The sequence below is a fragment of the Lytechinus pictus genome, chromosome 10 (assembly GCF_037042905.1).
Source record: "Lytechinus pictus isolate F3 Inbred chromosome 10, Lp3.0, whole genome shotgun sequence".
Lineage (NCBI taxonomy): Eukaryota > Metazoa > Echinodermata > Echinoidea > Temnopleuroida > Toxopneustidae > Lytechinus > Lytechinus pictus.
Window position 1 is genome coordinate 7,078,741 of NC_087254.1, and position 67,862 is coordinate 7,146,602.

Here is a 67,862-nt window from a genome sequence, read left to right on the forward strand (position 1 = left end):
TAAAGCCTTACGTCATGTGAGGATTATGGTGTTTTAATGAAAAGGTGTAATACATATGGCGAAGGCGAACGTCATACTAATATGTAACAAAAAAATAAAGAGAGAGTAAATGTCAAATATGACAGGAGAACGAAGTATGAAAATAGGAACACCCTGCACTCAACTATTCAGCAAACGACACATGTATTATACGTTTGATCGTAATTAAGTAGTTATTAAAGGACAAGTCCATCCCAACAAAAACTTGATTTGAATAGTAAGAGAAAAATCAAACAAGCATAACACTGAAAGTTTCATCAAAATCGGATGTAAAATAAGAAAGTTATGACATTTTAAAGTTTCGCTTCATTTCACAAAACAGTTATATGCACATCTCGGTTGGTATGCAAATGAGGGAACTGATGACATCACTCACTCACTATTTCTTTTGTATTTTATTATATGAAATACGAAATACTCTAATTTTCTCCCCATTGTCCTGTGAAACAAAGTTTTATTTCTCCCTGAACATGTGGAACTACCATTGTTTAACATTTCATGGTTCAGCCTTCTTGTCAAATCTGTAAAAATTGAAATATTGCATAATTCAAACAATAAAAAACAAAAGAAATAGTGAGTGAGCGACATCATTGACTCTCTCATTTGCATGTAACTGACTCGTTCATATAACTATTTTCTGAAAAATAAGCGAAACTTTAAAATGTCATAACTTTCTTCTTTTACATTCGATTTTGATGAAATTTTCAGCATTATGCTTGTCTGATTGTTCTCTATTGATTCAAATCAACATTTTTCTGAGGTGGACTTGACCTTTAAGTTCAGGTAAGAATTTTTTTTTTTCAAGTAGAAGAAAAAATGAATGGGTATAGTCTCGAGGTATTATATCAAGAGGAATTCGTGTGCCTATTTTAAGCACAATAATTAAACACATAATTAAATAAAAAGCATAATGGGGAGGCAGATAAAAATCAACAATTAGTATACACTTCTTTTCTTTACTATCTTTCTTTCTTTCTATCCCTGATCCTCTTTTTAGTCTATCATACCCATCCCTATTTTTCATTTGTCCCCTCTCTCTCTCTGAGTGAATTGCATGGACTAAGCTAACCATTCTGAGGTGTTGAATTAATATTTTACTGGCCCAATCATGGAGTAGTGTGTGTGCAGCGCTTTGTAACTAAAAGGAAAAGGCGCCATATCAAATGACCTTTGGATTGGATCCCCTCTCTCTCTCTCTTTCTCTATTTGATTCCTTCACATTTCTTACTTTCTATTCCTTCCTCTCAATACTCTTAGGTCTACCTTCTCTATCTTATTTGTTTTATTCTACTCTCCACCTCATGAGAATAAGTGACAACATTTGAAAAAAAGCCTGAAAAAATAGATCTACAAATTATAAGAATGGCATACAGAAATTTCATGCATATTTTTTCATGTGTTGGCATGGACGCCACTGTCGCCAAGCTGGGAAAAAATAGTGAGGTAACACACCAATGCAACCTTACTTAACACAAACAGAAAAGCACAGACATTTTTATGATCTACGATTTATTGAAAATGTACATAGTAGAAAATCAAATTGTCATCACATCACAGAACAAGTGCATGCGGGGAACTGTTGAAAAATGTTTTAAGTTCTGAGTTATTGATGTGATAGCTGTCAAGAGTCAGACTATTGGAATGTTTACATTTTCAGTTTCTTCATTAGGCAAAGACGAATGAACAGTTATGGATGCCCAAGTCTAGCAATTTAGCCATTATGGTTGTTACTGATAAGAGTTTTTTAAAAAATCCAACAGAGATAAGATGAAAAGTATCAAATGAGAAAATCCTTGCCTCAATGTGCGGACCATATTTATGATTAAGTCACTCTAAAAATCAGACTGAAATATCTATTTCAACTTTTATTTCGATCATAATTATCAGAATTTTAAAGCTAAAAGAAAGAAGTTGCAGCAAACAATTATTTCAAAAATTCAAAAATTCAAGGTTAATTGCCTACGGATTGTTAAATATCTAAATTTAGTACATTGAAACAAATTTATCTTTTTGAAATCATGAAATCCTTGATGAAAATCGATAATTCTGATGATCACTAACACAAAAGTCATATGTGGGACAGCGTATTTAATATTGCTTGGAAAATACTCGACATTTGATGGAATTCTGTGCTTATTTTGCTAATTTTCTCAGCAATGACATATTTTTCTCCACAGCCATTTGGCACATATATTGGATTCTGTTCGAACTAATTTTGAAAACATCACCAGAACTGGTGTTTATTGCCCCTTTGCGCATTGATGTTGCAATCTTGCACATTCGTACAATTAAATTCAACAATCGTAATAATTGGTTTTCTCCCCTACCTTCAAATTTATAAGCTAATAAAAGGCAATAGTTCTTGGATAACATCTATGTAATAATAATAAGTATCAATGGTGCAATATGAAAATATTGAATTAAAGAAAATAACATGGAAACAATTGTCATTATTATCCCCCCAAAATTAATTCAGTGTGCAAAGAGTTAAGTTGCTGTTTGTAAGTCTACTTGCCCTTCAATTTCGTCTCAGATTTTCTAAAAGTACTTCATCTATAACCAGTTTATCTACTAACCGCTTGGTCTAATTGGCCAAACAATCCAATAAATACATTCCTTCCTAATTAGAGACCAACCTTGACATTAAACTCAAAGTGTGTCTGACCCATTGAAAAAACCCACTACATCACACTATCATAAAGTTATAGTTTCTGCTTCTGCCAAAAAAAGGTAGTTCTTCTGAGTATTTCAGTCTTACACAGTAACAAAGACATAAGATTGCTCAAGGATATACATCTTTACTCACTACAAGGATTAACTTCATTATAGTCTCTATGGTCCGCTTTCTGAACTCTAATTTAATTCAAACAGGTATGAGGGTGTGATTTAACAGTGGATAGCTCATAGTGCACAAATCTGTAACAGTACAGGTCCAATTTATAAGCTCATTTGACACTCAAATCGTTCAAAACTGTCTATACATAACACTGAAAATAGATTTATACACCATTAAAAGCATGAGAAATGAACAAAGTAAATGCGAGAAACAGAGAAAGTAAACAGAATGTTGATACTTTTGGCATTCCATAATCTTGGCAGTTAGACCATGGCCTAAGTTAAACTGGATGTGATCCTTACTCTCTATAAACAATCCACCAGAAGGAAATGCATATTTCATTAATATCATGTTCTACAAGATTGCCTAGAGAGGGCAGCATTGATAAATTCTAAGACTGAGATAAACAGTTTCTCAACTCTTGAAGATATCTTCAAGGAGCTGAAAGGTTAACTTTTGAATAAAGAGACCTTGCATGTATTATCTCAATTGTCCTTACTTATTCTACCCACTACAGAAAACTCTGCCAGAGTTGAATATTTTGGGACCCCAGGAATCTTTTCAACTTGGGAGGAATTCGACTTAGAACAGGTATGTATATTACACGTTTAGAATATTCTTGTCTAAAAAAATTGCTTCAATTTAGACGATTATTTGACTTACGAAAGGTCAACTTAGGCCGTTACCTATTTAAAGAGAGTACATGTAGTGTGTATTAATCAATACACATGTTTATTACCGGTAATACAAAGATTTCAAAATTCCAAGCATAAAAAAAAACACTAACAGAGGTGAATGTCTTATGTGTTGCTTTACTCAGATTTACAATTGTTTTGTGGGAGTGATATGGTATATAATACCCGTCATAAATGAATTGATCAACAATGTGTTGCTGCACTCAACCCAGGTGAGATAAATAGGTACCAGCAGGAAGTAATTCCTCAAATAGCTGTAAGCACTGGAATTGGTAGACTAGCTTAGCCAGGGTAATATAGGAGCACCTTGATCACCTAACAAGGTGGATACATGCACAACGTAAGTACCCTTTACTTTTATCATTGTTTTTATTATCACACCCCCTATACACATACATATTAGAATGAAAATGACGACAGAACTACAAGACTACTGTATTTACAAGTGCTTCCGTGCAATCATCATCTCTTCTTGAATCCATATTTCTTTCTTTCATAGAACAGATCTGTCTTGGAGCTTCCGAGGTTCACAATCTTGGGACAGCCATCTCTCTGAAAGACAAAACAGAAGATAAGAAAGGTTTATCAATAATATGGATTCTCATGGATAGTTTCACACAGATAAATGAAATGAGCATTGAAAAATAATAATAAAATAATAATAATTAAAACAACAACAATAATAATAAAAATAATAATAAATATTATAATAAAAGTAATGATGATAATAATTCAATATTCATTAAGTGCCTATAAATTTTTTTTATCTGAGTGTTTTACATAATAAATCCCAATGTAATATTCCAGCACACAAGAGCGTTTAAACAAAGCTCAGATATGACCATGGAAAAAAAATTGTGTTTGATTGTACTGGTAACAATGTATAATCAATCATTACTAAAAGCAAAAGCACTTAATATTCCAGCACACAAGGGAAAGCAGGGAAAAGAGGGTGAAGAGAAAAAGTAATACTAAAAGAAAGAAAATAGAGTGACAGAGGGGGGGGGGGGCATTTCAATTTCAATCAAATGTGTATGTACTTCAGTATAGAGGTTGAGCAATATATACCTAAACTCAGTCTTCGGGAAAAAATATATATGTGTTTGACTGGAGCGAAATTTGACTAAGAAGAGGTAAATGACATGCATTGCACAATCTGGTAAAAAATTTACTCTGACTAAGGAGATCAACTTAGAGAAGGTCGACTGAAGCAGACGTAAAATGTTAACCATACTTGACTTACTCGTAAAAAGAGTCGTAAGAATGAAATTTGCATGCAGTCCTCCTTGGGGAAGTACTACTAGATACTCACATCTTTCTCCTGTATTGTGCATTCTTTACAGTAATACGCGTCAGACACTCCAGGACCTCCGCAGATCACGCATCTGCCTTGGTACGAGCCGTAGTTGCATTCATCACATATCCTCACCAGTGTGCACGGTCTCACGTAGGAATCACAGATCACGCACTTCCCATCGCACTTCTCGCACAGTCTACCAATAGCTGTCAAGTGAAGAAAAAGCATATGGAAAAATAATTAGGAATATTGAAATAAAAAATGTAAAGCACTCCAGGGTGGAATTTTTTCTGAATAATAAGCCCAACTTAAACCCAAAACTTCTAAAGAATGTTGGGTTTTATCTTTTTTTTTCATATTCATGGCAACGTTAAGTACCAAATAATTCATTAAAATCATTGGATGTTCTTCTCATTTCAAAACACAATTGATTTTTTGGCCAACTTATTGACATAGGATTAGAATAAATATTTAATTTTCTTGGTGAATGAGTTGACAGTTGGTATAATCGGCACTCTATAAATGTGTGGTCTGAAAGTTAACAAAGGTTTAAACCATGGCTACATGTTAGTGCCACACTAAATGTTTAATACTAAAAGTTGAATAATATAAAACACAGTATCAATTTATAAATGAGACAACATGTGACAAAATGTCTTACACTGTAAGTGCACAATTTGCGACACTCTTTGCTGTTACAATTGCAGATTGGCAGCATAAACAGTGAAAAATTCTCAACTGGTATCATTCCTTAAAAGGGATGTTGAATTATGAGTTTCAATAAAAGAAGAAACATTAGAGAAAACTATAAGTCAGGGCTCCCCACTAACCCATTTTTTCTACTGGTCCAACCTATTCATGTCGGACCAGTACATACCCAGTTTTTCAAATTTTTACTGGTCCGAACCTAAAATCTACTGGTCCCAAAAAATAAAGGAAACATTAAAAAAAAAAGGCGCAAGTTTATTTTTCTAGCCTTTTGTTACCCCCCCCCCAAATAAAATGAAGGAATGAATGACAAAAAGAAAGCAAGACAGAAAGAAAGAAAGAAAGAAAGAAAGAAAGAAAGAACGAAAAAGAAAAAGAAAGAATAAAAGAAAGGAAGGAAGGAAGGAAAGAAGGAAGGAAGAAAAAAAAAAGGGTAAAGAAAGGATAGATGTGAAGGAAGGGAAAAAAAGAAAGAACTAAAGAAGGAAAGGAAGGAAGGAATAAAGAAGGAACAAAAATAAGAAAGAAAGAAAGAAAGAAAATAAAAAAGAAATGAAGGAAAGAAATGAAGCAAGCAATACAGAAAGAAAGAACAAATCCAGAAAGTAGTAAAGGAAAGAAAGAAGCAATAAAAAAGAAAGGGTAAAAAGAGAGATGGAAAGAAGGACAAAAGAAAGAAAGAGAGGAAGGAAGGATTGAAAGAAGGGAAAAAGGAATTAAGGAAGAAATAAAGGAAAGGTAAAATGATAGACAGAAGGAAAGAAATAAAGGAAGGAAGGGAAGGAAAGAAGCAAGCAATATAAGAAAATAAAAGGTAAAAGAAAAGATGAAAGGGAGAAAAAAAGAAAGACTGAGAGACAAAGAAAGGAAGGAATGAAAGAATAAAGGAGAGAAAGGAAGCAAGCAGTCAAAAAAGAAAAGGTAAAAGGACAGATTTAACAAAGGGAAAAAGGAAAGAACAAGACAGATAGAAGGAAGGAATGAATGTAAGAGAGAGAGGGCTGAAAGAAGGAAGAAATAAAAAAAACAAGAAAGGGTAAATAAATGATGGATGGATGGAAGGAAGAAAGAAACAAAGAAAGTAACAAAGAATGAAGGAAAGAAAAGGGTAAAAAGAAGGAAGGAACGAAAGGAAGAAGAGAAGAGATGAATATAGGATGGATGGACTCAAGAATTAAAGAAAGGAAAATATCACCCAAAAAAAGAAAGAAAGAAAGAAAGAGAGAGAGAAAAAAAAGAGAAATAGAGAAAAATATTTTTTGAAAGGATAGAAAGAATGTAAGAACAAATTAAAGGAAAAAAGGGGAAATTAAAAAAAGACAGTAACAAAAAAAATGAAAGAAGAGAGGGAAGAAACAAAAAAAGCTTAAAAAGAAAGAAGGAAAGAAAGATAGGAAGAAAACAGAGGAAGAAAGCTAAAACTATCAAATAATTTATCAGTTTCTTTTGGCTCAATTAAAATAGCTACGAAAGAAACCAAGTGTATCAACACACACATAAATGCATATGTGGGGCTATTATGTATTCAGACGATATCACCCGAAACCCGATCTGTTTGAACCAAAACAGAAGTGAAAATTTCTCCTTTTACTGCTTACAAATTACAGAGTTACTCCAATTTTTAGGAAATATGGACATTATAAGAGCCTTTCATGAGTATGAATCGTGAATTTTGACAGTTCTGTGAGAGATTTCTGCCAGAGTTTAGCCAAGCTTCCTTCGCGCAGCCAGTAGAGAATTTACCACGTGGGTTGTGTGGCTGGCTACATGTACACTGTATGCTACTTTAGTAACACTTACGTGCGATTCATTCTGTGTGTATTCTGTGTGTGAATGACATAATTTTACGGGGGGAAATGGTTTGCAGTGAATTTGACCATTTCTGGAAAAGTTATTGGCCCAACAATGGTTTTTATTACTGGTCATGTCGGACCCTTAAATCTTGCTATTTTTGGAAAAATTACTGGCCCGACAATGATATTTTTTACTGGTCATGTCGGACCAGTAAATCTTCCTATTTCTGAAAATCTACTAGCCCGACAGCGATTTTTACCGGTCTGGGACCGTCGGACCGGCGCTAGTGTCGAGCCCTGTATAAGTGAAAGTTTGATGAAAATCTGACTAAGGAAAACCCGAGAATTGAATTTTTAAAGTTTTGACTTAGTAAAATCACAAATGAGCAGCTCGTTTATATGTCGTATGATATAATTTCACATAAATGCTATTTCGATTATCTAAAAAAAGTTTAATTGATTTTAGTTGTGTGGCAGATATATCACCAGACAGGAAGACACATTTTATAACCTTTCTAATTCTGCAACCCCCAAAAATTATTCATCATATTCCAAAACAAAACTGAAATTTATGGAATCATATTACATGATTGGGATATCCTACTATGAAAAAAAATCATCAAACCTTCTCAATTGTTTTTTCTTTATTAAAACCAACTTGTCATCAAGATTATCAGGGTGAACTTTGTCTTTAAATACAAACTTCTTTTTAATTCATTTTTAAGAAAGTTCAGATTTGATGATCATTTTCTCAATGTCTCTGAGGCTAACCATTCACAATTTTGGGTTAAAATCATTTTGAGACCAAATCTTTCAAGGAATTTCCAGCAAGCTTAGAGTTTTTAGACAGGGCAAATTGTGTGAACTACAATACAAAAACAATAGCGAAAGAGAGGATTAAAAACACAACATCTTTATTTCATGTGTCATTGTTATCTTTTTCTTTTTCCCCTTCCACTGCTTTCTTCTAATTCCTTCTTTCTCTCTCATTCTCCTCCCTTTCATCTCATACTTTGTTTCTCGTTTCTTCCTTTCTTCCCCCCCCCCCCGTCCTTTTCTTTTCTTTCCTTTCTTCATTTCTCTTGTTTTTCTCTATTCCCCCCTTTTTTTCCCCTCTCCGTTTTAGCCTAGAGCTAGATCTAGCCTAGCTTTTTTTTTTTTTGGGGGGGGACAAGGCTTCTTCACCTCGGCCCCCTTCCTATGGACCCGCACCTGGATAGCAATCATACCATAGTCCACACCGCTTTATTTTTAGACTGGGACACGAAAGCTGAAACTGAAAGGACTGAACCTAGCGCTGCGCGCTGCCCCCACGCCGCCGCCGTAAACTGTTTATTAAACACACATCCAAAATAAAGGGATCGGACTGAAGTCATTTGAACGATGATTAAACGTTTCGGTTTCGATGGTTAATGTTGCATATTTGATAAATCTGGTAGATCTGTTGCTTTTTATTTACTACTTTGAAAATTGAAGAAGTCACCCATCCCTTGAAAATTCAAATTATCGATGGTTAACTTACCAACACCAGGCTGTTTGCGACAAAAAATTAAATCTGGATGATGCTTCGCCATGTTTCCAAATGTTGACTATATGATAATCGCCGCAGATGGCGCTAGCACTCCTTTTTGGAAGAACTTTCTTTTCCTCTTCTTTTTTCCCTTTCAGTTTATTTGGCAAGCATTAACTTCCACTCGTTCTGATTTATTTATTTTATATCTATTTCATTTTAATCATTTACCTATATGGTATTGAAAACTTTTATTGGAAAGAATTCCTTATGCAACAGCTATTCTAACCCTTCTTCTTCCGTTGAGTACAGTCCTCTTTACAGAGTATGGTATAGTCGTACTTGGCTGAGGCCGCAATCACAAAAACACATGACATTTGGTGCAGTTGAACAAAACTAAACTATAGTGCAAGTAAAAAGATAAAAGATAAAATCCTAACCCTAATATATATGTATTTTTCACTTTGGGTGGCTATCACAAATAACACCCCTTTTATCTATTTCATGTATTTTATTCCATTTTCAGGTACACATGGCATTATACTCATAACAATAGTCAATTTCAGTATATTGAAAATAATCATACAATATCCAACATACAATATCAGTGTGAAAAAAAAAAAGGGAAAGAACACCAGCTAATGCCTGGGGATTATCAAAAGACATCAAGTTTCTGATTAAAGACTCTCCTCATTAGCTGGTGCTAAAAAGAACACGAACATTAAAATACAGTTCAACAAATAACAAATAAAAATGACATTTGAAGACATAATTAATAAATGCAGGTGTAAATGAAAGAAAGGAAGGATGGACGGATGGACGAAAGAAAGAAAAAAAAAGCTGGATAAGAGTTAAAAAAAAGGAGAAATGGTGAAAGCAAAGAGAGGGTGAGAGTTTGAATGGAAAAAGAAAGAAATAGAATTAATGTAGAGGGATAATCCTTTTTTTTAATCTTTTTATTTTTTATTTTTAATATCTTTTTCATTTTCATTTTTTTTCTTATATCTTTCTAATTCCTGATTTAGTGTTTCTTTTCTAGTGTTTCTTTTTTTTCATATTGTGCTTCCCTCATTCTTTTCATTTTTTTTTTCAAAATCTAAAGGTCACTATTTATAATCTGAAATTGAGGTCATTATGCATAAAATGAAGATGGTTCATATATCAATTAAAATATATCGCATGATGAATATTGGACATCCACAAGCACACATTCACATTATCGCATATAAAAGATCAATCCCATTCCCTCAATGTGATTACTTTGTCCCATCGGGGCTTTTTATGCTATCAAGGCTACACTTACAATAAAAATCATACCATCTTATAGTGTTGTGATAATTATATGTTTATTTTATATGATCAATATGTACAAGATCAAATACATTTACAATACATTTACATTGTACTACCTACATATACTATGGATCTTCTCAAAAGGTAAATGACAGCATATACAAGAACATGGGAAGAAAACATTCATCCCTTTAAGAGTAAATAATATAAAAATATAATAGCTAATGTCCTTACTACTTGATTACAAACATGATTTAAGTATCTTCTTTTATAAATATTTAACATTTCCTTCTCTTTGAATAAAAAACATCATCATCATCGCCAGGATTTTGAAATTCAAACATTTTGAGGACAGCTCAAGAAGGATTGATTTTAGCGTTTCAGCATAGATACAGTGGCAAACTTTTATGCCTAGAAAGAGTTCTCTATAGGGATTGGGAGACAGTTTTCAGAAATTCAGACATGTGATGGTTGCTACCCTTGTAATATTTCCATAATACAGCCTTTTCTGTGCTGGCCTCAAAAACGAATTTTGCAACAGAATGTTTGAACACCCCAAATGACAGTATACTGGGGGCCGTTTCACAAAGCTGTTCATAAGTTAAGAGTGACTTTAAGAACGACTGGTGATCCTTTCTTGTGGTAAATGATATTCACCATTAAATGTTCATTGGTGATTATTTAGCGCGTAAGAAAGGATCATCAGTCGCTCTTAAAGTTACTCTTAACTCACGAACAGCTTTATGAAACATATCCACAGTGTATTATTATTATTTGTTTGGCGTCACCTGTGCCTGGGAGGCGAAAAGTGAACTGAATCACTATGACCCGCAGGTCTCTCCTGATATAACTGATTGGGGGGGAGTGCAGGTGGACCACTACACCATCTCTTCATAAGCTCAAAGGAACATCAAGATTTTTAACAAAGCAAATAAAAGCATCAGACTAACTTTTCCATGCTTTCAAAATACAAAACACTTTCAATGTACCTCTATTGTTTATGTAGAGTCCCTTGAATTTATTCGTTTGATACTATAGAGGCGTCCTAAATTTTGGAATGGGCACCTCTGTGCTTTTACTCATACAGATACCGAGACCCGTTCCCACTCTGCTTTGAGTTGTTAACCTCTACATTCATATTTTAAGTTAGCAGATAAGGAGAAACTTGTTTATTAATAGAAATATTCAGAAACTTAGTCATGACCAAGGCTGTATGCAGCATAGGGGGCAATTGCCCCCAGAAATTTTGAAAACTTACATTTTTTTTACCGGGAATTTCCACAAAATGATCTATAAGTGCACACAAAATCCTTCAATATCACTTTAGAAGATGTAAACATGCCCAAATGATAAGCTTGGTCACCTACAATCCCATAATTCTTTATGCGTCGTGTCCCACCAGGGAAAAAAAATAAATTATGTACGGCCTTGCTCAAATCTGGTCCTTTGAAACATCTCAAAAAAAGTTAAAGGCAATTTTTTTAGGTTCTATAGATAACACACACAAAACCCCCATCTTGAGGATACAAGTTATATTGACCTCAAACAAATTACTACATTATATGAAGAAGTTAATTTATGATATTAACAAATCAAATTTAGATACATGACCTTGATACGATACACCACATACATGGTTCCTGAACCCCATCATGAAAGAGGGGGGGGGGGGGGCAAACACTTACCATAATACTACATTCATAACATAAGAGGTTTGTGCCATGTTATCTCATGACACAATATCCCCCTTCCCTCTGCACAAGGGCTGACAAAAACAAAACACCTGTGATTACGATGGTGAACAAATATGGAATATGCAATAATAATCATGCTTTTTGTCATGCTTTGATAATTAAACATTAGCTGTCCCCCTTTCACGACTCATATTCTACACATAACACAGGATGCCACTCTCCAATCAATTAAAGACCTACATGGCATAACAATACATAAATACAGAAAGTAGCATATTAAAACAACATGCAACTAGATGACAGGCTTAGATACACTTGATAGTAACTTCTACGAATCTAGTATACTCAGGTGGTAACACTCAAAATTGATGAATTGCACATGTACAAGAAATGGAATTACAATTATTTTTCAAGGATAATAGAATACTAAGTAAACTAGGTGCTGGATGCATGCACAATAACTAAATCTAACTCCTGCTTAAAAAAGAGCAATACATAGATTCAAAGAACCACTAGCCTGAGCCAATGACCATTCTTCACCTGAAGAAAAAAGGGCAGGAACTGAAAAGAATAGAAAAACAAAATAGGAAAAAGGAGTCTACATGCAGTATTTGTAGTGTACTTCGACTTCCATGCATATCTTTTAATGTATTGGATGTGAAAAAATATTTAAATACATATTTTTTTTCTCATCTGTTGGTTAAACTAATCTCTCTAAAGGTCTCCGAACACCTTATGACTGGTCTATGATCCAATTTTGGAACAAATTGCATTTTTGTTTATTTTCTCAATAAGTGAATGATAAATAGGTATATACTTTCTTTAGGTTCAAAGTAAATGTAGAATACTAATATAATAACAATTTTGGATGATTGCAAGCCATTACTTTGGAGTTGAGGCCAAATTGGTTTCATATCAAGGCCGATCGAACGACTGTTAAGATGTCATTATGATTAAATATTGAATTTTCTTCTATTCTCATTAGGAAGGTAGCATTGTCACAGATTTTAAGCATAAGTATTCCTTCGAGGATTAAGAACTTTCCAAAGAAAGATGTTTCATGTCTCATTATTTGCATCTAATCTTACGTTTTATTCCAAAATGGGTCACAGACCAATCATAAGGTGTGCAGTGATCTTTACATATATGACTAATATGATACAGACAATATAACAGTTGAACATCCACACATGAGTTGATATAATACATCTTAAATACAATGAGTGGACATTACATATTCAAAATATCTTGTGCTAAAGTTGATGCAAGAACTTCAAAAGCCAGGTCATTCTTCATAGAGCTCTAACAAACTTTAAGTAATGTCATCAGGTCATCTGGTGTCACCAAATGGAATTTAGACGACAGGGTCTTCACTTGCTGTCTTGGAATCCTCAAGGAAAGAGGAAGAGGGGAAGGCCTCAAAACTCATGGCGCAGAGACATGGATGAAGATGCTAAAAGCATGGGCCACACATGGAAAGATCTGGAGACGTTGGCTCAGGTCCACTCTGCCAGGTGGATCCTTTTTGACAGGCCTGTGTCTTAGAAGGGGCAATAGGAGGGGCCAAAGGCATAAGTAAAAGTAAAGTCCTTACTGGTAGCTTCCTCTAGCTGGATATTGCTTGGGGTTAACAGCATCTGTCTCTGACTATTAGAACTGAGTGAACTATTAAGATTCACAAGGTACCTGGGGCAGTTCTAGAATCCCTAATTGGGGTTCCTGGTAGATCGATGAGCTGGTTAGACGATAGGGTCCTTACTGGCAGCCTCCTCGAGCTGGATGTTGCTTGGGGTTGACAGCATCTGTCTCTGACTGTTGGAACTTAGTGAACTGTTGACTTCCAAAGGAGTGCTTGGCGATGTGTTAGAATCACTGGTTGGGGTTCCGGGTAGATCAATGTCAACATTTAACAGGGACGGACCGTGTGAGATGGCATCGGGAGATTTGGAGTTGCTTTCAAGAAACACATTGGCTGAGAGCTCCTTGGGATCGGCTACTGCTTCTGCAACGACATGAAGATTTCATTTTCAGGATTAAAAAAAATGTTGGATACTCGACTGCACACAGTCCAAATTTATGCCTAATTAATTACCAGAGCAAGAACATATTCCAGATCTGAATTCAATTTTTTTTTTAATTACCCATGTACCATATGTTTATTCCTGGGAGACCTACAGCACATCCTATATTAAAGATGATTACGCCGATGCCGACACTGCTGATAATAGTTCATCCAGTTCATATCTAAGCATCTGATCAGGGAGACTAGGATGTTCTCAACTTACATGACCAATCTGCATCATATCTTTGGCAAGTGTGGGCAATGTTGAGCAAGTCAAAAAGAAAATAGTTAAAGTGCCATGCAACATTACTTGATGGTATCTTGTATAAGCATTACCAGGTTTTGTGTGGAAGAAACTAGCCAAGAAACTTTAACAGGAAGAAATTGGAGATGGATCAAAAATTGGTGTGGGGCGAAAGTGAATAATTTGAAATTGAGGTGTACACAAGCTATACTCACCCTCATGGTCTAGGTGATACGAGCCAGGTTTGGGCTCAGATTCCAAGTCCAGGACCTCAACAGGACTTCTATCATCAAGGTTGGTCTCTGTCTCCGGGGGTAGGGTCACCACCATGGTGTTACCTTGATCTCCATTCAGGGCTAAAGCTGCTGCACCCTGTAATGGTCAAATCACACATCATTCAATTTAATTCATTTCGATTTATTTATTTTACGTCCTTTAGAACATACAATCACATTTTAGTCAAACAAATAAAGCTTTGACATCTTTGGATTGTGATGTCAAATGTTGATCCAAGGTGTAAATAACGCATTGTTGTGACACAAAGACAATGCTGCAACATTACCAGTTGCAACCGGGTCCACCGTTAGCACACTGCTGGCGCTAACAAAGTTTCTGTGCGGCTGGTATTGGTGTATGGCAGAACAAAGCCATCATATTGTGGCCACATAACCTCCTCTAAACAAATACAGAAAATCCATAAAATATCTAAGAATGGACAAATAAGCCTCTATACTTGTTGGTAAATAAGCCTTACCAGGGTCCCGTAACACAAAGGTTAGCGATTAATCGTACGCTTAATTTTTACAATTGATTGTACATTGCAGTCTATGCAATCAATCGTAAAAAATGTTCTACGATCATTGCTTACCTTTGTGTAACAGGACCCGGGTTTTCAATGAAAACAGGAGGTATCGTCTCCCAAGCTTATGAATACGTCAAATTATCATCCAAATTTCTAACCAGGTTTTCAACGAAGACGGAAATTATCCTGTTCATAGCTAAATTATGACAAATGACCACCCAAACTGACTTACCAGGTTTTCAATGGAGACAGGAGCTACTGTCTTCTGAGGCGTCTGCAGATTGGAGCTGCTGATGACCGGGATGTCGTCCTCTTTCTTCTCCTCCCCTTTCTTCTTCCCATCCCTGATATCGATCCTCATCTCGTTCTTCTCATTCACCTCCTGGTACGAGTTGGCCTGATCGACGACCGCAGCGGGCGTGGCAGCACCACGGCTTCTCAGCGAGGCCAGCGAGCTTGTGCGGCTCTTCCTGTTCGTGATGAATCAAAAGGTGAATATCAGAGGCTCTGTTGGGGAAAGACTTGTATTTAAACACATAACAACTCCGAATACCTCCATTCCTGGTTGGTTAAAAATCAAATAGTGTTAGATTTTGAGAGTTGTTTGTAAAGTGGGGATAATTGTAGTAAGCAGTGTGCATTGATATGTTTGTAATAATGAAATTTTTTTTGGGATGATGAATTCAAAGACATATTGTTGAATTTCTTAATATAATTTCTTACTTCTTTTTTCTTCGTCCTTCTGAAGTCCCTGATCTAGATAATGACTCTCCTCCACCTGTGGCTCCACCTATAAACATAAAATACATCACAAAATTAGTTTGTTAAAAAAGCAATTTATTACAACTTCTAATTCAAATTATGAATAAATGGCAATGATAGTTTATGCACAGCTCAGAAAAAGCAAGATTTTAGAGTTATAACGTAGATAGCAACTATTTTTTTTGCCTCGAAAGTGTTCTTCACAGGTATCAGGAGACCGTTTTCAGACAATATGAGACTGCCACCATTGCCAGATTTTTATAATACAGCCTTTTCAAAGCTGCCCTAAAAAATTTTGAATTCTGAGATACAAGGTTTTATCAGCCAGCCACAATATATCTCAAGACAACCAACCAACACAGACAGATTTAAGCAAAGCGATGAAATTAACTCATCAAAATTAAACCCTTTCACTCAGTGTCTCGCTAATCTCTATGCCTCGGAGACAGAGACCAAGACATTTAGTATCAGTGAAAAACGATACCCAAGACACACAAACCCCGGGACTGACTATAGCATGTTGTATTTCAACATCTTGTCCTCCGAGACCTTTGAGACAGTAATTGAGACAAGAAGACACACAATCACCGTCTAAAGACATCCAAGTTTGACTATACAATAGTGTTGTATTCCAACGTAATGGCCTCTGAGACATGATACATTACCCTTTCAGACAGAGACTTAGAATAGACATGAGACACACATTAACTGTCTCAAGACATTCCTTAAGACATGCTTCAAGATAGAGTGTTGTATTCCAACATCTTGGCCTCCAAGACATGGGGCATTTCCCTTTTGAGACACAGACTGAGATGAGACACAAGTCACACAATAACTGTCTCTAGACAAACCCCAAGACACCAAAGACTGATTATATATAGAGTGGTGTATTCTTACCCTCTGCTCCTTGTACACTCTTGCCCGGCCCATTGAGAGCTTCACCCAGAGGGATGGCCTCGTAGCCTGGCGGTACATTCTCTTGACTCATCTAAGGAATAAGGGAATATTTTTAAAAAAGTAAAGGATTCATAATCAAGAATTTAAATGACCATACATACAAGATACATTATTGCTATCTCCTGATAACACGGTAAAGAAATACACATCATCAAAAGAATTAGTAAGAATTAAACACAAGATCAATGGGCCACATAATGCCTGTATGTTTTCAGAGGGGGCATCATGGTCTAATTAAAGGGATGGTCCAGGTTTAAAATATTTCTATCTAAATAAATCTAAATAGACTTTAGAAATATTTTGTGAAAAAAGTTATATGCACATCGTCATGAATATTCATTAGGTGGGCTGATGTCACATCCCCACTTTCCTTCTTCTTATGTTATTACATGAAATCATAAATGTTTCATTTTTTCATACATGTGTAAATGATATGTCTCCATTATGATGAAATAAGTTGCAGCAATAAATAACTAATGCACTTAATCAGTTGTCAATCCAATTGCTTTAGTTCTTCGTAAGAAATTTTTGAATAAACCTTATTTCATATAATAAAATACAAAAGAATAATTGGGGATATGACATCATCTGCCCACCTAATGAATATTCATAAAGATATGCCTAGAACTGTTTCCCCAGAATAATGCAAATCTTTAGAATTCACTAGCTTCGTTATTTGTTATCCGATTTCGTTCAAATTTTCGGCATTTTGCCTTGTAGATTTTACTCTATTTATTGAGATATAAATATCTCCAGCCTGGACCATCCCTTTAATGGTTACGACTCTCGTCTTTCAATCAGAGGAAAGTGGGTTCGAAACAAAGCCAAAGCACGTTTTCCTTCGGCAAGAAATTTACCCACACTCAACCCAGGTGAGGTGAATGGATACATGGTAGGAGCATTTCCTTGAATGCACCGAGTGCTGGAAGGCAACTCGAGCTAAAGCTGGGGTAATAAATAATGGTCCACCTCGGAATAGATTATTTCTGATGACAGGACATATGCTTCTGTGACAATTGCTCTGGTCTTAATATCTCAGAGAGCATAGGGTTGGAGTCAGGATTTTGATATAGTTTCTGGTAAAGAATAATGTAATTATAAAGATTAAGGTTTATTTAGTTTTGGATGTTAGGTTTTAGGATTGGCTAAGAATGCAGATTTTCCATCGGAGCAACTGGCGCAAGAGCAAATGCCATGCAACCTTATTTTAGATAGATGGTGCTATATAAATGCCTTTTATTATAACATTATTTCACCAAAAAGAGAGTGTGATGCAATATAAATTAGATCACTAATAGAGATGTAAGTAAAATGAACTACCTCCTAACTTAGGATGTGAGATTCTTTGGACTATCAAAGTCTGTTCGTTGGTCAACAAAATATTGTATAACACTGCCTGGCGACTGATATCAAACCAATTGTAAAGACAAATGGCATTTCCACTGTTCAATATGTTCACTGACGAATCATACTTGTAATGAGTATGGATGGATGAACAATGTCTTTGGCTTGGCCAATATTATCGGTTCCATGACATTTGCTCTGGCGACAATTGCTTAGCTGTAAATTTCACGCACTAATAGAAGGAACAAAGTCAACCCTGGATTTAACACTATACCCTACCCTCAACCTAACCCTAAATCCAAAATAAAACCCTATTGCAACCCTATATCTTAGACGAAATAAAGCCCGGAGCAATTGTCGCCAGAGGAAATGTCGTGTCACCATATCAAACTTCTAAATACTAATAAAAATGATACGACTTACGGATGATTCTTCATCATCTACTGGAGTTGGGTTGCCGATTACTTTCCTCAGAGCACGGATCTGAAGCAAGGCTCGGAAAGCTGTAGCACAAGAAGGAACAATATCAGATATACATAAAATATTAAATTGAATCAAGACATAACCATTAACAATGTTCTTTTATCCTAAAATCAAATTATCAATTTCTAAACAGTACATGAGACATGGAAACTTTGATTCACCGAGTTCTTCAAAGATTGCTCATTGTTGAAAAATAAGCATAATTCAAATTGTCATAGATATGTATCAGAAACTTCAGTTAATATGACATGCTTGTATTATTCACATTTCTGGCTGCTGTATGATACACACAAAGAAAACAAAAATCTAAATGAAGCCATATAATTTCAATGAAGAAAGATTGAACACTGAATACTTACGAGCTCTACAAATTGGACAACAGCTAGCTTGAAACCTCAGGGAGTCGGCTGTAAAAAAAAAATCATATTACAAATATATAAATATCATGTTTTATCATGCCAGACTACATGAGTTCTCTTACCCACTTAATGGCAAAACCATGAAGAGGTAACATAAAGCTTGATCATAGGATTGACTTTTATGCTTCATTACATTGACCAAAATGTGCAATCAAGAATACAACTCAACTGTACATGTACAATCAATCAACATGCTCTGCGGAAAGGGTCCCAGGGGCCTGTTTCACAAAGAATTACAACTGTTGTTACTTTGCCATTAGTGTAAATTCAATAGAATCAATGATTGCGACAGGCTGCTGAGCCCTGTTACCATGGTAGTTGCCATAATGACAAAGTTAGTCTTTATGAAACGGGCCTAGGTATACATCGAGTATTGCCAGTATTCAAATAAATATGCATCATGGAGGTCATGCGCATTTGGAACAGATCTAACAAATGAAGGGTGTTTGGATTGTTTCTAAGGCAACAAGTGTGTGTAATTATTCCAATGCCCAAGCAACATAATGTGCATTATTTGTTTTATAACATAGTGATGTGGATCCCTGTTGTTTGCTTAACCATCCTCATCTCAAAATAATGACCGGTCATTAGAACTTAGGGTTCCCAAAGAAATTTGAAAACAGAATTCCATGACTTGACGTCCCGGGAGTTATGTAGAATTTGTGATGTCACAGAACTGGGAAAAGTGAAAATCATGAACACCAATTATAATAGCAGAGTATGAGAGTTGCGAGATACGACAAACTGGAAAGCTGCCATATCCAAGAGGTAAATGCAATTCCAAGACTTTTCCATAACTTTTCACAAATTTTCCAAATTCCCTGACTTTCCATGACCACAATTTTTCCAGGATTTTCCATGACTGTGGGAACCCTGAGAACTAGTCATTAGTACCAGTCGTTAGCAAATTCCTGCTAGCAAATTAAAATACTCCCCAGGGAGTGGAGCATATGCATACGTTATGTGCGGAAATGAGTGATTGAACCCGATGACCAGAGTAGTAATAAATCTGTAAGCACTTAGATAGTGCAATGTTATAAAATACTCCCCAGGGAGTGGAGTTTATGCATACGTTGTGTGTGGAAATGACCGCTAGAATCCGATAAACGGAGTAGTAATAAATCTGTAAGCGCTTAGATCCGTACAATGTTTATCTTACAGAGCACAATATATATAACCAGATTATTGTAAAAGACTGGTCACATGATAAATTTCAGCCAATCATACGATTAGGATCCATACCACTAATTTACAAGTATTCTTACCACATCCATTACATAGACACAGATGTCTACATGGCAGTATGAGGGTGTCTCTGGCATCTGACATACAGATCACACAATCAGAACCATTGTCATCATCATCAATGAACTCCTCTTCGTCTGGTTGCTATGGTGAAAATTGAATAAAAGAAATTTGTTAAAATACATTATGTGGTGAAACCCTAGTTATTTGATCATCAATAAACTCCTCTTCGTCTAGTTGCTAAGGTGAAAAGTGAATAAATTAAATTTGTTGAAATACATTTCAGAGTGAAAACCTAGTTATTTGATCATCATCATCAATAAACTCTTTTTTGTCTGGTTCCTAAGGTGAAAAGTGAATAAAAGTAATTTGTTTGAAAACATTAGAAAGTGAAACCATAGTTATTTGATCATCACAATCATCACTTTTGTGTAATTTTCTTTTAAGAAAAAATGCTGGTTTTATAACCCATACAATAAGTGTTTGGGGTTCATTTTAACATTATATAGCCCAACTTTCTATCATTTCTTTTTTTAATTCTGCTATTTTATAAATAATAATAAATAAAACAATATAGGATTTGTATAGCGCATGTATCCACCTTGCTAGGTGCTCCTATATGACCCCGGCTAACCTAGTCTACCGATTCTGGTGCGCACAGTTTTTTGAGGAATTACTTCCTGCCGGTACCCATTTACCTCACCTGGGTCGAGTGCAGCACAGTGTGGATAAATTTCTTGCTGAAGGAAAACACACCATGGCTAGGATTCGAACCCACGACCCTGTTTGAAAGGCGAGAGTCAGAACCACTAGACCACGACGCGCCCACTTATAAATATACTGGTTATCTGATAATAATGATAATAAGAGTGGCGAGATCGAAATTAAGCCATTCTTGAGCTTTATCTAAAGACTTACAGACAAATCTATTTTCAAATTCATTTGTAGAACATTGCATAATAATTGAATTTAAACTAAATTTGATCAATTTTGGAGCAATCAATGCCTTCAACTGTACAAATTTGAACATGGACAACATGGTGTAAGACATGTTTTAAAACAGCGTAAAAATTTGTTATTCTTTGAACAATTTTCATCAAACCTTCACCAATATTTCTCTCTTTTTTATGCTTTCATTAAGATTGACTAATTGTCAGGTTGTACTTCTCCTTTGGCTTCCATACCCAAAGTTTAAGGCATATACTGCGTATATTCTGGCCTAACACAATAGCAAATGAAGAATTATATGAAAGATGCCAACAAGAGTGTATGGAAGGCATACTGATGAACAGGAGGTGGAGATGGATCGGACCAAAAGAAGGAGAAAACGAGGTTGACCCAAGTAAACCTGACGGACTGTGGAGGGCGAAATGTCTAACCTCCGACAGACCTGGGGATCACTGCAGAGACTGGCCCAAGACAGACGGGAGAGCTTTTGTTGCATAACGGGCAGTACGTAAGTAACTTCTCCTTTGAGAACCAAAACAAAAGAAAGATTGTAAACCAACCTTAGGTGCATCAGGATTGTTCTTGTTCTCGATACCGTAGATCTCCTGCAGAAGATAGAAGACGCCCTCTACCATCTGCTTTTGTTTCATTGGTTTGATAGCGTAGGCTCCATCAGCAGCCTGTTCAAAGGTCGCTATCAGGGTGTGACAATGGCCGGAATGCTCTGAAAATACAAAACAAAAGCACTGTTCTTGTATATTCATCATCATCATCATCATTTTTATTGATCATCATCTCCACCACCATCATCATCATCAAATACAAAACAAAAGCAGTGTTCTTGTATATTCATCATCATCATCATCATTTTTATTGATCATCATCTCCATCACCATCATCATCATCAAATACAAAACAAAAGCAGTGTTCTTGTATATTCATCATCTCTATCACCACCATCATCGTCATCATCTCCATCACCATTATCATCATCATCTCCATCATCAACAACAACATCATCATCATCATCATCATCATCTCCATCACCATCATCATCATCATCATCAACAACAACAACATCATCGTCATCATCATCATCATCATTATTTTTATTGATTTTCATTCAATATTAGAATTTTTCAAATGTTGGGACCATTGTATTTGCCTGAATGGACTGAATGCTCTAAAAATACAAACTGAAATCAAAATCATTGCTTTAAAATTGGAAAGTGGATTTTTAAAAAGGTAGGGACCAATGAATCTGCCTGGATAAATCCTGAGTTACAATCTTATTCAAAATATCATGTCCAACATGCATGGCGATTTCATGAGATTTTTTTGTCATGGCACGGACAACATGGTCGGTCGGTAGAGTAAAATTAAACCTTTTTTTGGGGGGCGGCTCATTGGACTCCCATATTTTGCCTGTGAAGGAATTAAATCTCATCCAAAACAAGTTATCAACAGCCATGCCAAGTTATGTTTTAAAGTATTGAGAAATAAATGTATGACAAAAATCTTACCATCCCCTTCATCTACAGTACACTGAATGACAATGGGGATCACATCCTTCAATGGATCATAGTTGAACTAGGGGGAAAAAAAGAAGAATTTAAAATTAAAATTCAAGTTATTTCCAAGAGAAAATTAACATAAAACCATTGCATACATGAATAACAATTAAAGAATATACATGAAAATGAATTAGAATTGAACCAGGAAATGAAATAATAAATAATTAGAATTGAAATTAAAACTCAAGTTTATTTCCAACAGAAAATGAATACAAAATCATTGCATACATGTACATGTAATAATTACATTCAATAATATAAAATTGAAATAAACATGTAAAGAAATAGAATGAAGATATTTATCATTCATTTTTGTTGTATACAGTGTATATAATTCAACGACAAGTTTTCTTATTCCTTTGGATGGCAAGTCAAATATGTATTCCAAAGTCCCTCTCTGTTACAAATGCCTCATCAGGTTCAGGGGCCCGTTTCATAAAACTTGCTATTATGACAAATTTGCAATTACAGTTTAAAGCTACTGAAATCCTTCAATCTGGTTGGCTGATAGTAAATTTGTTTTATAAATTGTGCATTTGTTATCAATCCTGAAATGGGACCCAGATTTAGATTTGTCACTTTGTTGTCCATTTTCAGTGTCACATGATAGAATTTCATAATATTGCAAACAGTGATCAGGGCCCCGTCTTACAAAGAGTTGAGATTGATCCGATCAATCGTAACTATGGACGGCCAGCAACGTCAACATATAACATGCATGTTTATTCAAAAAAATGTCTAGATATGAATGTATATCCATATTCATTGATTTCTTGACAACTTGGTGTGTTCTCCTTTGTTTACAAAGGACATTTCACAAATTTCCTGTAGAAGAAATTATGACACTGATGGATTTCCATAGAGTTACGATTGATTGGATCGATCGTAACTCTTTGTAAGACGGGGCCCAGTTTGAAAGATATTGACACAAACCTACAATAGTTTTGGTGTAGAATTGACAATCTACAAATATAAAGACATCAATAAATAGAGAAATGTGTACCTTCAAGAAAAAACACTGACAGTTTTGGATTTAAATGAGAATGACACAATTCATAAAATCATCTGAGACTTATTCTATTCTCTCTGATTTGTAAGCCCTGTTTCATGAAAGTTAATGTTTGATAACTTTGCCGTCCAATGGAACCTAACTCCAATGGAATCCTTGAGTTTGATTAGCTGTCGACCATTGTAAACATGATAGATATAATTGGATTAAAAACTTACTGTTTATGCAACAATGCCCAGGGGCTAATTTTTCTTACCTCTCCTTCATCAAAGTCTGAGGGGTCAAAGGTGAATGCTGGTTGAGCAAAGACCTGGTTCGCTCCTCTCTCATACCTAAAGGTCTCTGACCTCAAAGAAGCATTCCTTGCTGTGTACCTGCCAGGGGTAGCAAAGTGAGTTCAAAGGTCATAATTAAAATAGATTGTTGAAACACAAAGTTCAAGGGGTCAAAGGTGAATGCAGGTTGAGCAAACACCTGCTTCGTTCCTCTCTCATACCTAAAGGTCTCGGACCTCAAGGAAGCATTCCTTGTTGTGTACCTGCCAGGGGTAGCAAAATGAGTTGAAAAGGTCAATGGTCATGTTCAGAATAGATTGCAGGGACCATCAAAAAAAAAAAAAACTCTTAGAAATTTTTATCAGCTTTCTGATCACATGAATACTTACCAGATTTTTTTATCTTATTCATTCTCAATTGCAACTATTTTTCATAATCTACTTTTATCTTTATATATTCATCTATTCATTTTCTTATCATCATTATTTTTTTGCATTTTTCCACATCTTAATTTATCAGTTTTGAAACAAATTGTAGCTTGGATCTTAAAGAACAACTTTGCAAAATTCAGGCTACGAAGTTCCAAACTACATGCTTTGGATTGGCATGCAGACAAAACTGCTTTATTGCTGAAATCAAGTAATGTTTTAAAATAAATTACATTTCCAGTCACAAAATCATGAATGTGCATTTCTACAGTATGTGCTTCTAATAATAAAATTCAATTAATTGTAATTTGCTTGCTGCTCATGATCAAAATTTATCCACCCTAAAAAAGTGTCAAGACTCTGGTAAGCAATTCAAACAAACAGAATATATCATCAACCCCCTGTCCCTAAGCCTGCGTAGTGGCCCGTATTCTGAAATCGAGTTATCAGCTTATTTGGAATATATTCATAGCTGTCTGGAATCAGTTGCTATTATACGTTTTTTTTATCAGTACACCATGAAGTAAGAGCTGAGTAAATGTATGAAACATATCATCACCATATAGAACACGTTTTCTTTAAATGTAGTTATAACCTATTTTTTAACTTGTTACCTTATATACATATATATTATATAATTACAAAATGTAACTTATACTCTGTAGTGCAATATGCCTACATGTATATCAAATAATTCATTCTTAAACATTATTTCACTATTTACAAATGTAGCTTCACTTATCTCACTATGAATTTATGACCATTTTGTAAACTTTGTTTATATCAGTGTCCTGACTGTCTTAATGAGGAAGGTTTTTTTTTTGCAATAAACCGAAATGAATCTGAATCTGATCAATGTAAACTAAATTCAGACATTCCAGCTTCCTGTAATTTTAGCAGAAAATTAGTTTATGTTTAACTGGACTTTAGAATATGGGTCGGTAAGTGGTAGAGTGTGTGAAACTTACACTGCCCTTCCTGCAGCGATCTCTTCTGTGGCAAAGAAGTAAACGGTGATAGCCGTCTTGGCCTCACTATCAAAGATGAACTCTATGGAGTATCGTGTAGAAGGGGACTCGGATTCCTCATCGGTCGTACTGCTCCATGGGGAAAAACACAATTTAGAGAAATTTATGAGACACTGTTCTTTCCCTTCCAGCATTACATGTACCTTCAAATAGTTTTCTAAACTGCTTAAAGCTAAACACAATTGAAAGCAGTGAGCAGTACTTATGAGGTGTTAATATTATTAATCGTTATCATAATATCTAGATATACCGTACAGTATCTGTCTTTTAATTTCTGATTTAATCAAATGCCCCTAAATTGAAACTAGGCTGTAAAACAAGCAAACTACAAATTGCCGAGTGCTGACACAAATAAATTCATGTGAGCATGAGAATTATTATGTCTAACCAACAGAATTGCAGTTCTACTCAAATCATCATCACATTGATATTTCTATCAATTTCTTTGTTTAGATGCATTTTTCCATCCCCTGCATATATACCGTGCATATACATGAGCTAATGAGCTATAACTAATCACTGTAAACATACTGTATAATTATTGACCATACAAATGATTTCACATTTGTAAGGTGCTTAATATTGTTATGTGCACAATCATCTGTCAGTAAATTAATAACTAGACTCTCCAATTAGAATAAATTAATCTCTTTCAAATAAGCTACCCCACCCCCTTCCCGCTATATTAAAATGGAGAAATATAAAAAAAAAATATAAAGAAGTGTACAGTGTACCTCAACATATAGACCGACCCAACAAAACTGAATAGAATATTGTTGTTATGGAGCGTTTGACGGTGGGGACAATTCAAGCAACTAAAATGTGGATTTTATTTTTGAGAAAGGTCTTAAAGGGAGGCGCGATAGCTCAGTTGGTAGAGTAGGGGTTTCGGATTCAGGTAACCCGATTCGATTCCCACTTGGTGCACTAGTGCCCCTTGGTAAGGCTTTAATCCTCATTATCCGGTCCCTCGGAATGGACCTAAAGCCATCAGTCCTCGGGTTGCTTGCTTACACGGATTTGTGCTTTCTTAACTATCAGGTAAAAAAAATCACTACCAATTCTTTGAGGGAGTTGACATTTTGAATGATGAACTTGATACTGTACCTGACAGCCTTGACTAGTTTCAGTGAATCCTTTCTGATATTGACAAGACTCTTCAGTGTCTTAGTTGGTTCATTCGGTTGGGGTGCCGGGTACGGAAACTGGTGGGAATAAAATCAATGAGTTTAAAGTCAATGAGTAATGAGGGGGTTTAACAACACATTAAAAAAAGAACGCATATTACAAATATCAAAACATCGCCAAGTTGCGATTGATTACAGTGAACTTTGACACTGCACTGAATTTAATGCAAACGATATGAGATTCAGCATTGCATTTATACATAAATTTGTCATGTAATGATCATCAATGTCAATGACCATGTGCACCATATACTAAAGACACAGTGTTAACCATACACTTAGAGATTCTAGACTAGAAATTATGTCAATGTGGCATCCCTATTTCATTCTTCACCTAGATTAGCCATGAAGAATTTGCATGTATTTGTACCATGAGGGAATTAACAATTTCATTGTAGTCCTAATCGAAAACCAAGGCCAGTCTTACAGAGTTGCAATAGATTAATCAAAATCAATTGATCTTAAAATACAATCTATTTGCATTTGTCTAGTTAAGCGACAGGAACTTCAGATAAATTACAATGCCATTTGAGTGTGAATGGCATGAACAGCTTCCATTTTACCAAATACTATTAAAGTTCAAATCGACAAGTTATATTAAATGCAACTACAAAATTTGCCAGGGAAGATTATCAAACATTCATATTTAAACTGCTACTGTATGCAAATCAAACTGAAACAATATGAAAATTATTATCCAGATAAAGTACTGGGCCCCATCTTACAAAGAGTTACGATTATTCCAATCAACCACAACTATGGAAGGCCAGCAACGTCACATCTAAAATCACGTTTGTTCAAAATATTTTCTGCGTATGATGTACATTCATAGTTTTCTTGAAAATTCAATGTGCTTCTCTTTGTTTACAAAAGACATTGTGCAAATTTCTTGAGGAAAAAATTATGTTGTGATGGATTTCCATATCCTTGAGATTGATCGGATCAATCGTAACTCTTTGTAAGACGGGGAGCTGATGTACACATCTAGACTTACTGGAGCAGGTCTAGAGTTGAGATAATTGACATCGGCATTTTCTCCGAACAGATAAGCTTCAGGCTGTGGTGTTTCAAACCTCTGTCCTCCCATACTGAAATGGCTTCCAAAGTAACATCCTGTATGTAAAAAAAAATGTGAAAATGTATTTACATTGGTAACAAAAGCTACATGTATGCTGGCTTTATATCTGGTAACACATCACCAGTGAGTCAGTGACTAAACAGTCATCTCTGAAAAATTCAGTGAACTACTTGGTTTTTGACTGGCAAAGAATGACTAGTTTTTTACAACCACAATGCTAATTGTTAAAGAATGACAACCTATCGGAGATGATGATCCCTCAAATTTGCAGAGTTATGTAATCAATAACAGTTTTGCCAAATTCCTGCATCCCTCTCCTTCCCCACCCTGCAAATCCTCTTCATTTTTAAAACAACTTTAAGCTTTTCAGTTCATAAAGTTTGATCTCAACAAGGCATCAAAGACATTGTTATAGGCTACAGTGGTCAAGCCCAACCGGCACAGAAGATTTCTGTACATAAAGTTTGATCTGATACAGTGGACGGCTGTGGTCGGGCCCAACCGGCACAGAAGATTTTTGACCACTACTCATCATGAAAATCACTGCTTCCGTCCACCATTAATTTCAAATGAAAAGTATTTCAAAACTAATTCCTTGAAAAGAGGAATTGCTCTTGCGTTCATTTCCATCTATTATCTTGTTTCATTTGCATACTTTACATTGAATATTCTTATATTTGATAAATATTTGGTTATTTTCAAAAATTTGCTAATGTTGGATTGTTATTATTGATGTTCTTTCACTTTTGGCTTTAAGACTGCTAAAGCTAACTCAGCCTGAAAAAACTTTGTAATGGGCCCAACAACTGCCGTCCACTATAGCTATAACACTGTTTGGCACTAAAAAAAAAGTAGTGGGATTCCCTTGGCTAGTTGGCTTTGCTTTTGGCTTTGCCTTTAGGTTTGCTTTGCCTTTGGGTCTGCTTTGCCTTGGAAAGAGTTCCATATGTACCCCCACAAAAAAAAGAATGTGGAGACTTTCAATTTATTCACCTCAGGTTTCTCAATCAATTTTTTCTTGGTTACTTAACTTATTTGGGACTCACCTTGTTGTAACTGCAGACTGCAGTCAATATCTCTTTCCACTATGCTAGCAAGAGAATGCTGATAGCGGAAGTGGTGTTAAGTGATGAGCCAATAGTTTGGACAATAGGACAATTTACTAAATAAATAAACTGATGTCTAGATTTATGACTAAAATTTTTTTTGGAATAAAGCTATATTTTGGTATGTATTTCTACTCTCCCATTGTATATGTTTTAGATTATGGAACTAGATTATTTTAAACCAGTTCCATATTTAGATTTTCAATTATAGTGAGGGGTACATGTACATACATATAGAACTCTTGCCCTTGTCTTAGCACCAATTGAATATTCTTTTTTTTTGTTAATAAAAGAGGCAACGGCACATCAAAGCCAATGACATGACATTAACATGAGATGACGAATCATGACCTGATGACATTGGGCATTGGCAGGCATTGTATTCTGGCACTCCTAGTACTAATGAGGTCCTAACATTAACATGTATGGACCTCATAGGCGACAATACGGCATACCGGTATAAGGGTTGGTACTACCTTCAAATCAGTCACTCATCAAATATCAGTAAAATACGAGTGGGATTCATGCATTAATTAATTGATTTTTAGTGGGGCTGCACATGATATTTGGTCTGAACATAAATTTATAACTAAAATGAAATGAAAATAAAGGAAAACTTATATTTTAGGCCTCTTTTCTGCTTTTTCTGGTAGTCAGTCCTTATAAAAGCACGAGCGATTGGAGCTGATATGCAGATCCCGTGACGAGCGTACTCGTCAGCTGGTTGGTTATCTCTCTTGTGAAACGTCAATAATCTTATATTTTATTATGAAATATATATAGAATAAAATATTATATGATATTTTATCCACCTCTATAATAATCCGACACTTTGTGATTTCGATCTCATACTTAACGTAAAAGGCACTATTTAACAAAATATATATACTATACATGATATAAAAATTAATCAGAAAAAATGCCTTGAACACAGTGCAAAAAACATGACCATTTCGCAGCGTCATTAACTATCGTAAGAGGCGCTCTATTTATAAATACAAAAAGAACGTGTAGCTGTCGACTGCGACAAGGCTCGTCGTGGAAGTTGGTGCAAATTCATCATAAAAGTGGGGAAAAAAATCAATAAAAGAACCAGTGAGTACCGATTGTACATTATAATTCATGAATTATTATTTAAATTAATTTCTTAATTAAAGAAATTAAAGAACCACTTAGACCTATATTAAGGCTTTAATTTATATGCTATCTATAAATAAAGCCCAAGGTTGGACTGCTTACATGTATTTCTTTAATTGAGGAATTCTGATCGAAATGTTTTTTTTATGTTTGTTCTGGTTTTTTTTAATATTTCTTATGAACAGTTTTTTTTAGCTACTTTTCATTTTTTTTTAATGGAAATTATTGGCAATAATTTTCCAATCATTAATAAAAAGTACAAATATTGATACAGGTACAAATGTTGGCAAAATATTCGCATTGGCTTTATACATGAAATCACGTCATTGAGCAATTCGGGGTCTGACATGCACTTATGTAATATCATAACCGCATACCCATGCATGTATCCCAAAAACAGTCTTGAACAATATGGTTTGGCCCTGTCATGCTTATGGATTTATCATAGAATTTTTAAAGGGGGGCATTACGATCCCCTGGGATTGTTAGGATTAAAGGTCAAGTCCACCCCAGAAAAATGTTGATTTGAATCGGTAGAGAAAATTCAAACAAGCATAGTGCTGAAAATTTCATCAAAATCGGATATAAAATAAGAAAAGTTATGACATTTTAAAGTTTCGCTTATTTTTCACAAAACAGTTATAACAACTCAGTGATTTGAGAGAGATGATGTCCCTCACTCACTATTTCTGATGTTTTTTATTGTTTGAACAATACAATATTTCAATATTTACATAATTGTTAATAATGACCAACTTGACTGAACCAAAAAAAGTTAAAACAATGGTACTATATATGTTCAGGGAGGAATAAAACTTTCTTTCACATGACAATGAGAAAATGAAATAAATAGGGATGTCATCAGTCCCCTCATTTGCATACCGACCAGGATGTGCATATACCGGTATCTGTTTTGCAAAATTAGGCAAAACTTAACAATGTCATTACTTTATTTTACATCCAATTTTGATGACATTTTCAGCATTATAATCTTTTTTCTTGGGGTGGACTTGTCCTTTAAGGTTTGCTAGCTGATTACTGAATTTAAGTACTTTTCTTCATCTTTAAGAAGTACAGTTTCACCTGCTTTCCAGTGTACCTCAGCTTAACTCAAGATTAAAATGTCAGTTTTACTGCATTGTCTATTTGTAAAATATGTAAAAAATATGTAAAATTTGTGAAACACTTCCATTTCATTCAAGTACTACAATTAGTGAATTACACATTTGAGCTTATTTTAAAGTGTTTCTTTCCCTGTTTCAAAAGTGAGCACAACACGAAGATGTTTGTTAAAATGAGAATATTCTTAATATTGATTGATGTGCACAATTGAACAGGAGGAAAAGCGATGGCAAAAGGGAGAATAAGGGGGAAAGAGAGAGGAGAAAAAGAGTGGTGTTGAGAAACAGAATAGTATACCACTTAAGAAATAAAAGCAGGCCTCTACAAAAAAATTTTCATCACTTACCCTGTCAGGCAAGTAATGAAAAAATTGCTTGCACGAATAGAAAAAAACTGCTTGCCTTTCATTTTCAACACAACAAACCATTTAAAACGTGCCAACCCTGCCTACCGAGTACTGCACTACTCATTCATTTTTACAATATCAATTTCCTAATATCTGAAAGGCTTTTTCATCTTCAGTGACTCGAAGCAGCACTCACACTCAATGGAATTACGTTACAAAAAAAAAACACTCGCCCTTTCCGCCTCCTTTACTACATGTAAATCACGTAACATCAAATTAAACGAATGGGACCAACGACGAAATTTTGAGTATACAAAAAATACAAACCTGACTTGGGTGGAAATCTATACGCCGAATTTGCAGCGATTTCCACTTGTTGGACATTCGAATTTTGCATACTCTGAAAATTACCCATAATGATAATTAATTTCTGCTGATGATATGCTCTCTGCAGTAAATTCAGGCAGGAAAAATGATTTCAGTAATCGTCAAACCAGTTCCTTATTCGCGTAGCGTAGCCCATTTCTTATTCAATATAAAATGGCGTCGATGACCGTCGACACAGCTGATCGCAAAAAATCTATTTATAGAACATGCATGACGATATATGATAACAATATATCAATAACAATGATAATATGAATGATAACGGTCGAAACTACTGATGATGCGAATGATAGAAATGATGATGGTGATGATGTGCGGGATAACCATGTGATCAATCATCGGGTCAATCATAATTATAAGGGCAAATGATGATGATGATGATGATGATGATGATGATGATGATAATTATGATGCCGTGATGATGATGATGATGATGATGATGATAATTATGATGCCGTGATGATGATGATGGTGCTGGTGGTGTTGGTGGCTGTGGTGATAGTGATCATCATCATAATTATTATCATGAAGAAGATGGTGATAAATATTTATTTATTTATTCAGTTTTATTTAAAAACAGGGTAGTCCTTTCAGAGCCCAAAGGCCTGCTTTACAAAAGAGCCCTGTAGACATAGAAAGATTTACAAAATAGATGAAATACAATTAATATAAAGTAAAATATGGTACACAATCAAAATTACATGACATCTCAATGCTATCACATTAAATGAATCAAAACAAAACTTAAAAACCTAGATTAAAATCAAAAGACGGTTTAAAAGACGAAGAAAATCATAGAAATAAAGGAAATTACTTCAAAAACATGTGACTAAAATTAAACTAAGTAAAATTAATAAATAAGTTATAAAATTGACAATTTAAAAGACAATGACAATTATTAATATAAAATGGCATAAAGCAGATAGCATATACGGAGAAATAAAAATGGGTAAAATGAAACAAAACAAAAATATAATCATCATCACCACCATCGTCACCATCACAATGATTGCCAGGCCAATAATTTACATTTATTTATTTAATATTATTATTATTATTCAATTCGTATTTATTTTTCAATTCGTATTTATTTTTCACTCATAAAAAAAAAATCAACAAAGTACAAACATATAAAGAGATAAGATAGATGACACGAATATACAATAAAATCCAGTTAACATGAGTGAGGGCAGTGGCAAAAAAGGACGAGCCTTATAAACGCCAACCCAAGATACTTAATGAAATAAATTGAAATAACACAATTATACAAAAAATTAAGAAAACAAAATACCGTACAGACCCTAGACAAAAACAAAACTACGATACAACAGCCTACAATATTAATGCAAATGATAATGATCCAGTAAAAAAGTCTTATATTTCTTCTTGAAAACATTTAGAGATTTACTGTTACGAATTTGGCAAGGAATGGAATTCCAAATGACAGGACCCTGATAAAATATTGATTGTTTATACAAAGAGGTTTTTAAAAATAGCAAGTGAAAGTTTGATGCATTCCTAGTCATATGCATGTGTATGGAACTATTTGTACAGAAATATTGCAACAGTGTCTTCGATAAAACATTATTATGGCAAGAGTACATGAAAATTGCAATGTTGAACTTAAATATATCTTCAAGTTTTAGTACTCTCAAATGACAAAATATTGGTTGAGTATGGGCAAGGTATGGGGCATGATTTATTATTCGTATTGCTCTTTTTTGTAAAAGAAATAATCTGTTGATATGATATTTGAAAGAATTTCCCCAGACTGGGTTGCAATAATTTAAATAAGGTAAAATTAAAGTATTATATAAAAGAATTAAAATCTCTCTAGGAAAGCTGCATAATTTGTATAATACACCAACATTTTTATACGCATCATCATCGTCATTGGTAAGGAGGAGGTGGATCGAGGAGGAGGAGGATGATGATGATGATGATAATGATGATGAAAATCATGATCATTATGATCATGATGACGATCATTATGAGAATAATGAAAATGGTTAGTGATAATAAATAAATGTTAATAATAGTGATAACAATGATAATGGTGATGATGGTGGTGGTGATGGGTGTGGTGTTGGTGTTGTTTGTGTTGTTGGTGTTGGTGGTGATGGTGGTGGCAGCAGCGGTCATGATGACGATTATCCATTATGTTCCTTCATTCTTTTCACACTGTCTGAATTAAAAACAATGATTATGGAAAAACTCCAGAATCTGTTCCATCATCATTGGCGCATTGGGGGGTTGTTGCTTGGTGTACTATGGACCCCCAAAATTTTCACAAATTAGAAAAAATAATGAAAAGAAAGAAAGGAAAAGGTATGAAATATAACATTTTTTCTGGATACTATATATGTAATCTTTCAATATTATATAAAAGGTAAAAATTCTTTCTCGCTTGCTTTGCTTGCACAGCTTTGAGAGAGGATATTTTCACCGCCCGTTGTATCCATAACCCCTGCCGGTTCCTAACCATTATAGCTGAACCATAAAGGCCTTCATAATGAGCTATATTAAATATAGACACTCTTTTTAGTTGTACTAGAAGTATCATTTTCATTATCAAAATAATCGATTGCACGATGAGCATGATGTGATATCTCAATATACATGTTTGTATCATTTTGTGAATATATTTTGTTAATATATTTTGCAAATATTTGCATTATTCCGGTGAAACAGTTCTAGGTATGTCCCATGAATATTCATTAGGTGGACTGATGGTGTCATATCCCCACTTGTTATTTTGTATTTTATTATATGAAATTAGGTTTATTCAAAATTTTCTACCAAGAACTAAAACAATTGGATTGACAACTGATTAAATGCTTTAGTTATTTCTTGCTGCAACTTATTTCATCATAAAGAAGACACATTATTTACACATTTATGAAAAAATGAAACAATTATGATTTCATGTAATAACATAAGAAAAAGGAAAGTGGGGATATGACATGAAGACATGCCTAAAACTGTTTGACCGGAATAATGCAAATGTTTAAGAATTCAATAACGTTCTTACTTGTTAATTTATAGTTCAATTCAATTTTCATTCCTTTAGGCTTTATGTATTCATATTTATTTTTTTTATTTACAATATATGCATATATTATTTTACAATTCAATACAGACGATGCAATTATTCAATTGTACAATTCTTTACGACATGTAACATTTTGTATCAATTTGCACGTAACTAGGCATTTATATCACCATATATGATATGCAAATAAGTTTTTGTTGATGAATCGTTACTTTGTTGACAACGTGTCGGGATGTTGTGTTGTGATGATTCAATTCATGGGATTCCACGTAATCTACCTTTGCTTTTGTTTGTAACCGATCACCCCTCTTTGATAATGGACGATTCCAATTGTACACATATAACAACCAATCAGCAGAGGTATTCGTCGCCCCACTTATGACGTCATTTGTCAATAAACCTCTGGCCGAGTCGATGTTGCATGCACGCTTGACGAATGGAGGCCAAATGATGAGAGCTAGCTGTGCATGCGTTTCAAAACTGTATTGCATGTATATACGGCGGGCCTACGTGTATTGCGGAAGAACAGGGTTTGTTGTTGTTCAGGATTTGGTGCCAACGCAGGACTGAAAATTTGGGGTGGAATTGCCAAACGGAATCAATTCAAAATGGAAGCTATTTTGAAGGAACAAATTATGATTAATCAGTTTGTTTCAGCAGCTGGATGTAACGCTGATCAAGCCAGGCAAATTTTGCAGAAAACACATTGGCAATTTGAGGTAACTTTTATTTAATTAAATTGGTTCCAAATTATTTTTATCTCTGCATCGCCAACGCCACGCTCTTGTTTGTGTTTATATGTCAGCGCACTGCCAATGAATGTTTTGTGTCTCATTCTCAGTCGTATTTCGCACTGCCACTGTATTGTATTTGTAATATCTTTAAAAAAACAGTTTTTTTTCAGAAGTAGACTACATCTTAATTTACATATACCGGTACGGTAGATCTTTTCCCTACAATGTCACCATGTTGAAGGAACGTATTTTACCAGTTATTAATTTTATTGATGGTCCACGTTTCTTGTTTGACCCGGCCTGTCTGGGCCGTAGCGACTTGACGTTACTCAAAGTTAAACACATGCAGAGGGCAGAGAGTGATGATGGAGATGGAGTCGTCCATGTTGTTTGCGCATGGTATACTAGTCTATGGTGACTGTGTTTGAAACCAATGCCATGGCCCGTATTATGCCTTTTATGGGGAGCCAAAAATTCTGTTTGTATTGTATAATTCTTATGTTTACTATTTTGTTTCCTTTTGCTTTTAAGTTTTATAATGAAGAATAATACTTAAGTTATCATTCCCAGACAATTTGGGTGTCATATCAGTATCGGTTAATAAATAGATTTAATAATGTGTACTGTATGGGATTTGTGCTCCAGTTGGCTCTCCGTAGTTATTCCCACAACTTTAAACCAGGGTTTAATTTAAACCCGAGTTCCGAATAAAGGCCTATGATGTCAGTATGTGTGCAACCCTGTTGCTGTGTCATTGTTATTCCAGCCAAGTTGTAGCAGAATTGCTGATGATCTCTGACCACAGCGGAGGAGTGTTTTTGGACAGGTTGTGTGTCCGGACAATCAATTTTAAACGTCCATTTTGAAAAAAAAGGTGGCTTCAAAATTTTTAAATGTCTGGACTCCTGACCCAGCATCCTAATTTCAGGCAATTGCCTGTGTGTCTGTACATCCAACCCCTCCCTAAGTCAATTTTGATTGTTACACATTAGAAAATTATAATTTACATGTAGATCTATATCCATCTGTTGAGTCTTGGTTTTGATGATGCAAATGGTTATTTGTTAGCGATTGAATTGCTAATCTTCAAAGAGCAGATGACCAAAAGAGAGAAAATTTATGCTCTACAGCTCTTCAGCTGTAGACAATATCTTACATCATTTCCACGTAATACAGTACATGAAAAAAAATTATAAATGTAAATCTGTTTGTAATTAGATAGGCATATACCGTGCATAGAAGGTATTAATAAGAGCAATTAAAATATGTGAAAGGTTGTTTAATTGAAAAATATGAAAGGTTGTTTTAATCCAGTTCACCTACATGTATGATCTCCAGAAATTTTTCATTTCCCTGTAATAACCTGGAAAAGATCTAAATTTTCTGGAAATCTGAAAATTTCCTTGAAAGTGGAAACATAACATTAACCCCCATACATGTACAATGTACATGTACAACAGCAGTTACATGTATGATGCATGGCACTCGGGCCCAAATTAAATGAAACCAAGGCCCTGGTTTTGGTTGTCTTGTTGATGCCCAGTTGACTGGCCTAGTGGCCTCAATGCCCCACTAATTAGCTTGGGTAATTTTCAATTTCTCATTTAGAGCCAGCCATTCAGGCATTTAAAAAAATATTATAATTAGGGGCTCCTCACAACCGATTGCATAGGCCTACATACATGTATACATGTATCAGGCGCTTTGGATAAACTGTAACGTTGCAGTGAAGTGGGAACTTTGAGGGCTCTTTTGTTATTTTCCAGCCCAACACCACCACCCCCCCCCCCCCCCCCCCCGCCGCTAAATTATTTTTTGGGGTGTGTAAAATACATGTAGAAATTTAAATCTTGTCATGGACCTTACACGTACATGCACTTCGATTTGATTGAGAAGGAAGGAAGGCAACATTGGTTTTTGCCCTTGTCGACTGCCCATTTTGCAATGATAAAGTAACAAAAGTGAGTGTTCTTTCTTTCATCCCTGATGTCTGCCACCATTCCGAGTCCTGCAGCGCTCTGTATGTGATACAGAGTTAAAAGCAGCAGACAAATGTTTTTGGAAGGAAAATGAGCAAATATCATAATCTTATAATGTTAGTATTTTGACTTTCGATCAAATCTGCATTCTTTATAAAGAGTCCATTCTTTAAAGTTCACCACATACTTTTCATCTTGTTGTGTAACCAAAAATAGGGGAAATTAGATTTATTACTCAATAGTAGGAATACATACTTTGAGTGTTTTTCAATACATGTGTACATCTTAATTTCTGCAGTGCTTTTTCAAATTTGTGGTATTGATTTTGACTTCATGGGTAAAATTAAGCTCTGGTGCCTTGTCAAGCTTAAATCTGCAGTATGCATTTGGGTTTTAATGATTATATTCCCTAATTGTGTCATTGTATATTTTAACTTTCTTTTTAGACGGCGCTAAGTGTGTTCTTCCAAGAAGCAGCTATTCCTGCTAATAACCATCAGTACTACAGACAAGGGGGACATTCGGTGAGTACATTATGATATACATTTAAAATAAAATCAGAGAATATGAACATTGTGATTGTACATGAAGGCCTACAGTTTCTGCTTCATCGAAACCCCAAACTCATAAATCATGACACCATCTTGATTGTTCCTCCAAAGTCTAAATAATAGTACCTTTCATTATAGAACATTGACCCTTTAGCCCGTGCTAGTCACCTGACTTTCAATTTCCATATGTGTAGGGCAATTAGGGCACTTAGCATAAAACGAAAAAGTGCAATGTAGCAAGCACAAAAATATCCATGACAATGATCAATTTAATGGCATTGAGGCTACATGTAGCCTTGTTGAACTCAGATTGTAGAGTTGAGAACTTGAGACCCGACTCATGTTTGATTTCTTGTTCATGTTTGAAAAATTCATTCTATTTTTGTTCAGTTGTTTCAATTCATTTTTTTTTCAATTGTGCAGATACATGCTCCTGCGAACACACCTGCAACACCGCCAAACTTTCCAGACATTCTCACCAGCTTTTCAAAATTGGGGGCGACCCCTACGGACAAATGCCTCGGTGCCTCGCCCATGGCAATGGCCACATCTCCCATACAAACTGTACAGCTTCAGCCCAGCTGCTTTGCCCGGCCCAACAGCAAGCAGTCGATGGAAGTCGAGCCGCAGAGGTGAATCGGCACACGTCCATTCCCTGTGGCATTTGTGATGCGGGCCACACTCGTAGAACTGCTCTTGAAGCTTTGACAATACTAGGAAAACTCTATTGAGAAGATCGATTATGTAACGGAAGGCAGCGGAATATTGGGTTGTTGTCGGCGCAGTGACAGACATGTAAGGGAGGTCCAATACTGAATAGCCATCACCATGGAAACAGCAGGGATTCATGTGTCTTGCATGGAACATATATTTTGCAGCTGATATTTAGCGTAGCAACTGTCAACAACTTCATGAAGATGCGTCAATCCATTCATCATTCTGCAGGAGCCCCAGCCTTCTCATGTTGACATCAAATGGGAGATTACAGTATGTACCTGCAAGGTAACACGTGTGAGAGATATATAAAGTGTAGAGGTCACATGAGTGTGAATGTATAAATTTGTACAAGGAATCCACTTCCTCTATGACTAAGACCAAGATAGAATTCAGGAAATAGTTGAAAGGAGTTAAGTTTAATTCACATGTAGAAAAGGTGCATGTGCCATGTACATGTTGAGATGCATTTGATGCTTGAAAATGACCAAGGTTATGACAAAAGTTGATGAGGATAGTGTGTGTGTGTGTTCATCATTGCATTTACATATACATTTTTGTGTAAGTATGTACGTTGTAGATTCTTTGACTACTCAGGAAGACCATTTCATTGACCTATAATTGTCATACACACATATATGTAAAGCAGCAGTGCAGTACAGTATGTGATGTACAGTGATTTGATGTTTATAGAAAATATTCCTCGTCATGTGGATGACGATGACGATGATGACCTGTTACCTTCAAAATCAGCTGAGCTATAATGGCACGCAGAGAAATGGCATTGTAAGAGAATATCTTTTCAATTAACTCAAGTTTTAACATACTACATGTATGTACCATTATTTATGCAAATTTTGTGTTTTTAGTTTAGTGTACATTGTAGCGAAATTTAAGTATTAATTTGATACACATTTTACACTTTTTGTTACCGTACTTCACATTACAATACATCTTTTCACCCTTAAACAATTTTGAAAGGGTCTTTACCAAGAAACTTGAGATTACTGTATGGTAAACAATGGACTGGTATTAATGTCCTATGCATGTGTAGGTCATACATGGACATGTGATCTATGAGTTTTGTCCTTCAAAAAGAAATGCATGTACAAGGTACAGCTGGACTGCTGGAGTAAACATTGTGAGTTTGCAAAGTTATGTAATGGACATCACTGAAAAGATAGAAAAACAAGGGATTACAGTTGCATTCATTTTATTTCCTTATAGACATGTACATGTACATGTACATCCATCTCAGTTGCACATGTACATGTTTAGAGTATTTGGAATTACATGAGCATTGTTCCTTTTTTTAAATTGGTTTTATGATCAACATTTAGTTGTGATATTTTTATTTTCCCCTTGCATCATTGTCTGTAAAAGGCAATTTATTATTGAATTTACAGTGTAGTTGTTGGTACAAATATTTTTACAAGTCTGCTAATTTGAACTTGAAGGGGTACTACATACATGTAAACTGTATATGTAGGGTTTGATTTATTGTTGACAAGTATTTTTTATGATTCTACAATCTACATGTAGCACACGTATGCACTTTTGGACACAGTACATGTACCTGTTCATTGTGTAACTGTAAGTGTAACTAGTACATCAATCTAGTAAACAGCTCGGTGATATACTGTATGGTTTGTACTGTCTACTTTACATGCGTCTACATGTAGGGATTTTTCTTTTATGTTATGTTGAGTCTTTGTGATATGCAAATGGTTGTTTGTGTGTGCTGTATTCTGAATATCATACATTTATCCTCAATCAGCCATTTTTTTTATCAATATACCATCAGCATCTTATTGAAGGGAAATCATATTGTGTAAATACTGGTATGTACAGAGTACAGTACATACAGTGTACAGTACATGTACATTGTAGTGCCAGTACTTCCAGGAATTTCCCAGAAAGATGATTTTCATGATGATATATATTTTTTATTTCTACATGGCAGTTTATATGAGACCTGAATGAATTACTATTGAAGATGTACACATAGTAGCCTATAATTATGACAAGGTTGTCTTATGATTTTTCATACCCTTTTTATTTCTGTAATTGGGATTTTAAAGTCTAATGATTAGGTACAGTACAATATATTAGTTTACAGAATGCCCATGCTAATTGTGATTTTGAAACAATTTCAACTGAGAAAAAATATGTTTAAGACAACTACATGTATTATTAATTTTTTGGTTTTTCTTTTAATAAGATCATTAATATCAGGCAGGCATATTGGCATTGAATGCAAATTCGCATTAAAAAAAAAATCAGATTATGTTTTGTGACCAAATTTTACCAAAGTAATTTTTGTTGCAAAATTATGCAGAAGCATGTACGATTTTAAGTTTTATAGTAATTACTGTATGTTAATGCAAATGTCACAAGGTATTTAAGATATGACATGCATCATCATAGACTTTTCTTTGAGACATTTTTTCTTGAAACTGCATAAATGTACATCAAAGTTTGCAAAAATAAAAAATAAAAATCTTTGGCTATATTCACAAATTTGGTTTTGTAATTGTAAAAAAAAGAAAAGAATAAGAGTCTACTGATGTTTTGGAATCTGAACTTTCGGTATTTTTTTTTCAATTTTCGGCGTGTGCCATATTTATAAATGAAGTTAGGATGTGGGCTTGTTTTAAAAAGATTTAATCTGTCTTGCGGAATTTGAAATTAAAGCCGAACATAAAACCTACATGTTGTAGTTTGAATATGGCATGTATTAATTTTTTACATGTTGAAGTTTAATACATGTAGCCTTAATTCTTTTGTTAAATTAATGAAAGAGCATTGTTATGAAGTGTTTAATTTCTACTTTTTCTATACCAAATAAAACCTACATGTTGTAGTTGGAATATGGCATGTATTAATAAAAAAAAGTGTTATCTATATTAAAGTCAAGATAAATATGACATGTTATGTTTTATTGAAAATGAATGTCAAATTTTACGAACAGGTGTATATATGCTACGCCATGTGTATCTCATTCAAATTCGTATGAACTTACATGTATATGCAAGTAACTAGGTACCATTCTGTTTACCAGTTGAAGATGTACTTTACATTTTTTTTTTATAATAAGGAAAGGTACCGTATTCTTTATTTACAATATTAGTAAGTAGTGCAATTTTGTAGCTGTAGTTTGGATTCTTGGATGGGAAGGTATCTATAATATGTTAATCGCATTTAATAACTAAAACTAACCATACTGAAGTTTTGTTGACATGATCTATAAATGCATCTACTATATATTGACTCCCGAGAACCTTCATGTACGTGTATTGATAATCGATCAGGAACGTAGCAACACACATATATTTACACACTATACATGTAGGTGTGCCGTTGGAAGTCTTTGAAACCATGGTTTTACATGTGCTGGTGTTTTGCCTTTGTAGTATCTCTGTGACAGCCCTCATTGCTTTAGAAAGATGATAACATATGTCTGTAAAACTCTGTATTGGAACAATATACAGATGATCATGGTATTTATGTTTTTAACCTTTGTACATTTAGTACCGCTACGCATGAATTTAATTCTCGGGTCTTACCATGGACCTTCTGGGCAATGATTGCATTTTTGCTCAGTGAGCTGTGAGGATTGACCATATGCCAGTGTCCACTATTACCGTACATTAATGCCTTTGTCGTTGCTCCAAATTTAGGTTAATATTTCATCTATAATTTAGTTCATAGTTCTCATAAGTGAGAAAGAATTCTTTTTGTACTATAGGAGTTTATTTCCTTTGCCTTGAACCTTGATTTCAAGAAACAAGTCGGTCATGTGATTATATATGACATATGTAAAATAATGTACAACTGTAATTGTAAAAAGACAGAGAAAAATATTATTGATAACTGGTGTTCGTACTACTTTGTTCCCATATAAGATTGTTTCAGTATGTTTTTATCACATCAAAATATGTTAATAAAGTGTTGAAATGACACATGAAAACATTAGATTTGTTGCCTGTTTGTCTTTTTGTACATGTATGAGTGTATTGGAGGTTTTATACATGTAGCCGCACAGTTTTTGTAGACCCCAACCTCCACCTCAAATACAATACATTAGCATGCTACATGTAGGGTAAATATTACTACATCTACATCAGCTTATTTTAATGTGTTTAATGTGTAGTGTATGTCCCAAAAGTGGTATGGTGTGTGGATGGTGTGAAATGAAAGTTTGTTTTTAATAGACATTGAAGTAGGCCTACAGGTATGTATTCTACTATTTTGAGATGTTAGTACATGTAATTGTTACATGATAATTTTGTTTGGTCAGGATCCAAGACTTTTTAATTCATTTTCAACATATATAAAATGAGACTCATAAAAGAAAAAAAACATTATAAGCTGGCAATGCAATTCTGTTAGAATTATAATAAATTCATACATGTAAGTACAGTATAATGTTCAAAATGTATGGAAGTGCTACATCAGTACATTTATGTATAATGCCAAGTGAATATTATCTGTCTGTCTGTATACATGTACATGTAGCTAAAGAGCTGTAATAACAATGGGGTATTGCAAAATGCCATCGACGGAAAAATACCCCGCCTTGTGGTAATGTACATGTAGTTAGGTTACGTGTACATTGTGTGTTACGGCGTGGCATCGAATTGCGACAACACCGCATTTATTGTTTACATTTTGGTTTGGACTTTGCGTCTCTCCCATGCACGGTGCAAGTGTATGGTGTATTGTGTACGTCGGCAATTGGAGACCGTTATCTACGTTGCAGTGTGTGGCAGACACACAAAAGACATTTACATGTAGCGAGTCGCATGTCGTTTGTGTATAATCATCACGGACCTACTACATGTACATGGTATAATGTAGGGTGGGGTTGTATTTCCTTGTTTTGAAGCCAATTGAAGATATAGCGTACATGTTTTGGATGGTAGCCAAAACTAACATCGATTATAATTCTGGAATATTTATGTGAGAGGAAAGCCGTCATCAATATGATTAATATGATCAGAGACGTTGAAATAGTACTTGGGTAGTACTTCCACACATGCGTATACATTTAATAGTTTGGCATTATTTGAAACAATTTGATTTTGAATTTAGTTTTTAGAATATTCAAGATTCAGGGACATTATTTTGAATGATTAATTTTGTACAGTTGTAGAAATTTAAAGGGGGCAATCATTTACAGGCCTGTGTATTGTGACACAAACATGCCTATGTATTTATCATATTGCTGTTTCTCATAATACCTGAAAATAATGACTTACATTTGAAAACAAAAGACCTATTTTTTTTTAAATGTGGGGGAAAAGTGGTAATATTAAAAGCATCCCAACTCGTTTCCCATGCACTTGTAATTTTGAATGTAATAAAATACGAGAATAAGATCATCCATCGGAAGGCCAGTTGCTAAACAAAGCCCGCGAAATGAAACCACTTCGCAAGTATTTTCATGTCGCGACCGCAAAATTACAACACAATCCTTTTTCTCAGAAAAAGGGTGATATCACTAGCTACGTCCAAGTGTACTAGTAGCTCCAAACATAGAGTCGTATATATGCCCATGTTCCAGTATAGACATTGCATGTGTGTCGTGTTTTTTTTTTTTGGGGGGGATGGAATCGGTTCAGCAAAATAGCATGGAATTTTGTTTACACAATGTTGGAAGTGCTAGAAAATTGTCCTATTTGGAAATCACAACGATGTGATAGATTAATACGAAGGGCGAGAGAGGGTTTGGCTTTAAGCTTTGCCGTCATCAAAATATCTGTACAACTTGGAGACTTTAGAAATACGAGGCCATGCTTGAGCACACAATAAAACGAAAACATTGAATGGAGAAAATCCGATTGGGTTTCGCTTCATAAAAAGAATATGGAATTTGGCAGCAAGCAACCCCCTCGTATATCTCTATTGTGTATTTGGTCGAATGATCTGGAAGGATTAAAATTTAAAACCGTGTCGTTTATTCAGCGCATCCGTAATGAATGTGTTTTCCGATATTCATCGCATCGCTTCTTTCATTTTTTCCCTGATTCACATTTGTTTATTTGGGCCTATTCAAGGTTTTGACTGCGGATGAAATATAAGGGGGCGGTAGTAACAACAAAAGGGCAATTCCATAAAATAATCAACCTTTTTGTACGTCCGACCCACATTTTCTCAAGTTTTACTTCACTTCGTAAAACTGACCAAGTCATGGTCATTTGAGAGCATTACAGACTGTCAAAAGAACAAGAAACCAGAGACAGAAAATTTCATGAAAGTCCTACATAATAGGGGTCGGACGTACACAATTGCCCAAAACAAAACCAAAAAAATGGCAATTTACGAAATGGATTTCGATCATGGTTTGAATATGCCTTGTATTATGTGTTTATTAATTTATCTATATATTTTGCTTTATATAGTGCCATCAGAAATATATGTCCGACAGGTAAGCCTATATGGAAGAACACCTTTACAAGGGGAAATATAAGAAATGCGGGTATTATCAAATTATCCCACTTCCCGCTGGTTTTTTTTTCTCTCTTATTTTTTTTTCTTCGTATAACTCTCTGATCATGTCTAGTCTGCTGTGCAAACCATTTCACTCCAGTCTCCCTCTCACCGTCCCTGCTCCATTTAAAGTGATTGGTTAACATTGGTTTGACTTTTACAAAATCTGAGCTAGAAGGTCACACTTGTCACCTGTGTCTGTAATATGTTACAAAAATGAAGCCCAGAAAAAATTGCGTTCAAAAATAATTATTTAGTGCTTCAAAAATTGAAATATAAAGTGACCGTAAACACCATCTTAATTTCATCCCATACACTTATGTGTACTATCTAGGCGTCTATAAGACGCCTATTTACAAAATCGGGGTTTGCCTTGTAGTTTTAGCTTTTCATTCTCAATAATGGTTGTTTTCAGGGTTTATTAGTTCTAATACATGCACTTGTACACATGTTTCATCTTGGTTTGAGAATTTTTTAAATCGGCTGCTAACAAAGTTAAACAATACCTTTAAAAGTGGTCTGTCTGCGCAGCCTCAATATGACCTTTGTACAGAAACGGCAAGTTTTATATTTTTTGCTAGTCTTGTGTGAAGACCCACTTGTTGCAACATTCACTATGTCTTTATGGATAGCTATTTTTTAAGACATTTCGAGAAAACTGTTATAAAAAAAATAACCTATCATGAGAAATTGGAATGTTTGAGAGGAAACTTACCAGCATGATTGCTATTTGACGCAAATTATTTCGGGTTAGGTGTACATTTAGTGAATATTAGAGTGTGGTCATTGGCCTATATATTTCGCCTATGTATTTACAGGACTTTACTGCATGCTCAGAATGCTGCATGATGGGATATCCAGCTGGCAAATTTCTCGTAGTTGAGAACGTAAAGTGGTGCCACGGGGTGGTGCTATTTGAGGGGAAGTTCAACCCGACAATAAGTTGGTTTTAATAATAGCAGAAAAAAATAGATGAAAATATTGGTGAAGGCTTAAATGATAATCCATTAAAGAATAAAATAGGTATGCTTGTTTGAAAGTTTGTGGTATGTGACGTCATATGCGAGTATATAGCTCCTCCATGTATCGTGTAATATAGATTCCATAAATTTAATGGCCCGTATTCTGAACAGATCAGGTTTAAATTAAACCCTGGTTTAAAGTTGTGGTTTAACTATGGATCCTTAACAGTACACATTCAATTTATTAACTCATGTGACACCCAAATTATTCATAATTGCCTGGGAATGATTACCGAAATATTTTTCTTCATTATGAAAGCAAAAGGAAACAAAATAGTAAACATAAGAAATATACAATATAAACAAAATTTTTGAACTGCTGGCTCCCCATAATAATATTCTAGCACAGAGTTAGACCATGGTCGAAGTTAAACCTGACTTTAGAATACGGGCCAATGTGTCTAATTATCCACCGCACAAATAATAAGGCATTTCCAATTTTTTTAGAAGATTATTTAATATCGGAGGAGCTGCTGGTCTGTGTCTCTGTGACGTCACAAATCATAACTTCTCGAAATTCCTAACTTCATTATTCTTAGACGGATTTTCATCAAACCTCATCAATAATGTTCTCTATTTTGTTCTGCTTTTGTTAAAACTATAGTATAAGCCTACTTATTAATTGTCAGGGTTCCCCTTTAAGGGTATACATGTTCGTATTCGAACGTTGCCTTAATTTGTTTTCTTGTCCAATATTGCCGGGTGTCGTTAATTTTCTTAGGCACTGCAAAATAACATTTCAATAATTATAAACAGTTTAAATGGATATTCATGATTGTTTACCCATTAGTACCTTTTACGATGCGTATATCTTTCTAACAACCTTCCGCCATATCTATTTATGAAGGGTTTTCTCACACTGTACATATCCTGTTTCGATTTTCTTGTTGTCAAAGGCGGAACTTCCGATGCTCATAATGATTCTTGTCTATTCTGGAATCTGGAGTATAATAAACACTTCACTAACGATGTTATTTCAGTCTATTTCACAAGGGAGGCAATTATCACGAAGTTCATGCAGTGTGGTGTATGTAGGCTCGTTTTCAAAGCCATATATGAACTTATTAACTAGAGAAGAGAACCGCAAAGGTTTTTCTCCGTATCATATACTGTTAGCACAGATTCATGATAAATAAGTGTCTTTTAGGGACTGGCCGAAATAATATGTTGGTGAATTTGACTGTGTCTGACCCCCAATCCCCCCCCCCCCGAAAAGGCCAAAATTAACCAAATCATGTTATTTTTTAACCATTATTGTTTGGTTGGACACACATTAACTAACAGAGTAAATTGTTTTTACAATCAATTTTCATTGATATGTTGGTGAATTTTACTGTGTCAGACCCCCCCCCCCCCGAAATAAGGTCAAAATTAACCAAATCATGTTGTTTTTAACCATTATTGTTTGGTTGGACACACATTAACTAACAGATTAGTAAATTGTTTTTACAATCAATTTTCGATTTAGTGAAAGTGACCAAACAGTCATAACTGTCGTATTTTTGTGTGATTTTTTTTCAACGTCCATGCACCATCATTTTGTTCATCCTATATTTTCCCTTTCATACATATCGCTTAAAATAACTTTGGATTCCCCTCAACTTTTCCTCCAGTGATAGTTTTTCATTAAAATAAAATTCTGGATCTTTTCCATGTACCATCATATCCCTAGCTCTCTCACATGAGCTTGTGGCTGTTTAAGGTCCCAACATGCAAACTCTAGTCTGAAACGAAGTTTCGTGCCGCCGCGCCGCCGAAATTCTATGAACCCGGGCAGACCTAATTTTATCTGCTGATTTTATTCTGGTGAATTTGTTCTGATCGATATTCATGATTGTGTTTTCATATTGTCAATCTTCACAAATGCCTTCTGGCAATGATGTCCTATTTCCATGGGCGGCGCCCCCCACCAGGTTGTGTCTACTAGTACTGATTCAAATCTCCTCTTTCTCTCGCTCGTATATACACCCCCCCCCCCCCCTTCACTCTTAAAATAGTTGGGCAAAAAAAGTTCCTAACTTTTAACCAACCCTGGGCAACATACTGTCCACACAACTATTGGTCAAAATCTGTCCAAAGTGGGTAATAAAAACTAATAATTGGGTAATAAATTTGCTCAATTGGGTAGTACAGTATTTGCCCAGAATATATATATTTTTACCAATATACATTACCCAACACAGTGGACAGTATGTTGCCCAACATTTTAAAGGTATTGTTTAACTTTGTGAGCAGCCGATTAAAAAAATTCTCAAACCAAGATGAAACATGTGTACAAGTGTATGTATTAGAACTAATAAACCCTGAAAACAACCATTATTGAGAATGAAAAGCTAAAACTACAAGGCAAACCCCGATTTTGAAAATAGGCGTCTTATAGACGCCTAAATATTACACATAAGTGTATGGGATGAAATTAAGATGGTGTTTTCGGTCACTTTATATTTCAATTTTTGAAGCACTAAATAATTATTTTCGAACGCAATTTTTTCTGGGCTTCATTTTTGTAACGTATCACAGACACAGGTGACAAGTGTGACCTTCTCGCTCAGATTTTTTAAAAGTCAAACCAATGTTAACCAATCACTTTAAGTGTGTTCATTCCATTCCCGGGTTCCATTCGCACTCCTCTTGGTTTATTTTGACGTTTCCATTGCCAATTCGTCCAATTACCAACTCGTCTACTATCATTTTGGTCTACCATCAGTTTGTTCACTATCCACAATGCATGGTCTAATCGCCATTTCACCCACCCACCATTCGTCTAATAACCAGTTGGTCCAATTGCCATTTAGTCCATACTTATTTGGTGTAATTGGGCGAATACGAATGAAAAGAAAAGAAAATGGGTATTAAACCAACTGGACTCTGTATTTAAGTACTTTGCGAATTGCGAAACCAAGGGTCTCTATCTGTAGACTACCAACTGATTATGAGACGAATGGTCATAGACGAACTGTGGGAAGAACTGGTAATTAGACCATGGATTAGACGAAGTGATTATTGGACCAAAATGGTATAATTGGACCCAAAATTAATGATTGTAAGACGAAATGTTGATGGACGGAATGGCACTAGACTAAAATCATGGATATATGAAGGTATAGACCATGACGAGTGGACGAATTGGCAATATAGACAAATTAGCATTATTTACCCCCTCTCTCTGGTTCCCCCCCCCCCCCCCCATTACTCTCTCTCTCTCTTTCTTCCTCTCTTCTTTGTGAATGACTCATGAATCACAGGTCTCTCCATTCAGGTCACTGGGTGGGGTTTGAATGACGATGAATAAAAAACCAAATACAGGGCTGCACTTCGTAGAATACAGGAGACGCCGCATGCATGGTGATGACTAGTTCAGATGTAAATATAAACACTGGGTGTCGTCATCGTCTGCTGCTTGATCCACCTTTTCCTGTAAACGTGCATTCGTGTATTCGTCACACCTGACACGCGTCGCAGTGCATACAGACAGCCGCTATGATTCAACCAGAGACTCGACTAGTCTGCTATGCTAACCCTTCACTCGAGTTAAAGGGTCTGAATGCACAGCCTACAATGACTTCTGTATACGGAAGGCCCCGTCGAACTATTTCAAGTTTCATAATGTGCGCTGGTCTTGTGTGAGGACCCACTTGTTGATCAAAGTTTCGATCCAGGGTCTGTGCCTGCAGTAATGACAGTAATATTTATTCTCAGATCACCCCAACGGGTATTGGAGAACACAACAACATTTGAAACATATTTACATTTGAATTTTAAACATATTTACAAAAAAATATAAATGAACAAAAAGTAAAAACAAGAAACCCACATATTTCACTGAAATATTATAATAACATATTATAATAAGATATAAATACATTATTTCTTGAATTACTAAATTTTAGAATTAACAGGGAAAAAAAGCATGATGCGTACAAAGGCACCAGCAGCAAACTAAATACAAAAATTAAACAGTTTATCAAATAATACATAATATCTATATCTATATAGTAATCAAGATAAATATGCAGACTATAGGACTCTACCAACTGTAGCGTACTAGTAATATCTAATGAGATGAGATTTTTTAGGAGGTGGGGGGGGGGTGGTTATTGTGGATATTCAAGTGGGTCTATATTACAAGGAATGCTCAGAATGGTGCATTGTGGGTAAGGATCATGGCAAGATTTGAGTAAGGGACTAGAGGTGGTGCTATACACCTACAAGGCCGCTGGTTTGCATTTACTTTAAAGGTCAAGTCCACCCCAGCAAAATGTTGATTTGAATAAAATAATAGAGAAAAATCAAACTAGCATATCACTGAAAATTTCATCAAAATCGGATGTAAAATAAGAAAGTTATGGCATTTTAAAGTTTCGCTTATTTTTCACAAAACAGTGATGTGCACAGCTCAGTGACATGCAAATGAGTCAGTTGATGATGTCCATCACTCACTATTTCTTTTGTTTTTTATTGTTTGAATTATACAATATTTCTTTTTTTACAGATTTGACTGTAGGGACCTACTTGACTGAACCATAATTTTTATATAGTATTAAACACTGTTTCACTTGACAATGAGGATGAATTTAGAATATTTCATATAAAAAAATACAAAAGGAATAGTGAGTGGATGACGTCATCAGTCTCCTCATTTGCATACCGACCAGGATGTGCATACAACAGTATGTTTCGTGAAATTAAGCGAAACTTTGAAATGTCATAACTTTCTTATTATACATCCGATTTTAATGAAATTTTCAATGTTATGATTGTTGGATTTTTCTCTTTTCATTCAAATAAATTTTTTGTTGGGGTGGACTTGTCCTTTAATAGATAAAACTTATATCAAATCAGTTTAGCAGTTCCCGGGAAAGAGATTAAAGATAACGGGTGTCATTATCTTATTCAGATATGAACGTATTATATACGGCGACGTTTTAGCAACGGTGGATCAAGCAATGAGCCAGGCTTTTAATTAAATTATTTCATACGACATAAAATTTGTATATCAGACAAAAATAAACAAACTATTTCGGAAAGGCAAAAAAAAGGGGGGTCCTCAAAAGGGATCAGCGCCTGGTGATAATTATCAGGGCCCCGTCTCACAAAGGGCTACGATTGATCCAATCAACCACAACTATTATTATCGAAAGCCAGCAACATCTTGAATGCATGTTTGCTCAAAATAATTCTATATAATTATGCTGTATATGATCATACATTTTTGTTTTCTTGAAAATTCAATCTCCTTCTCTTTGTTTACAAAGGACACTGGGCAAATTTCCTGTAAAAAAAATTACGACATTTTTAAATTTTCATACAGTTGAGGTCGATCGGATCAATCGTAACTCTTTTGCATGGATATCCATCCTTTTCTGTGCAAGACGGTGGACGAGTTCATGGTTAAGTTTAGAAAAAGGAAGGGTTTGATTAACATTTTCCGCCAGGGGCGAGTCGAGATCAAAGGCGAAAAAAAACAGACGCTCCCCACAGACTCCGATCAGTAAGACATGTGCCATTACTAATGACCGCAATAACCACACCTTAGGGTCCTAAGGGATTCAAGAAAAAGTCGGGGGGGGTGGGGGTCACAATCTTTAAAATATATAACGGGTGAAGGGAAGCCCCCCCCCCCCCCGAGAAGGAAACAACAAACAAAACAAAGCAAGAGAAATAACCTAAACGATAATCATAAAATAATAGATAAATAAAAGAAATAATTAGATTTCTAAAAACTAAAAGATAAGCAAAAGAAATAATTAGATCATAAAAATAAAAAGATACAAAGTTAGAACAATTTTTGTCATGTTAATCAACAATAATTTACCAATGAGTAAGTTGTGCACTGCTCATTTAAACTTTAAATTAGAGTAGAATTGGCTGACAAGATAAATGGAATACATACACCATTTTAACCCACGCAGCATTCCTCAGGATAGTTGATAGCGATGTTATTTTTGACGATACTGGTTAACGCCGCATACTCTTGTATATATACGGTTTCTTTTATGACCTTTAAATATTCTTCATCCGATCGAGTGTTTTTATAGTTAGTCACTTTGTCATAAAATTATATATTTATAAGCAAAATAATGCATCGGGGCTTTACATGTATATTAAATGTTTAAATAATGTGGGAATCTTGAGCAAAGATATTCGAAAGATTTTCATCCTTTAAACAGGGGCTCTTCTCGAATGCCTCCTTATTTATAGTAAAGAAAAACACCCCAACCCCTGTCTCCCCCCCCCCCCCCGGATGAGCTGTGCCTTGCCACATTGATTTGTCATGTTAACGGACCTTATATAAGATCTCTTCTGAGTCAAATTTAGCATATAAATGGTTCTTATTTTTAAAGGGGGTACCTCTCAGAAAATATATGATCATTTTTGTTGTTGTTGAAAAAACAGATCGCCTGTTGCCCCCCCCCCCCCCGATTCTCTGAATCTGTCTCTCCTTGCCACACGCAATGATGATAATAACTTACCATACATCGGTATCATGTTCGTGGTGTACCATATAGTCTTCTAATTATTTGAATCATTATAAGAACTTTCCAGTGACACCTGTTTTCACCGCCACCATCTTGAAAACCTCAGACGAGTTTTGTTCGCCCACTTGTTACCACACACATTCACCACAACCTACTCATAGTCTTTTATTCAAAAAAAAAAGTTGTTTATTATAGAATTTACCAACAGTCGACACTTATCTTGCACGAACTACTCAGTGTAAGTGCAAACTGTAGGCTTAAATATTTATAATTATTTTTCCAATTGCAATTCTGTAATCCCTATAGTAGATGCAAATCCCATTATCCCAAATGCGGACACTGTATTCATTATTGATTTTATCTCTCTTAAGATTCATTGCTGTTATGAAGATATGTAAAGTTATCCATTATTTTGACAAGCAACACCACAAGGGAGTGACACCGCAACCTGCAGATATGACGAGATATAGCAATTCAAAGAAAAAATTACCGATTTCAGTACTGGAAACAAGGGTGGGGTGGATCTGTGTCATGATGTAATGTTCCTAAATCGTCCGAGGTTTTGTCTGGTCGCGACCGTCTCAGGCTGTCAGAAGTTCGTTGTTCGTTGGTCATATTATATAACCCCATTCCTTCCATTTGAATACTGGGAAGCAAAAGATGATTTGTTTTTTACAACATTTTGCATATTATGGCTATTATGGTGATGACAACATAATTTTACTCTCGTACGTTTCGCTCTCTCCACAGTCTGATATAGAATGGTGGTCGATCGAGATCACTAATTACTCTTGACTTGTCCCACAGAAAAAAAAAACTCCACTGATGTGACGCGGTGTGTTGAATATTTGCTCACTCGATATCGCTTCGGCTGTAATTATCACAAGTATAGGAAAAAGGAGTTACCAGCACTAACTCCTTGATATTACTATTGTCAAGAAGATAATAATCTTTGCAAAATTCAAACAAAATGTCACTTCATATAATATTGATGCCAATATCTCCCCCGGTCTCCCCGTTCTGGAGTAATGTAGTCAGGATGTAGGAGAAATTATGAATTTTGAGCAATAACTTCATATAAGAAGAAGAAAAAAAATCAATGAAATCAACAATGTTCCTTAGCATCCGCGTTGCAAATCGTGCTACCACAACAAAATGTTCAAAATTGAAGTGTTCTGGGGTGATTTTTGTGGTGGGGGTGCTCATAAACCCTTTCTTTCGACAAATCCTTCTTTTTTATTATTTTTTTCTTACAATCCCATAAACAAGTTGTAACCTTTTTAAAACATGTATTAATAATTCTCAGAACGATACTATATGGTAATGTTTTTCTCCTTTATCCCTCTATATGTTTCGTTGTTTACAAACAATGGTTATTCATAATCCACCCAGGAATTCCACCGACTTGACCTCTGCATGCAGGGCAGGCTGTTTTAGTTGTAAACATGACAATAATAGAACTTTGGTTCTGTGGGTTCTCATGGACTAAGGCCGTGTTTATGCTTCCACTTTTCAGGCCAGAATCAGCGTTTCCAAACGTGATTAGTCCAAAACACGGTTAGGAGGTCCATGTTATTCTGGACCATTTCTTTGTGATCTGGACCCAGTGAATTTGTTGATAGTTGGAAAAAAAAGAGTGAGAGGGAGGGGGGGTCGTGTGTATGGGGGCGTCTGTTCTAAATACAGACACTGATCTGTGTAGAAATCAGTGACCTGCTGATATAGAGCCTCTGATGATGGGCCTATTGCATTGGGCATGATATAATAAAACGACACCTTCCCCTCAACTAAAAAAAAATGATAAAACAATATACATGGATAAAGAAGTGGCCTTTGGAAAATGTGAGGAAGGAGACGAAGACACTGAGAAGAAGATATTGAAGAAAAAGCAGAAGGGAAAAGGAGAGGGAAAGAGAAGAAGGAAAAGAAGAAGAAGAAGAAGAAGGAGGAGGAGGAGGGGGAGGGGGAGAAGAAGAAGAAAGAAGAAGAAAGAAGAAGAAAAAAGAAGAAGAAGAAGAAGGAGGAGGGGGAGAAGAAGAAGAAAGAAGAAGAAAAAAGAAGAAGAAGAAGAAGGAGGAGGAGGAGGAGGAGGGGGAGGGGGAGAAGAAGAAGAAAGAAGAAGAAAGAAGAAGAAAAAAGAAGAAGAAGAAGAAGGAGGAGGGGGAGAAGAAGAAGATAGAAGAAGAAAAAAAAGAAGAAGGAGGAGGAGGAGGGGAGGAGAAATAGAAGGAGGAGGAGAAGAAGAATAATTAAGAAGAAGAAATAGAAGAAGAAGATGGGTATGATATTGATATCGTAGATCATAATATACATGTACATGACAGAGACAATATGCATGGGATAGATATAATACTCATAACACTCCTTCACAACGTGGGATGTGACCGTATGACCGCTATGGTTCGTAAATTGGCAACGTTCCATTGATTTCTTGGAACAGTACCAAAATACATTATCTCTTATCTCATCGTCTTCTTGGCAGTAAAGGCAGGATCGAGCCTTCGTAAAATACAGATACAGCAATCTACATCAGCGTTTAATCCTCCCTTTACATAGCATTCAAATCCATTCATTTTGCTTCTTAAAATTATGATTATTTGTATTGTTATTTTGAAATTATTATTACTATTATAGATCACCATCATCGTCGTCGTCATCATCATCATCATTACTATCAATTCTTCTTCTTCTACTTCTTCTTTATCATCATTGCCATTATTATCATCATTATTTTAGCATCATCATCATTGTCAATGTATAATGGTTATCATTTTGTGGGGACGTGGCTTATAATGCCCCCAAATCGTATAGTTGATGGGATAAAAGAGATGAAAATAGAGCTTTTATCAACATTTTCTTGAAAATGCTTGTATAGAATCAGAGTTGGATTGCGAAGTATGTAAACAACAATGTATAAACCTTGGGAAATAGTTTCATTTCAGTATTTTTTTGGGGTAAATTTTGTGGTATCAATTTTTTTTTTATAAACTTGTGAACTTAAACTACATGTAAATTCTACTGCTGTGCTGAAGTGGGGGGGGGGGGGTCTTGACAATGGGGTAATTAGCCAAAACAATGAGGGGACATAGCATGGCGCGTGTGTGGATAAAAAAAAATGAAATCACAAGCGATGATAGCGAGCGACTAAACATTTTGACCTTTTTTAAAATGAACATCTAACCATTTTGATAGATTTTGACATAATATTCAACAAATATCATATTCCACCCCTTTTTCTTTCCTTTCATTTATTTTTTTGTCTCTATCTTGTGTTTTTATTTTCTTGGGTCGGGTTGGGGCGCATATACCACAGATGCCTGGGAACCATAATCAAGTAGAGTTTTCATTCCGTCTATCTGAAAGGGATGATGTCAACACTGATTAGGTTTATCAAAACATGAACTTGGTTCAAACTCTGTTCACCTGGTCATATATACCTTATAATCGCTTTGCCATGGAATTACAAAACATGGTTCTACAGCCATAGGTCACGTTGAATGCATAATCATAATGACCCTTGCGTTCTCTTCGGTGATGATGTTCGGAACGTTTGGCGATAATATGCAAGTTGAATTGTGAAAAAATGAATTAAGGCTATAATATATTTAGTGTATTAATCTCAGTCGACTTATTAATTTGACCAGTGTCTACATACTTTTTTTTTCAAGCAAGGGGTGGAAAATGATCGTAAAGATTTCTATTCGGGGGAGGGGGGATTTATCCCCTCATCCGCCACCCCCCACCCCATGGCTGAAACTTATACATTTATATTTCTGCGATTTTGGTGAGAAAAATGTTGAGATTCTAATAATTTTTTAAAAGGTGGCATTTTGCTTTACTTTTTTTTTCTAAAGTGCAAAGGGATATCATCCATTACTAATTTTATCTGTGCACATTATGCTACCATACTATGGACGTGTGCATCCCACCAACTGAAGAGCAATCTATTTTGTTATCATATCATATGAGTATATCCCGGATGTTTGCGAGAGACAGTACAGGAGAGTTCCTTCCGCGTCCTTCGGATGTAAACACGACCTTTGACCTCTTAGATAAACACTCGATATCTATATCATTTTCAGTTTCATTACATGTCAACGGATATTCTGTCATGCCTGCCGAAATACAGGTCCTTCCAATTCCAGTAACCAAAAAAAAAAAAAAATTAATACCTTTGATTTATAGAGCAATGAAATAAACACTTATAGTATAGCACTTTCCCATATCTTTATCAGAGATTTATCATAGGCCCTATATATTATTTTGTAAGCTGTACTTTTTCTAATGTAAGCTAATGTGTATGCTGCTTTTTTATTTTTTCTTAAAATTTTATTTTTTATTTTAAATTGCTTGTATTGTTTATCTGTGATTTTTTACACAAAATCATGAAAACCCAATAAAAACTATAAAAAAACAAACACAATCCATGGAGAGATATCTCAGGGGTTATTAGAATCATCAGCATCACTACCAAGTCCTATTACTGCTGTTGTTATAGTTATTTATGATAATGATGATGAGATGAGGCCTTTGACATGTCGGATAATCACGATTACAGAATAAGTCTGCTGAGCAAACCCTTCCCTCGAGTTAAGGGTCTGAATGTGCAGCCTACTCATGCCTTGTGTACGGTAGGTCCGCTCGCTCTGAGTTGAAACAGCAAGTTTTGTATGTGCTAGTCTTTGCGTGGAGACACACTTGTTGATAAAAGTTTCAATCAGGGTCTGTCTGTGCCTGCAGACTAATTTTAGAATGTCACTTTTATGAAACAGATGATGAAGACACACAGGGGCCGCGGAACCGAGGGGGAGGGGGCTGGGCTTCCCCGCCCATTTCCCCCCAAAAAACCGAGTGCAAAAACGTAAACAAGACCATCTGGGGGGCGTTTCATGAAAGGACTTGTCGGATGTTTTATCCGACAAGTCCCATTTTATCCAACAGTTACCATAGGAACAGTGCCTCAGAGCCAATCAAAATCATGGAAAGATGTCAGATCTGACAACTTGTCGGATGAAAATATTGATGAAATGCCTCCCAGACCCTATATCTGATTGCATGGTCAGCTGAGTCAGCTCCCCCCACTGGCGGGTCTAGGGGGGGGGGGCAGAGGGGGCATGTGTCCCCTTTTTTAGAAGCAAAATTAAAATTTGTAATCTAAAAATGCCATTACAACAGAGGGGTGCCCCTTCTCTTGATATTGAAGACCTTGTCAAATTTGTTCGGGTACGAAATATCCTTAATTTGTGGTTGAAAACTTTTTTTTGTCTGCGTGTCAAAATTTTCCTCCGAAAAATTTGCCCGCCCCCCCTTTGGAAAATCCTGGATCCGCCCCAGCCCCCCCCCCCCCCATTTCAAAATCGTCCTTCGGTCCCTGTAACAGGCTTACTGGTCTGCAAATTATCATTATCACCATACTCGTCACCGTCGTCGTCGTCATCATCATTATCATCAAATAACTAAAATAATGATACAGATTTTGTGTCTCGACAACGTGGGACAAAATGTCTCCAGCAGAATAGAGTGCTGTACTCTTCGTTGATTTGAATAAATAGAGAAAAATCAAACAAGCATTATGCTGAAAAATTCATCAAAATCGGATGTAAATTAGAAAGTTATGACATTTCAAAGTTTCGCTTATTGTTCACAAAACAGTGATATACAGAACTCAGTGACATGCAAATGAGACAGTCGATGATGTCCCTCACTCACTATTTCTTTTCTTTTTTATTGTTTGAATTATACAATATTTCATTTTTTACAAATTTGACAATAAGGACCAACTTGATTGAACCATATAATATTAAACAATGCTAATTGCACATGTTCAGGGAGGAATTAATCGTTGTTTCACACGACAACAGGGAGAAAATTGGAATATTTCATATTTCACATAATAAAATACAAAAGAAATAGTGAGTGAGTGATGTCATCAGTCTCCTCATTTGCATACGGACAAGGATGTGAATATAACTGTTTTGTGAAGTTAAGCGAAACTTTAAAATGTCATAACTTTCTTATTTTTCATCCGATTTTGATGAAATTTTCAGTGTTGTGCTTGTTGGATTTTTCTCTTTTTATTCAAATCAACTTTTTGTTGGGGTGGACTTGTCCTTTAAGGTCACGCTCGTACCCCGGTGCTTGTACATCGTCAGACGTAAATATAAAAAAAAATATTTTTTGGAAACATTCCAGTCTAAAGTTATCCAGGCAGGCACAAGGGTTGGGTCGAGTCACGGGAGAGGAAATTAATCAATTAGCAATACCTTAGTCATTAATATCTCCTCAAGAATTGGGGTTTAATTTTCTGGCACAAGAAGTTTCCTCATTTTCCTGTCCCTCCGCATCTGTTTTCCCGCGCAGCATCAGGGATATCCCCCGCCAGTGAAATGACTGGTTCCTGTCGAGACACTGAATGTTTTTGTTATGATCGGCGGCTATACTTAGCGGTAGTCTCTTTAATCATACCCATTTAGATTTTTTCTAGTTTTTCTATCAAATTTGATAATAAATATGAATATTCTTATATAATTATATTTAAATATTAATATAAAATATGATATACAACTATCAAAGTATATGTGTTTCCTATCATTTGGCATATTTTATTCGAAATTCATATTCTTTAGATCAAGGAGTCTAGTATATTACATCTAAATTTGTCCTTTAAAGAGCACAATGCGAATTCCCTGTTGATATTTTGCCAAGTGCAGAAGTTCATGCTATTCCCCGGGCGACATAGCTCGAATGTTTACAAACCGTGCTTTGCCCTCTCGCCCCATCGTCTGATTGTCACCCCCCCCCCCGCACACACACATATCATTATAATGGTTTGTTATATGTCAGCAGTAGATAAATTTGGAAAAACAATATTGCACTTAACGAGGTGGTGGTGGTGATGATGAAGGTGGTGGTGCAGGTGTTGGTGGTATTGATGATGATGATGATGATGATGATAATGATGATGATGATGATACTGATGATGATGAAGATGCGACGATGATGATGATAATGTCGACTCGGTCATTGGCTTCGAGCCCATATAGCATGCACGACCTCCCTTTTCCATGTGAGCCTGGTTATTTTCCGGGGCATTTTATTTACTTTATAACAGCGATTTCTAGATTTTGCGCGACGGAGTTGGGAGACACCCCATCTCCCATCGGTTGCAAAAATAACTCCCCGGGATAACTCCTCATTGTCAGGATTTATAATGATGTTCATTTGAATCTCGAATTCATGCAGTCTTGTTGTGTGCGGTGTGTGTTCCTGGCCCAGCATCTGCATGACAATAAAGAACCCACTGAGGTTAACAAAAAAAACCTCGGCCATGTCGGCGGCATTAATTCTTCTAGAGCAGAGGTCACCTGAAACCTCCCTGATTTGACCAGGGATCAGTCTGTTTATTGGCAGTATCCGTGATAGAAGGATGCTGGGTCAAGTCGGTGCCTGGATTACCGACTTAGGTTGACCTCTGCCAGGGATTAATTATTTACACGCAGAGAATCGGGGACTTTGTAAATAATCATCAAATCCCATCGTTGCCCATGGTGCATGTACGTAGAGTTGCCGGTCATAGATGGGTAGTTCACCCACAGAAATGAGAGAAGTACATGCCCCTCTCATAAATTATAAATTGATTATAATGTGAACCTACCCCTAACAACTATTTGAAATGAATTGGGATTTTTTTTCTCAAACAACAGTTGGTATAAAAGTTCATATTCTAACCAACTTTTGGGTTGGTTAATACAAACTTATGAGAAAGTAGATTTGACGAAAATCCATCAAAGTGTATTAGGCCCTACACATTTTATGTAATGAACCATGTTTTGAAAAATAGATTTTACATTACATACACTGACAATGGATAAGGGGCTTGTGACAGCACAAAACATATACTTTGAAAATCTATAAATCTTACGTTTTGGACGGATTTTAGTCAAACGGCCATTAATATATTAGGCCTACTTATGTACATTTCTTTTCTTCATTTTCTTTGAAATATTTTATTGATTCTTCCAGTAACATTTCCACCAGCACCTACATCAAGGTACCAGTAGGCCTTGTTCATAAACATAATTATACAAAAATTTATAAATCAATTCAGCTGGTCCATTCATATTCCCAATTCACTGAAAGAAATTCAAGAAATATAATATAGATTTTTTTTATAAATGGCTTTGGGATGGACCTCGCCTTTAACCCTTATTCCCCCCACCCCACAAAAGAAGAAGCAGTTATGTGGAATAGACTGCCAAGTACTATCAGGAATATGAACACTCATACGACATTCCAATCAAGTGTCAAATATTACCTATTTTCACAATCATATTAGTGAAGTCCATGTCTTTTCCTCATATGAATGTTATGTTTGATGCCTTAATTATTGTTATAATATTTCCAAGGTTTTTGTTTATGTAATATGTAGCGCCTTGAGTAATGATTCAGAAAGTGCGCATTAGAAATACTTATTATTATTTATTAAAAAAAACACTTGGCCAAAGCACCTCCATTGATTTGATTCCCCTTATCTTGCGATCCCCCTTCCACGAATTCCTTTATCTCAAAATTTGCATATAACTGTTTCATAATGTTCACTCGTCTCGACACGTGAATAAACAGTAAGCCGATATGTATAGCCCCCACTTCTAACCACAGCCATCGTCACAAACCCCACAAACAACACAATAACAACTCAGTGATTACGTAACACAGTCTGCGGCTCCACGCATGCACAATGCATGCGGGTAAATTCTATTGAACGTAACTGGGTCCAAAATTCGCAAAAATCAAATACTGCATAATTCAAATTGTACAATCATGGAATCAGTAATGGAAATGCACGGGGGGGGGGGCATGATGCCAACGTATCCATGGTTACAACACAGGCCCTCCGTACGTGTGGCACTCGAGCAAGTGGGTCTCGAGAAACGTCTAGCAGACGGTCCTCAGTACACAAGCCCCACTCATGTCACAGTCTGTTAATTCAGACTATTTTCGACAAACTGGGGATGTGTGTGATGTAGAAATGGGGGTAATGGGAGAGGGGTGTCCGGTGTCAGCCTGCTAGGTTGTTCGCAACCACATTTTCCACAACTGCATGTCCATTTTCATTCAATCTTTAAAGGGTAAAACTCGAAACAATTGAAAAATAACCCAGAAATATAACTGAAATGTCATGCTAATTATATTGATATCAATGTATCCCTCCAGTAATTATGTCACTAACAATAATAAATTTTAAAAAATTGAGACATGGAAGAATGAAGTCTTGAGATGGAAGAAAAAAAAAACAGGTGTTGTTTCATTCCTGGTTGTTTGCAACAATATCTGTATTTAAAGGTCAATTTCACCCCAGAAAATGTTGACTTGCATCAGTAGAGAAAAATCCAACAAGCAAAATGTTGAAAATTTCATCTAAGTCGGATGTAAAATAAAGTTATTACATTTTAAAGTTTCGCTTATTTTTCACAAAAAAAAGTTACATGCAGAACTCAGTGACATGCAAGTGAGAGAGTTGATGATGTCCCTCACTCACTCTTCCTTTTGTTTTTTATTGTTTGAATTGTATACAATATTTCAATTGATACAAATTCGACAATATAAGGACCAACATGCCTGAACCAGAAAATTTTAAAACAGTATAGTAATTATAAATATTCAGGAAAAAAATCTAACCTTCTTTCACATTACCATTAGGAGAAAATATTTCATATAATATATTTTGTTTTAAGTGAGTGGGTGACGTGATCGGTCCCCTCATTAATTTGCATACAGTCCTGGGTCCCGTCGCATAACACTTTTGCAATACTTATTTTTGCCATAGAAAAACTCTGGCAAAAGTCTTATGCAACTGGGCCAAAGATGTGCATATAATTACTGTTTTGTGAAATTCAGCGAAACTTTAAAATGTCATAACTTTCTTATTTTACATCTGATTTTGATGAAATCTTCAGCGTTATGCTTGTTGGATTTTTTTTTCTTTTTATTTATATCAACTTTTTTGTTGGGATGGACTTGTCATTTAATAAGAGAGAGCGAGAAAAAGGGGAAATAATAGATTAGTATTTAACAGGAGGTGGCGCTCTTCGCAAAATTTGTTCACTGGCATAGCTGTTTGCAGCGAATTGTTATGATGAATATTATCGGCAGAATTAAAAGAAAAGCCAGAAAACAGAAACAAAAAACAAAAACATTAGCAGAGCGAGGTTTCGATCCTCGGACCTCTGGGTCTCACATGGTGTGAGATCCTCCTCAGGGGCGTCGCCACAAGTAGATGGCTGGGGGCGACCCCCTATATGGTTCTAAAAGAAAAATAGAAAGGGAATGAGAGTACAACGAGCTCTTTGTCCTTAACTCTATTTACTTCCTCTAATCTATGAAGAAGAAAAATATGACGTCATGCATCCTCATAATATTGTCTCGACCCCCTCCCCAGTATTCTTTCACCAGACGCCACCCCTGTTTCTAACATAAAGGGCGTTAATTGCGTTTGTGTCCAATGTTATAAGATGTAGGCAACCTCCAATCTGTAGGATATATATTCATGCATTCGATAAAAATGACCAAGGAATAATGTAACTCAAAACAGGGACAATTTTTAACGTCATTTAGATTCATAGTCCTTGTCAGTGTTCAAGCATGCACACAAAAGATTCCTTCTTTAATTTCATTCCTTTTCTTATTCTTTCCCAAATTTCTTGTCTCTTTTCTTCACCATATTGGAAACAATAGCCAGCCCCTACCACATAATGCCGCCCTGTAGTTGAATTAGATAATCACATGCTCTCATTGTACTTATATATTATTGTAAAATGCAAAAAGTTTAGCAGAGCGAGGTTTCGATCCTCGGACCTCTGGGTTATGGGCCCAGCACGCTTCCGCTGCGCCACTCTGCTTCTATGAAACCTAGTGTATTTTGATCATATTTAGCCAGCATGATGCGTTAAAACGAATGATGCAATTTTGTGGTCTGATGTCAAATAACCGAGAATTTTGCTTTAGTGAATGAAATGATAATTATTATGCAATCGTATACAAAATAATGTCAATGGGTTTTGAAAATGAAATGAACAATAAAGCAATGAACAATAAACAGATGTCCTTGCAAAAAATCTGGCCTAAAGGCAACAAAAATGACTGGTTTCGAGGGAACTGGTAAAGATAAAATGAAATGAAAAAAAAAATCCATTATAAAGTTAAATAAGACAGACAACATAAATAAATACTTGAAGACCATGCCGATGAAAAGTAATAAATAATAAAAAAATAATAAAAGCTTAGCAGAGCGAGGTTTCGATCCTCGGACCTCTGGGTTATGGGCCCAGCACGCTTCCGCTGCGCCACTCTGCTTCTTACAATTGGTAACTACAAATCTGATAGACCTATAATGCTTCTGATTTCATGATGATGCAAACATTGAGAATATTTCATCATATTATTCTGCATTTGGAAAATTATTTTAAGATCTTTATTCATTTTTATTTACTTTATTAATGATCCACACATTCATCATGTTCATACCCCCAAAATACAGATTTTATAAACTTAAAACGCGAGTAAACTGAAATGTTTTATCTTTAAAGACTATATAAGAAATATATAAACCCTATAAAGATAACATTAACTTTGATGTGCATTCTTTTTATTCAATATTGATAATATATAACATTTATTTTACTTATTGGTGAAAGAGTTTATAGTGGTGATGGTTGAGTTGCTTTTAATGGTAGTGATACATTAAATAAAAATAATGAACTTTGTTTTCGAGGGCCACATCAAAAAATATAGTATTTTAAATTTTGTAACCCAGTGTTTAGGTTTTTAGGTTAGACAATCAATCGACGTTTGAAGTGTAAAACACAGTACTGAGCATTTAGGGGGAAGATGAAAACGGATAATACAATGTTAGCAGAGCGAGGTTTCGATCCTCGGACCTCTGGGTTATGGGCCCAGCACGCTTCCGCTGCGCCACTCTGCTGCTTACATTAAGAAATAGACATAGTAAATGCCTAATGTTTCTGATTTTATACAGTGTTATATATGAGTCTACTAATACTCCTACTATTATTACTACTACTACTACTACTACTACTACTACTACTACTACTACTGATACTACTACTACTACTACTACACTACTACTACTACTACTACACTACTACTACTAATAATAATATAGGGTATTTGTATTGCGCACATATCCACCTTGTTAGGTGCTCAAGGCGCTCCTATATTACCCGGCTAAGCTAGGCGTTCATAGCGCACACAGCTTTTTAAGGAATTACTTCCTACCGGTACCCATTTACCTCACCTGGGTTGAGTGCAGCACACTGTGGACCAGTTTCTTGCTGAAGGAAATTACGCCATGGCTGGGATTCGAACCCACGACCCTCTGTTTCAAAGTCCGAAGACTAATCCACTGGGCCACAACGCTCCACTACTACTACTACTACTACTACTACTACTACTACTACTACTACTACTACTACTACTACTACTACTACTACTACTACTACTACTACTACTACTACTACTACTACTACTACTAGTACTACTTCTACTACTACTACTTCTACTACTACTACTACTACTACTACTACTACTACTACTACTACTACTACTACTACTACTACTACTACTACTACTACTACTGAACTATACCACTACGTAGGAGTATAGTTCATTGACTACAATACTGAAGAAAACATGTTCGGTATGGCCGTAGTCTTGTTCTTAAAAAGAAAACTATTTCATATTTTCATGTGTCAATGCGTTTATGAAATTGAATATCTGAAAGGGATAGAAAAATTTGGAGTCTTATTAGGTGTTTGTAGAATTGTGTTTAGAATACTTTGAGTAATAACAACTTTGGTAACAGAATTATTATGATGGATAAGAATTATATATTACAAGTACATGTATATATACGTTTCAAAAATAACAAAATTAACATTAGCAGAGCGAGGTTACGATCCTCGGACCTCTGGGTTATGGGCCCAGCACGCTTCCGCTGTGCCACTCTGCTTCACTTATTATCGATCATTATACAATTCTTGTCTTTGTTGTTTGCTGATGCATTACCCTATACAGGATGCTTGATATGATATTGACCCATGTTTATTTTATTGTCAAGCTTACGAAAAAGTTTTACATAGTAAAAACGCTGTTTAAAAACACTGTTACTATTTGAACTTAAAAGTAGCTGTTTGACAATTCAAACAACCATGCTCAATTCATTGAATATGGAATATAAAAAATCAAACTTTGTTGCCTAAAATTTCAAACAATGTTTTAACTATCAAACAACTGCGGTGAAGTTCATAATAGAAAGCAACATTGTATGAATTTTCAAGCAGCGTTTTGTACATATTTTCATCAATGAGACTCAAGTACTTTAGCGGACTGAAGGTGTTGATTAAGGATGCTTATACTGCAGCTACGTCATCATTAAAGATCTATCAAACTACTGCTTTCACATCGTTCACATTGTTATTGAAGAGAAATTTGTAATAATTCTGAAAATTTGTAATCTCATTGATATATGTATTTGTTTCGTATGCAGTCATGTTCAAAATCTTGATTCATATGAATTGTGATTGTAAACTTATTGATTCGAAAGAGGAAGAAAATAAAATATTATTCAAAAAAATCTGTTGTCTGAGACGTTATCAAACCTGACAGCAAAATGACAGTGGAAATAGGTTCCATACAATAATAAGACAGTAAGTAATATTAATCGGCCATTCTTTGTATATTCGTGATGGCATGCTTACATCAGTTTCACTGAAAACAGTGATAATCTTCACTCTAAACTGCATAGATTTGAATTAGATCCAGGTGCATGGACTGTAATTAGCGAGCAATCGAATTCAGGATTAAGATTTAATCCTCAAGAATAATTTGTCCATCTCAAAGGATTTAAATTGGAATCCTCCAGATTTCAATTTTTATTTATTATAATTTTTTTTTGCTTGAAAATAAATCAAGAATTCGATTGGTCCCAAACTGGATTAACTTTAAATCCCTGCAATTTAAAATGTTCAAAATGTCATGAATTCCTCATATTTAATCTGGTTTCGAGACAAATTGTTGTTGTGTTAGGTGAATTGCAAATGCAAAAAAGTTTAGCAGAGCGAGGTTTCGATCCTCGGACCTCTGGGTTATGGGCCCAGCACGCTTCCGCTGCGCCACTCTGCTTCTCACGCCATAATTAAACAGGTTCTATGATAGTAATCTACTATATGCTGAGAAAACGAATGATGCAATAATTTACATTGGTGATCAAAATGAACGATATTTTGTTTTGTAGTGCAATAATGGAAGTAGTAAACACTTGTAAATTACAATCTGTTCCATAGCAATATATTCACACATCAAATGACCATGAATTCTTAATAGTAATAGTAATGGTTTATTGAAAATTCATTCGCAGCCAAAGGCTGAATTGCAGAATATTTTACAAAACAAGTACAAGAATATACAATCAATTGCATAATGACACAGTGCTTATTAAATTAAAATATTTAAAAAGAAACTTGCCTAAATAGATGGATACAGAATTTTTTATCCATGCATAATCAAAATTAATATAAACAGTTGGCGTTATCATAATTATATACAATTAGAATATTCATAACAATACATTCGTCAAATTTATTTTTCATCTTCTTCAAAAGCAAGTGCTGCTTCAAGGTGATGGAGATAAACGCACTGGTATGTGTGGAACTTTTCACATACTGTTATTTCATAATAAATTAAGCTCTTGTTCTTGTATAGTGCAGGTGCGAATATATATACATGTAAATGATTGTGTAAGTAAAAACATTCTTGTTTGTGGTGTTTACTTCTGCATCCTACTCGAGAAGGCCTTGAAGACATCAACAGAGGGGTAATGGGCTGGATCCTGTTGGAGATTATTCCAAAAACAAGCATAAGAAAAATAAGACTTATATATATCCCTTAGAGCTTGAAAATGGAAATAATGATAACGGCGATGATAAAATGACATGGTAAATAATAGCAAGACTAT

The 67,862-nt window shown here is 35.3% G+C and overlaps 3 protein-coding genes and 4 non-coding genes across 7 annotated transcripts; 1 reads left to right on the top strand and 6 right to left on the bottom strand.

Moving 5' to 3' along the window:
- Nucleotides 1-1,531: 1,531 nt before the first annotated feature.
- On the bottom strand, nucleotides 1,532-8,993 carry LOC129269039 (PHD finger-like domain-containing protein 5A). The gene is made up of 3 exons (XM_054906489.2): nucleotides 8,891-8,993; nucleotides 4,883-5,073; nucleotides 1,532-4,122 (listed from the first exon to the last, which is right to left on the bottom strand). The coding sequence occupies exons 1-3, from the start codon at nucleotides 8,940-8,942 to the stop codon at nucleotides 4,033-4,035; spliced, it is 333 nt and encodes a 110-aa protein (XP_054762464.1). The 5' UTR covers nucleotides 8,943-8,993; the 3' UTR covers nucleotides 1,532-4,032.
- Nucleotides 8,994-10,205: 1,212 nt separating this feature from the next.
- LOC129269036 (E3 ubiquitin-protein ligase MGRN1-like) lies at nucleotides 10,206-32,159 on the bottom strand. The gene is made up of 15 exons (XM_064105222.1): nucleotides 31,749-32,159; nucleotides 27,627-27,745; nucleotides 26,553-26,650; nucleotides 25,386-25,514; nucleotides 23,971-24,088; nucleotides 22,655-22,721; nucleotides 21,692-21,855; nucleotides 20,204-20,327; nucleotides 18,879-18,926; nucleotides 18,460-18,539; nucleotides 16,633-16,723; nucleotides 15,697-15,763; nucleotides 15,206-15,443; nucleotides 14,387-14,543; nucleotides 10,206-13,867 (listed from the first exon to the last, which is right to left on the bottom strand). The coding sequence occupies exons 1-15, from the start codon at nucleotides 31,834-31,836 to the stop codon at nucleotides 13,605-13,607; spliced, it is 1,851 nt and encodes a 616-aa protein (XP_063961292.1). The 5' UTR covers nucleotides 31,837-32,159; the 3' UTR covers nucleotides 10,206-13,604.
- Nucleotides 32,160-35,059: 2,900 nt separating this feature from the next.
- Nucleotides 35,060-42,813, top strand: LOC129269041 (UBA-like domain-containing protein 1). Its single transcript, XM_054906491.2, has 3 exons — nucleotides 35,060-35,579; nucleotides 38,020-38,097; nucleotides 38,548-42,813. The coding sequence occupies exons 1-3, from the start codon at nucleotides 35,328-35,330 to the stop codon at nucleotides 38,758-38,760; spliced, it is 543 nt and encodes a 180-aa protein (XP_054762466.2). The 5' UTR covers nucleotides 35,060-35,327; the 3' UTR covers nucleotides 38,761-42,813.
- Nucleotides 42,814-63,657: 20,844 nt separating this feature from the next.
- On the bottom strand, nucleotides 63,658-63,729 carry TRNAM-CAU (transfer RNA methionine (anticodon CAU)). The gene has a single exon. It is a non-coding gene; the product is annotated as a tRNA-Met (tRNA).
- Nucleotides 63,730-64,111: 382 nt separating this feature from the next.
- Nucleotides 64,112-64,183, bottom strand: TRNAM-CAU (transfer RNA methionine (anticodon CAU)). The gene has a single exon. It is a non-coding gene; the product is annotated as a tRNA-Met (tRNA).
- Nucleotides 64,184-64,739: 556 nt separating this feature from the next.
- Nucleotides 64,740-64,811, bottom strand: TRNAM-CAU (transfer RNA methionine (anticodon CAU)). Its single transcript has one exon. It is a non-coding gene; the product is annotated as a tRNA-Met (tRNA).
- A 2,147-nt stretch (nucleotides 64,812-66,958) lies between these two features.
- TRNAM-CAU (transfer RNA methionine (anticodon CAU)) lies at nucleotides 66,959-67,030 on the bottom strand. Its single transcript has one exon. It is a non-coding gene; the product is annotated as a tRNA-Met (tRNA).
- Between the last annotated feature and the right edge of the window lie 832 nt (nucleotides 67,031-67,862).

What these genes read in the sequence shown, in the direction of transcription:
- LOC129269039 (XM_054906489.2), bottom strand. Translation starts at nt 8,942, where the DNA reads ATGGCGAAGCATCATCCAGATTTAATTTTTTGTCGCAAACAGCCTGGT. An exon ending in TCGCAAACAGCCTGGTGTTG is followed by an intron (nt 5,074 to 8,890) that starts GTAAGTTAACCA and finishes TTCACTTGACAG; the next exon opens with CTATTGGTAGACTGTGCGAG. An exon ending in GCACAATACAGGAGAAAGAT is followed by an intron (nt 4,123 to 4,882) that starts GTGAGTATCTAG and finishes TTTGTCTTTCAG; the next exon opens with AGAGATGGCTGTCCCAAGAT.
- LOC129269036 (XM_064105222.1), bottom strand. Translation starts at nt 31,836, where the DNA reads ATGGGTAATTTTCAGAGTATGCAAAATTCGAATGTCCAACAAGTGGAA. An exon ending in TAGATTTCCACCCAAGTCAG is followed by an intron (nt 27,746 to 31,748) that starts GTTTGTATTTTT and finishes TTTTACATACAG; the next exon opens with GATGTTACTTTGGAAGCCAT. An exon ending in GAAGGACGAAGAAAAAAGAA is followed by an intron (nt 15,444 to 15,696) that starts GTAAGAAATTAT and finishes CATCACGAACAG; the next exon opens with GAAGAGCCGCACAAGCTCGC.
- LOC129269041 (XM_054906491.2), top strand. Translation starts at nt 35,328, where the DNA reads ATGCGTTTCAAAACTGTATTGCATGTATATACGGCGGGCCTACGTGTA. An exon ending in AAACACATTGGCAATTTGAG is followed by an intron (nt 35,580 to 38,019) that starts GTAACTTTTATT and finishes CTTTCTTTTTAG; the next exon opens with ACGGCGCTAAGTGTGTTCTT. An exon ending in ACAGACAAGGGGGACATTCG is followed by an intron (nt 38,098 to 38,547) that starts GTGAGTACATTA and finishes TCAATTGTGCAG; the next exon opens with ATACATGCTCCTGCGAACAC.